We start from the raw sequence: 72,089 nt of genomic DNA on the forward strand, positions 1-72,089 counted from the left end.
GGGTCAGCTTAAGTACTAGCCGACCCTTCGGTGGTGTCCTTAGGGTACTCACTTCACTTTGTTTTAAAAAAAAGTTGTGAGTCTTGGGTGCGGTGGTGTGTATCCGCATGTCTAGGTCTGCGCAGATTTTAGGCTAGGGTTGTGTTGTCTCTTGGCCATGTTTTCTTAATAGTAACATTTGAGCCAAGATACCGGTTCGATTACCTTCCCTACCTCGTGGTATAGACTTGAGTTACAAAGTGACTATTGACCGTACTAAGAACTTATGCCTGTCTTTGATATATTGCCCTTTCTTGTATGGTGATTCTATGAATCATAGAAGGTGAGATGCAAGCCGGCTATGGTTGATAGAGTTTGGATTCCTGGATGTTATGTGATTCACATGATAGTGTAGTATGAGTCGGTCTAGTATTCACCTGCTAGGACTATGTGGCGTTATATTGTTGTTCACATGATAAGCACGATTGCCTTAGCATCTATATGCTAAGGCAGTGTGTGATTCGTATTCATATTCTTATGTTTACATGTTATATTAATTATGACATTTCGTGGCTGGGAGAACTCGGAGTTACTCCCCCATCGACCGTGGCTTTCGTATTTGTATAAAATGCGAATGACAGGTAGGTGATGCATATATGGGGTACATGGACGAGCTAGCGAGCAAAGTAACCTTGGGACCTAGACTGGTTTTATTTCATTGTGACCTTAAACCCTTTTTATGTCACATACATTTTAGGGACATATGTCTCCCTTTTCTATTTTGGGTTTGTATCTTTACTCTTTCTTATCATTAGCTATGTATGTAAAGTAGTTCATTAGCATTGCAGGTTTTGGCACCCGCTTCTGGGAATGTTGGAAATGTTGTGATTGGTTTAGAAAAGTTTTTGAAATGACGGGTTTTTGGCTAGTTGAACCAATTACAAACATATCCTACCAGTTTTTCTGTAGAATTACGTGTTTACTTTTCCGCGATAAGTGAGGGTGTCACATTGTGGGTTGGAGATAACATCTTGATCAACGGCTAGAACGAAGGTCATCTTATCCATGTAACTTTGAAAATGGACTGTCAAAGCCTGCATAACCAAATACATTGATCACAATTAACTTACGCTAATCGACGAAAAAATGCAGGAAAATAATACTGATGCTAAGTTATGAGTATACTTGTGGGTGTCCATAAACACTTGGAGTCCAAACTTAAATAAACAATATGGTGAGAATTATTTTTAAAACAACCATACATAGGGAATTAATTTATCTGATAGCATTATGTAGGGAAATTACCCAAACTTATTGGTAGTAGTTTTTAGACGAAAATTAATTTGGTAGTAGTTCTTAAAACAGTGTAATACAAAGATAGTAGTTATCAACAAACCCTTTAAATTATAAATCTTACACTTTGTATTAGAGTAAAATTAATCGCCTCTGCCTTACTTAAATATATGAACCCTTGTTTTTGCCTTTTCCATGTGTTGCACTTTCATTATGGAACATTGAATCTGTTTTGGTCTGTTGAAAGTTTAGATTCTTTTCCAATTATGTGAGAGTATAATTAATCTCCAGTTTGTTTTTATGAGCCTCGTTTTCTATGTATCTTCTATATATAAAAGTTGAGTTTTTTAAACTTTTTTGATTGACCCTTAAAATTAGGAAGTCAAAGGCCTTTTTTTAACCTCCTGCCCCACCACTAAAAAACTCCATCAATTTCTCAATTTATTTTAAAAAGTTTACAATATACAATTCCTTTTATATGACCTTCAACTTTACATTATGTATATTATATAGCTAATTTTATTTGTGAACACAAAGTATAGATTTTATATATTAGAATACGTAAATAGATTATGCCTCTCTGATTATTTTTATTTATCGTTTTATAATTAATTAAATTTAAAAAGTAAACCGTGCATTTTTTTACACGGGTATAAATATAAAAGATATGATGGTTTTGCTCCACTTTCGTTTTCGATTTTTTGTTAATACATGATACGTTTTCGCCTACGAGCATTTTGAGATGCAAAATCATTAATAATAACATCAACATTAATGTTTTCCAAAAATTCTTTCTCGATTGACAATATTGCAAGGCCATTCAATCGTTCTTCCGACATTGACGACCTTAAGTAGGATTTAATCAACTTTAACTTTGAAAAACTTCTTTCGGCTGATGCCACAATTACCGGTACTGTTAAAAAGATTCTATATGCGATTGACGCATTTGGATAACAATCTGCACATTTGACAAACTCGAGAATTTCAGTGGCGCACAATAATGTATTTGGCAAAGTAGATTGTAAAACTTTCAATTATGAGTAAAGATCATTTAAATCAACATCGGATGTATATGTAGAGTGAAAAGTTACACAACATTCTGTCAATTCATTTTCATCTAATGACTTTCACTTTTTTGAATCAAACAAAAATCCAAAAACACTTTCAAAAGCTTTAGATGCTCAAATCTACTTTTCAAAGAAGTAATCCCCCTTGCTACTAAGAGGATAAAAATTCTCAACAATTTTCCCTTCAAATGGAATCTGTCTAAATAAGGAAATAAGACTCTAATTTTATTAAATCATTATCTGTTGATTAAGATATCTATAATCATCATAATATTTTTTAACTACATAATAATCTTTTAATTTCAATAAACAGAATTTGGTATAAATCTAAATTCATATAAAAAAACTGATAAATTGATATTATTAATTTTCACATAAAAAAAACTTACGACGTACTTAATTTGTATAAAAAAATTTATGAACTGATATTAATAATTCTGTGACAAAAAAATAATTAAAATTATTTGATAAAATTTATAAATTGAAATCGTTAGTTTTGTCGTTAAAAATTTCATTACAATACACATTTTATGACATTACTCAATTCTTTTAATTACTTTTCCATTTTAATTTTTTTATCCTCACATTAAAATATGAAAAATTAATAATATGAATTTTAAATTTGTAAATAATATTCTATAAACAAAATGATCTATAAATACCACACATTTTAATAATAATAAATAATATAAAGACTTAGGCTATTTCTATTCTTCCATCTTCCCTTTGCCTTTGTCATTTTTGTCACACTTCTTGTCTCGACCTCGAGGGGGACGCTCTTGCCTTATCTCTGACCTAATCACCCGTGGTCTTTCTCGAGGCCTAGTCTTTCCGTTTCGGTCTACAATCATATCATCTTCTCAACATGAGCATTCTTTGGCTTCTTCTCGGAATCCATCTTCTTCTTCTTCTTCGGTCAAGTATTTCTTTGTTGTTGGGAACATTTCTTTATCGTAATCTTTAGTGAAGAAAGAATCTATATCCTCAAGTAGAGGGACCTCTCCTGGGTAAACCTTCAACACACCTATAGCATATGGCACTTGAATATTATCAATTAAGATTGTTTCGGTATCAGCCACCATAAAAGGCTTTAAAGTTGTCTTTTTATACTTATTCAAGGTTGTTATCACTACTACAAATCCAGGCAACCACAACGGCCCTTTAACAACGCTTATTCACGAAAATCACCATAAAACGTTGTAGAATGGATGGCGGGAATTTTACTAAACTTAATTACAACGGTTATGTGCTGTTAACCGTTGTTATTAGTTTTAACAACGGGTCAAACTTGCACAACCGTTGTTAATATAAAAACTAATAACAACAGTTTACTCTGTAATATATTATAACCGTTGTTAATAATTTGGCGCAAAATTAGTGAAAAATAATTACAACGGTTATATATAAACCCGTTGTTAATACTTTTTAACAACGGTTTTCTAAGGACCCGTTGTTAATATATTCTCTAATGACAGCGGATCTATGTGTAAAAACCGTTGTCAATACTTTCAAGCAAATACCACAATATATACCACACAAACACAGATCAGCTACAACCACAAACACAAACACAAACACAAACACAGCAAACACAAACACACAACCACACTCTTTCTCATATTCTCTTTCTCATCGTCGCTTTATCATCTCCGTCACTATTGTTGTCATCGTCTCTTTCTTTCTCTAATTATCAGGTAAATATCTATCGCTTTATGGTTTTGGGTTTTGTCATCTCCGTCATTATTTTCTTTCTCTAATTATTTTATTTGCATGTGTTTTCTCGATCATTATTGTTCTTTCTCTAAGTATTATTCGCTTAATTAGTTTTGTCACTGTTGTTTTTCTGCGTTTATTAGCTAGTAAAACAAATTAAATAAAATAAAACAAAGAAGAAGATGATGATGGAGAGGAATGCATAAATTTAATTAATTAATATATAAATACATAAAAAACTTATTACATTGCTAAAAATGCAATTCTTAGTTATGCATAGAGAGATGCATTCTCTTCTATGATATTCATCCTCTCCTCCTTTGCTATTTGGAGGTTTCGTTCCGCAGATGCTATATCGTCATATAGCTGCATTATCTGCGGCTCCAACAAGCCATTTTTTTTGGCGTCCTTGAGTACGATCCGAGCGTCCTCAAGGTAGCTCATGTACCTCCTCTCAATGTCCAGCAACCGGCGTATGAAACTCTTGTTGTACTCGGTCATAATGCATGTAATACGAATGGTATCATTCATTATTGTTGAAGGAAGTTTGGAGTTTATTATTAGGTTTTAAAGATTTAGGGTTTGGAGTTTAGGGTGGAGATAGTGATATAATCGAATGGTTATTGAGATAATGCATGAATTTATACTTAGTAATGTGTCGTTTGAGTTGTTTTTTAATTAATATATTTAGGAAGTTGTGTCAAATCTTATACCCTTCTCATTCCATATATTATTGTGTTCTTTCATATGCAGGGATTTGGCAGTAATAATGCATTATGCATCGGAATTGCAGTAATAATGCATGCATCTAGTAATATATAATTTTTTTTTTAAATCAACAACGGTTATTAAAAAAACCCGTTGTCTTTAGTTATAACAACGGTTTTTTCTATTGTAACCGTTGTTATAACTTTCCCACCAAAAATTAGTCACACTTTCCACAATGAATGTCTCGTAACGACAACGGTTTTTAACCGTTGTTAATAGTTTTCACAACGGGTTTCTTAGAAAAACCAACCGTTGTTAAAACCTTTAACAACGGACGCTTTAACAACGTCCGCTTTTTTATATAACAACGGTTTTAACCGTTGTTATAGCATGTATCTGTAGTAGTGTATATGAGTAGAATAGACTCAATTAGTAGAACGAAGAGTTTTTGGTTTTAAATTCTGAACATCAAGATTTTCATCATCATCATTACTCTTATCATAATAGCATTCATATATACCTTCTAATCTAGACTTGTATTCTACAATAGGTATAGGTTGTTTTATATTATGTTCAAAATAAACACGAAGAGTTATTCCTGTAATTAGAAAACCATCATAGGAATCAATTAATCGTTGTATTAAACTATTTACATAATTTGTTATATTGAACTTAGGAAGAACTTCACCACAATCCAGGGTTAGTGGGAAAGCTGTCTTAGAAAGAGATTTCGTTATAATTTCATCATTATATTTTTTCATAATAAAGACGATATTAGCTTTACAATAAGAATTTATGCTAGGGTAAACATACCTTACAAAGAGATCCATAACCGATAAGGTTAGTAGGTCAAACTCGTTGACAAGGATATCATCATTAAAGATTCGAGATGGGATGATTAACTTAGGATATGGGATCTCATTATTTTCTGATTCTGTTAGTGAATCCAGCGTATTTAATAATGCTGCTATCTCTTTGACTTTCTCATTATCTTTATATTTCTCATTATCTTTATATTTAAATTTATCATTTCTTCTTTTATACTGAGTATTGTAATAGTATGAAAATTCTTTCTTTCTATATCGACAGTGTCGAACCTTTGGTTCAAGTATCTTATATGATCGACGGTGTCCTCCCTTCATATTTAAATTGAATTTATTAGAAGATCGAAGGTCTTTTGCCTTCATATGATAAATATGCTTAATATGCATGTTCTTATTCTTTGGCGTTTTTTGACATGTTAAATCAGCATTTTCTTTCTAAATCTTTTTAGGATTTAGTCCGCCTAAGCTTAGCCATTTATGGTTCTATAGTTATTGACGTGAACCTGCCCTCTGACCTGGTCTTACGTCGCTATAGTAAGCGGGAAGATTTATATGTCCTAAAACGACAAAGAAAAAAACAATCAACAAAATGATGAATCCTCAGAATAATAGAGAAGAGCTCCTCAAATATATTTGCTCATGGGTATCTCACTTTAGTGGGACTGAGAGTCAAGAATACAAGAGTCAAATTGAGAGAATTGATGAGTTTTGGGTATCATATTTCACTGGGCGTTTGGTTCATCAAAGGGTAAGGGAATGAAATCAAGAACGGGAAAAAGGAGGAAAGGAATGGGATGACCCAAAATTTACATTGTTGTTTGGTTGTTTGAACAAAAGGAATAACAATAATCTATTAATCTGAATCACAACTCATTTTATATTATACCACCAACCTCCACCACCGCAAACAACAAAGATGACCTCTGCCCGTCACCCTCAACTGCCGTTTCGACGCCGGCGATACTCCAGCCACCGTCGCACTCTCCCGGACTCAACCCCCATTATACAACTATTAACACCACCCCTGGTCCCAGAAAAACCTCTGCTACCCTCCACTGAAAACGGCATATCTGGCTGCTTCCTTAACAAAATCAGTTATTGGGTTGTTTATAATGTTACCCTCAATTATGCTGCAAGTTATTGTAATTTATTCAAAAGATACCAAGTACTTGATTGATTTGCGCATATACATTTTTCATGGAATATTAAGTTTTATTTGTTCAATGGAGGTGTCAGGTGTCGTGTATGACCGGTGACGGTGGCTTGGGTCTTGCCGTCGTTGGCGGCAGTCGACGTTGGCAGTGATTGGTGACAGGTGTTGGTGGTGGTGATGGGTGTTAGGGTGGGGATGAAAAGACTGTCATGGCGTTGGTGGTGGCGGTGGCGGTGTGTGTAAGGGGTGGCGACGACCAGTTGGGTGGTGCTGGGAGGTTGACGTGGCAGCGGTAACATATCTAGTAGTGGTGACTGGTGAGTGATGGTGATGGGTTGGTAACTGGTAAGTGAGTTGAATGGGGAAAGAAATTCATTCCCTTGGGGGGTGAGGGGTAAGGAGTTAGAGGTATTTAGGAGTAAGGAAGGGGTAAAGGGAATGATTGTTTTAGTAAAACAAACATAAACAAAGGGAATCATTAACTTTGATTCCCTTACCCTTTCTTTAAAACCCCTTACCAAACAGCCCCTGAGTTGTTAGAAAAAGAAGAATTTAGAATATATAAAGAGAAAGGATCTTTAAAAAAAGAGATTGTTGATCTAGATAGTCGAACTATAAAAGTACCTAAAGCATTATATGTTAAAGAATATACAAATAGAGTATATAAAATACTTGAAGAGAATAAGGGTGAAAAGGATCCTCTTAAATTGAAAGAACTTCAAATTAAAATAGAAGATTTAACAATGACTTTTAATGAAGAAAATATGTATAAAGAATGTCCTAACATCATGTCTATGCTTACCAAAACAAATAAGCCTAACGCAAAGGAATTCCTTCATGGAAAATATAAATTGGATGATTTAGGTAGGATGCAAATCATTGATAATCATCAATCTTTATCAGAGGGAGAAAAGAAGAAGTATGAAAACATACTTGATAGTAATGACCTGGATATATTGAAAGAATTTAGTGATCACATGTTAGAGTGCCTACTCGTTCACACACTAAGCTACCTCTTTAATATAGAGAATAGTGTGAGTGTTGCAAGTTTGGTTGATCGGATAGAATCATCTGTAAGACAGCATGCTAAAATCTTGAAGTCTAAACGTCTGAATGTAACTATAAAACCCCAAAAAGATCCTTATAATAAGAAATTGAGATCATACCCATTCGGTACGGGTTTAGTTGAATTTTTACTTGATAGAAAACTCATAGTTATAACTAAACGATATATGGATGATATGATGACAATAAATAAAGAAGATTCAATACCATTAAAGTTTATTAAGCAGTCTTCTAAAAAAGGTAAAAGTTATTATAGAGAGAAGTATAATTACGCAGAATGCACCTTTAATACATCATTATTACCAATAAAGTTAAACTTACCAATGATCTATCAACCATCGGACTGGACTTTCATTCATAAGAATAATGATAAGGTTATGGACCTATCTTATATATATGGGGGATATTTAAGCAATCCTTTTGGTCAAATATTTTCAAATCATCGGGTGATAAGTACTCCAAATCATGGTAATTTCCATATATATTTTGATGGAAAAATCCTTTCTTATGATAATAATAATATTAATTTAAATTATCTCACAGATATAGAGAAGGCTCAAAACCTTTGTAGTGCCATCAATGGGTTACAGCGTCAGGCATTTAAAATTAATAGTGAGCACCTTAATAAGATTATTCAAAATAAAGATTTATTTGAACAATATGGTTTATTGATGTCAGCCTTTCTATCCGAGCTTAAGTTGAATGTAGCATGTGACATACTACTAGAAGTATATAATAGGGATGAGAATAAAGATTTGCATAAGAAATATGGTTATAGTGGGTTGGTTACTATCTTGTCGACAAATATGCAGAGATCTCAATATGAACAAACAATAATTATGTTAGCAAAGGCATACGAGGGTTATTCTATCTATTATCCAACCTTTCTAGACTTCAGAGGGCGTGTATACCGAAGTGGCATCTTTCACTTTCCACGAGCGTGATTTTGCACGAAGTCTCATTCTTATTGAAAATCCGAAAAAAGATGAAAAGATGAAAAAGAGGAATATCTTCATATGGATATACCAAATTATATGGTTTCTACAGCATTCCATTATAAGAAATTCAAAAAGAAAGAAGAAGCTCTATCTTTTATAACGAATAGGGTACTAATTTAGTAGATCAAATGTCTAAAATAAATGAAGATTTAGATCTAGAATCTAAGAAAAAAAGAAATTTATAATCTAATTCTTAGAGACTCAAGACATGCTAAACGGGTTTTCCAGTATATATCAAAATATCAAATATATATATATATATATATATATATATATATATATAGATTTGGAATCCTGTGAGAACCTCTAATATAATGAGAACTGTGAGAACCTTTTATAACCCTTAGATCTTAGAGACATGAAGGGTTGAGATTGAACTTATTTGAGCAGTGCTCCAACTTGTCTCACCGTCTAATTTTCTAAATTTTTGTTTTTACTCTCTCTCTCTCTCCACTCATTTTACTTTCTCTCTCCTTATTCATCACACTCCATATTCCTGTTCATGTTTCCTTCTTCGTTCTCTTTGATTTCGAGCGCCATTACTCTATACACCCAACTTCAATCATGCTTTATTCTTCATTCTCGCTAATTTCATCTACAATTTTTCTGATTTTCGAGCAGATTACAATTTAGGTAATTTCTCAATTTCCCCTATTTATTTCTTGTTCCTTAATTTTTAAGATTTTTATGATTAAATTAGTTGATTAAGGTTACATTCCTGATTTGTTCTTATTTCTTTTGTTCTTCTTTGCTTTCAAATGTCGTTCTATTCAAGTTACCTGCAATTTTTTGCTAGTTACCTATTAATTACTTCAAGTTATGTAGTTAGTTATTGATATATCACTATAATCTCTTGTATTCATTGTTGATTTAATTTAATTTATTTATTTAGAATTCTAACCCTATTTTTGTGTTGCATATTATGACTGAATTCTTGTTGAATAATTGGCTGTGTGGTTTACAATACCCAGTAATGCTCGGTAATTTTGTTTACATGATATCGTTTTAGGAGCTTGATCATGAACTTCACAGTGGGTCCATTTTTCTTAGTTGGGAGGTGACCATATTGACTTTGTAATCATTATCTAAATTTGAGAAAACAATTAGGTGATACTGCAAATTCGCAGTAGTTCTAGACTTGCAGACATTTGCAATAAATTTTGGTGGTAATTCTTATAAAATGCTCATCATTGAACCACTAGCCAAACAAAAATTGGAATTTAGTGTGCTTGTCTAAATTTGTCACCTAAATTTGTCACCCATAGAAGGATTTGTTGCATTTTACCAACCAAATAGTTAAAGCTAGTGATGCAACCTTCGTAAGGATGAAATGTCATGTTGTGATACACATATTATAATTGTGCATATGTGATAACCTTCATACCGATGCAGTAATTACGCATTTGTGCGTATGTGATAACCTCCCCTGTCACACGACCATGAAATTATGTTAAGCACTTAAATGAAGCTTACTTTCTTTAGGTTAGGCATTTGGATTAACATCCATTTCTATACTTGTTCATTTTTAACTTTTCTTGTATAATTCTTTTGATTAATATTATTAAAAAGTTCAAATTGGAAGGGCATGTATAATCTTAAAGTGGATCACCTTGGGAGGTAATTAAAATTATGTGTACTTTGGTGATGAAGAGGGCTTTACTTGTGTTTATGTTCTTAATAAGCTAATTTAGAGATATAGTTAGGTAGCAATGTAATATAAAGTATCAATTAGTAGCATTAGATGAAGACAATTGCTTTCGGTTATTGTAATTCTTACACTACTTGGTTTAGTTCTTCACATAATCACCATAAATGTCTAACATAAATCTAATACTTTACATTCTGAAAATTAGAATATTTCTATCTTTTCATTATGAACTTACTACTTAATCACTATCATATAACTGCCACTCTTCTGCAATGGTTGACATGTCTCACAAGTGGTTGAAATGACATTGTTGTTCTACTCTCATTAACATATTCGATTATGGTGACATAACAATAGCACTTCTTTGCTAGGAGGTTGCATGTATATTTGCTACTCTGACACATCGAAAGAGAACAGTATAATCATCTAAGTTGGCTTACTTAAGGACATTATTCCGCTTAATTTAAACTCGTTCCCATCGTATGGGAAAGGCTTTTAGGGTTGGATTAGGTGGGCCGCATAGCGGGGTTGCCTAATCGAAACTTTAACCATTTCCCGTCCTACCTAAGGACACTATTCTCCCTAATTTAAACCCGCCTCTTCAAAAGAATTCACTCTGCCTCTTTAGGTGTCGTTTTGTCTTTAGGTGCATGATAAGATGTTGTATGTGCATTAAAAAGTTCTTTAGGTACATCAGTATTTTCTAGTTTCACGTATACCCTCGAAAGGGTTAACTCTGGCTCCTTTAAGGTGTCTTTTTGTCTTTAGGTGCATAATAAGAAGTTGTATGTGCATTAAAAAGTTCTTTATGTGCATCATTTAGTTCTAGTTTCACCATCCCCTCAAAAGGGTTCACTCTAACCCCTTTAGAGTGTTTATTAATTCAGCTGTCGTTTGAATAGCTACTTTAGGATAGGCCGTCGGTTGGCTATCCTACCTTAAACCCTTTCTCGTCTTACTTAGGAAAAATACTCACCCTAATTTAAACTCGTTCCCATCATAAGGGAAAGGGTTTAGATATGGATTAGGTATGTCCGTGTAGCGGGACCGCTTAATCCAACCATTAACCCTCTCCCGTCTTATTTAAGGACATTATTCCTCCTAGTTTAAACTCATTTCCTGAAAAGGGTTCACTCTACCCTCTTTTGGGTGTCTTTTTGTCTTTAGGTGTATAATAAGAAGTTGTATGTGCATTAAAAAGTTCTTTAGGTGCACCAGTTAGTTCTAGTTTCACCAATCCCCTCGAAAGGGTTAACTCTGGTCCCTTTAAGGTGTCTTTTTGTCTTTAGGTGCATGATAATAAGTTGTATGTGCATTAAAAAGTTTTTTAGGTGCATCATTTAGTTTTAGTTTCACCCATCCGCTCGAAAGGGTTAACTCTGGTCCCTTTAAGGTGTCTTTTTGTCTTTAGTTGCATGATAAGAAGTTATAGGTGCTTTAAAAAGTTCATTAGGTGCATTAGTTAGTTCTAGTCTCACCCATCTCCTCGAAATGGATAACTCTGGCCCCTTTAAGGTGTCTTTTTGTCTTTAGGTGCATGATAAGAAGTTGTATGTGCATTAAAACGTTCTTTAGGTGCATCAGTTAGTTCTAGTTTTACTCATCCCCTTGAAAGTTAGTTTTTCTGGTTGTAATAAAATGTGCCATTATATATGAACAGATATGAAGAAACTAAATGCAAGAGGTGGGAAATATGGTGCAAGTACAAGGGAGTCAAAGAGCTCTACAACTAGGAAAGATGTTGTCATTAGAATGAGAAAAAGAGACGATGATTCCTGTTTAGACTACGCCGAAGCCTTTATATTTTAAGACAACAATGTCACCAAACTTTTGTTAACATTTATCAATTTAGAAGTAATGGTTTAACATGCTAAAACAGTGTTGGTATTTTTTTATATATAACTCAGGATGAAGAAGTGGAATGTACATTTTGTAACCCAAGGATGGTTAATTTGTGGTTATGTGTAAACATTTCTTAGCATAGTTTTTCGATAAACTACAGTTATTTCAGTTTTATGGTTATTCTACTAGGTTCATTTAAATGTGTAGTAGATTAATATTGTCTAAACTCTCGTCCAAGTGGAATATTTGGTACTAGGTACGTTTATTAAGGGACCCGAATTCATATAAATAGGCACAAATTCTCATTTGTGACGGGCAATATCCGTCATAAGCTTGTGACGGGTCAAATAATACTCACTTGGGTAGATAAAGACAAGCATTTTGAATTTTCCTAGACACTTTATTTTTGTCTTTTCTAGCCAAGTGGGTGATAATTGACCCGTCACAAGCTTGTGACAGATATATCCGTCACAAGGGAGACTTATTATAACCTATGTACGTTTCTTAAAAGACTTAAATTCATTTATATAGGGAGTAGATACATTTTGTAATACGTTTGTATGATCTTGGAATAACATCACTAATCATTATAATCTACGTATGTTTCTTTTGCATTTCGTATACGTTTGTATGATCTAAAAAGAATATCACTAGTCATTATACATCAACAACTAAACACAATTCAAGAACTAAACACAATTAGCATCAGCTACTTATGTAAATATTCTGTATTACCTAATGAATATTTGGTATTGGGTACATTTCTTACGGGACGTAGGTTCATTTACATTAGCGGTAGATGCGTTTTTTAAATATTAAATGTAAAAGATGACTAAATTGAGAAAGTTTAAATGTTAACATTACATTGTTTACTTCTCAAAATAGTTTCTAGGTAAATCTTAAAAACCAAAAATAAAATTGGCAGTGATAACCATTACAAATAAAACTAAAATGAATTCCAGCATATAGCTTAGCACATAACATAATGATTAAAAGCTCTCTCTTCCGTGCTCAAATGTTTCAAACTTCCAGCAAGAACATCACTTTATCTGAACTTTGATGACCGTAATGTCATTGAAAAAGTGCTTCGTATCACAAAGTGGTGGGAAGCTGCAAGGAATAACTAGGTTATATTAAAATTTTACTTGCCGCAGTAAGAAATAAATTAATAAACAAAGTAAAATAAGAAATCTTGTAACTCGTGTTTCATTTAAATTTAATAAGGCACATACACAATAACTGACTACTTTGGACTTCCGCTGCAGATTATGTAGTAATGCTATCTAGAGATTGCCAATGACAAGAACATTCATAAGAAAGGTTTCACAAGTTTGCTAAGTACATTTCTTTGGGAACCATCCCTTACAATAATGTTGAAGCCTTATTGTTTGGAACCAAATTCATCAATCACATGTAAACCTTGGGGTGATGCGCCTAGTGCTCAAAACCGTTGAATTAATCTTGATATACCTCAAAACTCACACAACAAAATTATTTCCAAAACATAATTGTTAGTGACATTCTAATTCATGTATTAGTTTCCTGAATTTCATATGGAACAAAAATTAAAGGTACCCCAATGCTTCTACACTTTGAAAGATTGATTGTTATATTTCATATGTATACCAATGCTAAGCAGATTGGTTGTTATACTTCATATGTATACAAAATTATTTCCGAAACATAATTGATCAGTGACTTTCTAATTCATGTAGCTTCTACCTAAAACCAACATCTAGCCAACTACAACACAAATCTGAACCCCAAAATTATTTCTCATTCGATATAATAAGACAAAGGGAAATGGAGTACTAAGTTCTCGTAATCAACACGACAAATCGATCCAAGCTGCCTAAATCATGAAATTGAGTTCCCAATTTCATGATATCAACAAATGGAGGTAATTTCTCAATTTTCCCTAACCCTAATTTACCAATTTCATGAACATAAACCCTAATTTCACAACAAAAGTCAACAATTTCTATTATGTATCTCAATTATACGTAACTCGAATCAACGATTCGTCAACCTAATTCATTGACAAATTAACAAATTAAATTCCAAGCAAAATAAAGTCGAATTTATTGTAAATAAATAGAGAATTAAACAAACCTCATTCAATTAGCATCATTGGTGAAAGATGCGTTAAATTTGGGTCTCTATTGATGAAGGAAGCAGTAAAATACTAAAGCTTGTCTTCAATTTGAGGAAGTCGTTTGGTGATTGAAAAGAGAGAAAGATATTAGATAGATAAATCAATTTGGTTAAATGACACAGGCCTTCATTTGTCTAACCAAATTTGGACAAAATTGGGGTAAGATCTCAACCCTTTATTTGTCTGACATCTAAAGGTTGTGAGAGGTTCTCACAGTTCTCATTATCTTATTGGTTCTCACCGGATCCTGACCCTATATATATATATATATATATATATATATATATATATATATATATATATATATATATATATATATATATATATATTATACTTGAATCCCATATAATGGGAAATTCAATAAAAAATACATATAAAAATTTATTGAAAGAAGTTCCTGTAACCCAGGATGCTAGCGCTATCGCTTACCAAATAATGGCTTATTTCCTACTTGATGAAACTATGGCTATAAGAACAAATCTTATCCAAAATCAGAATGAGACTATTGAAGACATCTATGATCACTTTAGAAAAGAGTGTCTAAGATACAGACATTATAAATGTGATGACAAACTCTTTTGTAAGACTCTAGATCGTCTTTTTACAAGAAATATAGTAAAGAATATATTTATGCCTATTATTTATGGTAAAACTATGAATAGCACTGGTAAGGATCTTACCATCCTTCTCGGTAAGGATCTATTGTGTCCTGAATGTCTAAAATTAGCAAAACTATGCTACACTTTTTGGCATGATACATATAGTGAAATGTATTCATTTATAGAGCTAATAGGCTTGGTAGGCAGGGTATGCGCCTCCCTAGAGCGACCTGTCTTATTTAACACTAAATTTTATGACTCTCATCAAGATTATAAAAAGGTTGAATCATGCTCAGTTAGAGTCTTCGATAAAATTAATAGGAAGAATCGTACTGTCAATCTCTCAGTTTCTTCTTATGTGAGGGATAAGAGGAAAACTCGCGCCGCCACATTCGTTAACTTTATTCATCAAAGAGATGCACAAATAGCCATGTCTGTAGCTGAAAAAGCCGGTATGCTAAAAATACCTCTGTATACAGTACACGATAACTTTATATCTAATACTATAAATTCTTCTATCTTACCTGAGATTTATTGCAACGTTTTTAAGGAAATGGAGGCCCCAATGACGATCATAAACCGCTTTATGTATATATATAAATCTAATTAAACCAACATTAGAATTATCATTAGAATTTGGTATAAAAGATCATATACGTTATATGCATAAGTATGATAAAAATAGAATTAAAAGAAACTTTCTTGAAAGAATATTGAGGGCGTATATACCTATATCTGAGATGAAGAACAAAAAGGGCTGGGAAAAGATAATTCTTAATCTCTTAAATCAATATGATGCATATTGTAAACGGGTAGGTGTATATGATTCTACTTTAGACAATCATAAGCAATCGTGGGCTTATATGAGAATGAAGATTAATGGTCAATATTCGGTTCATCATTAAATATATTAAATCTTCTTTTTTAATTTAAAATTTCTTAGATTAAATTTAATTTACTTTAATTGTAATTGAAGCACTTACTAAAGGTGACAACGAGGCCCCTAGCAATAGGGGGAAAGAAGAGTGGGTATGTGGGTGGGTTAGGATGAGCCTGATTCGGTTACGACAACAAGGGGGAGATAAAACTATCAATAGATAGAGAAAACCGCCCCGGAAGGTGTATCAAAAAGGACAACATCAGGTGAGCCTAATTTGCACTTCTTTAGTAGTGAACTTCTCTTCCGAAGCTTGAGCCGAGCCTCCACCTATTGAAGTAGAAAGAGAAATTCCCCGACTCAACAGATTATTATGCTCTTGAAGTAACTGATCTAATCAGCTGTGGTCTTTCTCGAGGCCTAGTCTTTCCGTTTCGGTCTACAATCATATCATCTTCTCAACAGGAGCATTATTTGGCTTCTTCTTCGGGCGGACGACTCGGAATCCAGCTTCTTCTTCTTCTTCGGTCAAGTATTTATGTTCTCTTTCGCCACTTCGCGGATCTTGTAGTCAATCGGCTCATGCTTTCTCAACTTCTCACGCTCTTTCAAGGTGCTAGCCTTGACCCACTGTAAATAAGAATCTAACACCCACAACGAACCAACTGGGACAGACATTAACTACATGTTCCTTTGGGTCCAGCGCAAAGCCCATTCACGACAAATTTCCGAAGTATGTGCCAAAGCAACCTACGGAATAGTATCAAGCTTAGGGATTTTCTGTCTCATGCCAACTTGCCTCATTAGCCTCTCCAGGAAAATATGGACCATGAACTCCAGGCCTGGGATGCGAACAGATCGAGAAATATCAAGAGATGATACTTCTGTCAATGCCCTGAGGTGCCACCAAGGGACAATCCATCTAATCAGCGGACCTCCTTCGTTGTTTAGTTTATTCTCGCAATAGTTGCAAACTCGAGTAAAATCAACCATGTACAGCCTTGTCCTCATCACGATCGATCGTGATCGAAATCCAGGCACGTCAACTGGGGCTCGATCAATTGTAGCCTTTCCATCAACCAAATCTGCAAAAGGAGACAGATATTAATGTCCCCGTCTCCCAACGGAAAAAAAAAACAAAAAAAAACAAAAAAAAAACAAATAAACGAAAAAGAAGACGGGAGAATTTTACCTGTAAGATTAAAGGATTTCCAAGATACGGGAGCTCGCGATTTATCTTTCGGTTATCCAATCCTAAGATAGTCTCTCCTAATACCAAGCAAGGTGGGCTCTTGCGCAGTTCCATTTGCTCGATAATACCCAAGAATCGCGGGTCACCTCTCATTTCCGCGTCAACATGGCCCTTTAAGACAAAACAATGAAGAAGGCAAAATGTGAAGGCTCTGCGCCTCGCATCATAAGAAATAGAAGGGTCCTCCCTATCTATAAAACGGTCAACAAAGTCGAAAATTCGTACACCTTTGGAAGTTACAAGACGATCTACTTCAGCTTTGGTCAATCCTAGAAGGTCCCTAAATTTATTCTTATATCCTTGGGAACTAGATGGTAACCGGAAGACTCTCTATATCCCACCCTCCAATTGCTGCAAATTCATCGGGAAAAGGACAAATTTCACCTCCTGGAAAGACGAAAACATGATAATCCGGGTTCTAATATTCAAAACAAGCATCAAGAAACGGTCTTACCACTTTCACTTGTTTAAAACTGATGATTGATCCTGTCATGCTTCTCCGCGTTCGGAAACTCATTGGTCCATTCTTTGAGTCGGGATTAAAAAGTATCCATTTTGATAACGGGTAGAGGTCGTCGTACCCAATCAAACAAATTCTCAACTAGTAAGGGTAGTCGAGGTCGAACCACAAGGAGATCAAGGATTGAGTACTAGTTTGGTCTCAAATTATAAGTTAGCTACGCGAATCAAGAAGTTGGTTGATATTAAACTAAACAACTAAATTAATAAGTAATTAAGACAACTAAAGTAAGAGAGTAAATAATAGAAATAGTAATAGTCTAAACAATAGATAAAGGCCTAGGATCCGATTTTCTCCACCAACATGTTCAATTACTATCATAAATTCGTCAATTAGTCGTCAAGGAAATGTCTTAAGGGGAAACGCCTCTAATTCGCCAGACACCTCCCTCCCGGGTTCGTGTTTGGACACTAGCAATGTAATACTCCGTATTTTATATTACTATTTAAGTCGAGTAATTGTTTAGTCGATAATTACGTTAAGTTATTTTACTTGACTCGCGTTGTATCGTAAGATCGAGTTGTTTCGTAAGTTAATTGAGACGGGTTTACATGGAATTCGAGATGTGAGCTAACCCATTTACCCTCGACCCATTGGAGTTTACCCAATAACATGTTTAACCCAACACCCAACATCATGTTTTAATCTAATTCTTAACCTAATTTTTACCCTAACACTACACAACCCTCATCTCACCCGCCTCCCTCTTTTCGACGCACACCAACACACACACACACGATCCTTTCATTTGATTGAAGATTGCTCATCGATTCCAACCTAATTCGATTCCCTGTTTGTAAGTCGATTTCATTCCATTGTTTATACTGTTTTAAAGTCGTCTTTTTCGAAAAGTTTGAAAAGAGAGTCCTGTTTATTTGATGTCTAGTTTATGCATATAAAATCTCATAGTCAAATTCTTTGTGGTTTGCCCTGGGTGATTTATTTATGAACATGTGGCTGAAAAGTCCGCGAATCTGATTTGGTTGTGGAAAATGATTTGAAACCTTAATTTTTATGTCGATTCAGTTATGAGGCTTCTTCATACATAATCTTTGTATAGTCTAGATGATAATAGGATTTGGAATTTCTGAAAAATAATGTTTTAAACTCGTTTTATGAATCAATACTTTTTATGCGACGGTTTCTGTCAGTTTTTAGAAATCAGTCTGGAAACCCTTGATAAGTATGGAATTTGGGAAAAACACGTTAGATATAATTTGTATCTAAGACTCATGGGGTTGCAATTCAATTGGCCTTGTATCAATTTGATTTTTCTGGAATTAGTTATGTATTTTATTCCGAGTCTGTCATGTGCTGGAAAATCAGGAAAAATCGTGTTTGTTCTTTAAGTTGATATTCCTATTAAGTCATGATGAGTCTAGGTTATGTGCATGATTATTTGATTGAGTAGGTGGTAATTATATATAATTATATTATGTAGGTGATGGATATGTGAAGGTTCATAATTGATTGCTTGTGTGAGCTTGGATTGCGAAAAGGTAGGGAAATACACTTGACTTATCAGCGTTGTTGTTAAGTTGTGTTGACTTGTTGTGTTTCATATGACCAAACTGTGAACGTTGACTTGTTTCGTGGTTGTTGATTTATGTTATGATTTATATCTTTGGAATGTGGTTGATCGAATCGATCGTATTGAGTATGTTATCACAACATTTTTGGTAGCCGGCATGATTTCATTCATTGATATACATATTGTGTTGCATTGATTTCTGTTGAGCATTTCATATGCATTGGAGATGGAGGATGTTGTGGTGATGTGGTGGGGTGATGATGATGTTGTGATAAGGCCCGGGCGGGTTCTCGGCAGACTTGCCCTGGTGTCCTCAGTGAAAGTGGCGGATCGGCTACGGTCGATATATAGTCTACGGGGATCGGTATGGTGGGCGTTCGGGTTATGAGATATGAGTTGAGATGGAGGTGGAGGTGACGGAGGAGCATGCATATCATATTTTGTTGTTTCATTGTATTCCCTACTCAACCTCGTGGTTGACCCCGTGTATTCGTGAACACCTGTGACGATCCAAATATTGGGGAGCAGACTTGTGGGTTTATGAGATAGGATGGGAGCTTGATGGGCGTGAGACACTGGATCAGAAGACTTAGTAGCTAGATCATCATTTAGAAGACTTTCACTTTTATTTATGTTAGTTCTTGTAATTTGATGTAAATGAGGTTTTGTAAAAAGTTAAGTTAAAGAAATTATGTAATTTGCCTTGGAGTTTAATTTGTTATTCACTACCTCGGGAAACCGAGATGGTAACAGTCCGGTTTATTAGGGAATGTCTTGCTAGAGGCTCCTTTATAAATCGGGGTGTTACAAGCAACCCCGACCTACCTTCCTCCCGGGTTCGTAAGCCGGACTCCCCTATCCTAAGTTAAGGTTAATAAGCCCACGTTATCTTCCCGGTCATCCCACTCCCTTTCTCAAGAGTCGATTTCAAACCGAAAATTAAAGGCACCCTTCTCAAGTTCTCCCTCCCAGGCTCAACTCAAGTTGACAACTAGTCTAAGTGAGGTAAGCCGACTCCCAACCTAGCCGACTCCCAACCTAGCGTACAATTACAATGAGTAAAAATAAAACGTATATTGCGTAATCAACAAAACTTTACAAATATATGCATAAATAAAATAACTTTTCAAAGTTTCATCTAAAGTTTACAAGTGTACTAATGAATTAACCTTATACAGTTCATAGACTATACATCTGAGGTAGTACCTCTTATTGTTTATTTTATGAGTTTTATTTTAAAGTTTTTGAGTTTTGCTTTAATATAAAGTTTTTGAGCACATTTACTAAAACATTACACTAAAAAAATATAATATTGCTCAAAAACTATATTTATAAATGGTAATATACTCAAAAAAAATGTGTATATACTCAAAAACTATAAGGTCTGAGGTACTACCTCAGATGCGTAATCCTTTTTCTCAACCTTATACCTTCACTCCAAAAACTATATATTTAACATCTACTTCTATTAACACTTTACATTGCCACCCGTACAATGCACGGGTTCAAAAACTAGTTCATATAATTCTGAAATTTCAGCATTAAAATATTTTTAAGTACTAATGAAACCTTCCGTGGTAGCCAAGCGAATATCTAATGTCATCGAATTAGGTTTCCATATTCAATCATGCCTTGACCTGTACGAAGATTGATTTCTTTTGTCACTTCCTTTTGTCGGGTTTTCAACGTAAAATCATTCAACTTGTTTATACAACTGTAAAAGGGATACTAAATAATCTTTAGTGGCTTACATTCTGATATAGAATGCAGGAAACTACCTTGAATTGATGGAAGAATTAGGAGTTTTGAGGTTCTATACACACTCAACAGTCATAGAAGAATTATAGAGAGAGATAGAAATAGTTGAAAAATTAAGTTTGTATTGAGTTTGTGTATAAAATGATGAATGAATCAATTACAATTGCTGAGTATTGCTTATATATCACAATTTGACAGCTAATTCCTAACTAACTGCCAGCTCACTTCCAACAACTTTCATAACAACTTTTGGCGCCAAACCCAAAGTCTGTTATTCAAGTCTGTTATTTAGTTATTCTGTATCATATCTTCCTCCTTCAGAAGAGACTTGTCCTCAAGTCTCGGCTATCTTCTGGATAAACTCAGGATACTGTTGCTCAATTACTTCAGCAAATTCCCAGATGGCATCGTGTATTGGAAACCCTTCCCAATGTACCAAGTACTGCACTGTAGCTTTGTTTTGCCTCTTTACAATCCTTCTTTCCAACACAGCTGCTGGTTGAATAGTATCATCACTAGAAAGCCCTTGCATCCAGTTTGGAATATGAGGTGCAGCAGGAAGATTTCCTCTGAATGCTTTCAACTGAGACACATGGAATACTTTATGAATTTTAGCAGTGTCAGGAAGAGTTAATTTATACGCAACCTTGCCCACAGTGTCTTCCACCTGAAAAGGTCCATAGTACTTGGGTGATATCTTCTCACTCATCCTTTGTTGGACTGACCCTTCCTTGTAGGATTGCAACTTCAGCCACACCCAATCTCCAACCTTAAACACTCTTTCTGTTCTTCCTTTATCAGCCTGAGTTTTCATTCTGTGTTGTGCTTTAGTCAATTGTTGTCTGAGCAAAGCTAACATAGCTTCTCTTCGTTGCATAGTCCTGTCCACAGACTCCACTGGAGACTCTCCTGGTAAGTAAGGAAGATGAATGGGAGGGGGTTGGTTATATACTGCCTCATAAGGGGTTAACTGAATTGCAGAATGGTAAGTGGTATTATACCACCACTCAGCCAAAGGGAGCCAAAGTACCCATTCCTTTGGTTTTTCTCCACACATACACCTCAAATATGACTCTATAAACCTGTTGACTACCTCTGTTTGACCGTCTGTTTGAGGGTGGTAAGCAGATGATAACAGCAATTCAGACCCTTGCAGCTGAAATAAAGCTTTCCAGAACTGGCTAGTAAAGATTGCATCCCTATCACTTACTATGCTTCTTGGCCAACCATGTAATCTGAACACATTGTCCAAATAAGACTGAGCCACATCCACAACTGAGAAAGGATGGGATAAAGCCATAAAGTGTGCATATTTGCTCATCCTATCAACCACAACAAAGATGACTTCCTTTCCCTGAGATTTAGGTAAGCATGTGATAAAATCCATGGAAATGTCTAACCACACTTCAGTAGGGATGGGCAATGGTTGCAATAACCCTAGATAAGCAGAATGATCATATTTATTTGTCTGGCATGTAACACAGTGCCTGACATAGTGACTTATATCTCTGGTGATCCCTTTCCAAATGAACAATGCTTTGACTCTCCTAGTGGTAGCATCCCTTCCTGAATGGCCACTTTGAGATGAACTGTGCAACCAATCTAAAATTTTAGTCCTCAAGTCAGCATCAGGTCCAACCACAATTCTTCCTTTTTTCCTTAGTAAACCATTAACCAACTTATAATTGGCAACTGTGGCAAGTTCATTTTGCAGTTGATGTATCATATTGCTCAGAAAACCATCAAGTGCATAACTGTGTTGAATCCTTTCAGATAAATCTGATTGGGCTCCTGACAAAGCTAGACAAAGCAGCTCGCTGCCTGGTAGCCTAGACAGAGCATCAGCAGCTACATTCTCTTTTCTAGATCTATAGTGTATTTCATAGTTAAATCCCATGAGTTTGGATAACCATAATTGCTGAAATGGTGTAGAAATCTTTTGTTGCAATAACCACTTTAAACTTTTTTTATCTGTCATTATGATAAACTTTTGACCCATGAGATATTGCTCCCATTTTTTAATAGCAAAAACTATGGCCAATAACTCCTTTTCGTAGACAGATAATGTTTGCCATTTAGGACTCAAGGTTTTGCTAATGAAAGCCAAAGGATGTCCCCCTTGCATCAACACAGCCCCAATACCACTGTTTGATGCATCAGTTTCCACAATGAATGGTTTATCAAAATCGAGTAATGCTAACACAAGAGCACTACTAAGGGCATCCTTAAGTTTCTGAAATGCCATGGTAGCTGCACTATTCCAAGCAAATTCCCTTTTCTTCAACAACTGAGTAAGGGGTTGGCTGATTACTGCATAATTTCTCACAAATTTGCTGTAATACCCTGCCAAACCCAAGAAGCTCCTCAACTCCTTGACATTCTTGGGTGCAGGCCAGTTTGCCACTGCCAACACCTTATTTCCATCAGTTTCCACCCCTTTTCCAGAAATGAAATGCCCAAGATATTCCACCTTATCAATAGCAAAGGAACACTTACTTCCTTTGGCAAATAAATTGTTTCCTCTCATTAGTTCAAACACAGCAGCTAGATGATGCAAGTGGTCTTGCAAGGACTTACTATACACCAGTATATCGTCAAAGAAGACAAGAACACATTTCCTCAACAAGGGTTTGAACACATTATTCATCCAATTTTGAAAAGAAGCGGGGGCATTTGTCAACCCAAAGGGCATAACCAAGAATTCATAGTGGCCAACGTGGGTTTTAAATGCAGTTTTAAACACATCACTCTCATGCACCCTTAGTTGGTGATAACCGGCTCTAAGATCTAACTTTGAAAAGACCATAGAGCCTGCCAATTCATCAATCAACTCATCCACAACTGGGATTGGGAATTTATCCTTAACAGTCCTCTTGTTTAATTTCCTGTAGTCAACACACAAGCGCCAAGACCCATCCTTCTTTCCCACCAATACTACTGGAGAAGCAAATGGACTGCAGCTGGATTGTATGATACCCTGGTCTAGCATTTCTTGCACCAATTTTTCAATGATATCCCTTTGCTTAAGGGGATACCTATATGGCCTAATATTGACTGGTTGTGCATTAGTCAATAGAGGAATTCTGTGATCATATATCCCTCTACTTGGTGGTAAGTTAGTAGGTTCTGCAAATATATCTTGATATTTTTGCAACAAATTCTTGAGTGCCACACGCTGTTCAGTCCCTGTTGTCATTTCCTGATTGCAACATAGAATCTGAGGCTCTTCTCCCCCATTGTTGCTTACTTGTAAGAAACACAAGTGAGCAGCATTATCCATCAACTTTCCAGATGGAGTGTCTGCCACTACTCTAACCTTCTGAGGAGCTAACCCTCTCAGTACATGTCTCCTTTTATTAAAGGTGAAATCCATTCTCAATTTTTTGATATTCCAGCTAACTGTGCCCAGGGTACTGAGCCATTGTACCCCTAATACCATATCACAACCACCTAATGGTATAATTAGCACATCCGTCTCAAATTGGGTATTTTGCAGTTGCCAAGAAAATTTTTTACTCATAAGTTGACATGGAAATTGGCTCCCATCAGCCACTGTCACAGACTGTGGTTCAATAGTATCCAACCTACATCCCAACTTCATTGCCATTCCTTGATCCAAGAAGTTATGTGTACTCCCTGAGTCAATTAGAATATGTATGGCTTTTTTTCCTACATAACCCGTGACCCTCATAGTCTGAAACCCAGGGCTTCCAGACAGTGCATGCATTGAAATGCAGGGATCAGATCCAACCATTTCATATCCCACATCAATCTCCTCAGATTCCTCTTCCAGTCCTACCTCTAATTGGTCGTCACAGTCCTCTCCCACAATTTCCACAGCAAACAATTGTGTTCCTTTAAATTTGTAGTTGTGGTTCCTGTCAAAAGGCTCACTACAGAAATAACATTCTCATCTCTTCTGTTTTTCCGCCCTCTCTCGCCGCACTAATAAATCGTGTGGGTCTTTGAGGCCGAGCGGGTTGTTTTTTGTGAATTATGGGTTGTTGGGGGTAGGCAGTAACCCTTTAGAAGAAGATTTGCTCGCGAAAGAGTTTTGGAAGGGTATGGACTTTGAGACAGACGTTGCAGTCTGTGAAAAAGTTTTAGGGGTAAACTTTGAAGCAGACAAGGTCTCCTCCTGCAGCCTAGCATATTCAACTACAAACGCTAAAGTTCTTGGTTTGAAGGCTCGCACAAAGGGTTTCAAAGAAGCTTCGGACCACCCACAAACTCGTCAAGAAAGTATTGTTCGGGTAACAAGGGGTTTCTCTACAACATCAAACCTTTCAAATTCTCGAATGCATCCAAATAATCATCAATGGAACCAGTTTGATGCAATTTATTAAACTCTTCAACAACATTGCCAACAATTTCTTCCTTAAATCTTGCACACAAATCCACAATAAAATCATCCCAATCCACATGAGGTCTAACAACTATATAACTGTTAAACCATGATTCAGCTCGTCCTATCATGTACATACTAGCTAAATCAACACGTTGATTCTCAGGAATTTTGCACAAATTGAAATATTTCAAACACTTTTTCATCCAAATACGAGGATTATTACCATCGAAAGAAGGAAACTCAAGTTTTGGAGTGAATTTGAGATTATTTTGATTACTGTGGTGAGAAGATTCGCCATTTTCAATTACAGCATCTCGACCACTAATCCCCTTTTCTTGCTCCTGCGCCTTTAACAACGCCATGATTTCTCCAAGAACCGAAGATTTCTTTGCTCCAATTTCGCTCTAAAGTCGAAATTCGTCCCTCCATTCTTGTTTTTAATTCTTTGCATTGTCAATCTTCTAGTTGAAAAGTGCCGGTTTAGGGTTCTAACAAATTTGGGGGAAAATCGTAATTGTAATGTGAATTGTGCGGAAGCGATTACAAAGGATCAAAAAGTTGATACCAATGATATAGAATGCAGGAAACTACCTTGAATTGATGGAAGAATTAGGAGTTTCGAGGTTCTATACACACTCAACAGTCATAGAAGAATTATAGAGAGAGATAGAAATAGTTGAAAGATTAAGTTTGTATTGAGTTTGTGTATAAAATGATGAATGAATCAATTACAATTGCTGAGTATTGCTTATATATCACAATTTGACAGCTAATTCCTAACTAACTGGCAGCTCACTTCCAACAACTTTCATAACAACTTTTGGCGCCAAACCCAAAGTCTGTTATTCAAGTCTGTTATTTAGTTATTCTATCACATTCATCCTGTTGAACTGCAAACATGAACTACGACGTTCCATTTAATATGTACGATAAATGATTTGGGACGCATCCCAATACTCTGGAAGCATTAGATCTCTATTTTAATAAAATTCAAGCATAAGAGTGTGTCTGAGCTAATAAATACCGACAATGCGTTTCGTACTATTTACACATCACCTACTGAGAATATAACACTTCCGATTGTCATCTTTCTCCATTTTCAGGCCAAGGAGGCAATTTTCTGCCATTAACATTTACATCACCCTTCGGAATCAAGCTGTTTGTAGCCTGAACATCAAAAATTGTTTCATCAAAATCAAGTTCTTCAGCATCTAGGCAAGCATCAAAAAGTTCAATGTCTAGGGCTTTAATTTCTGCAGTATTTTGCATTGCTTTAACAGCTCGCTTCTTTGATCTTCCGGTGCTTGCAATCATATCGTCATCCTCGTTGGATGTGGCATTTGATACTTTGCTAGTTTCTCTTCTTCTTTTTATTGAATCTGAACTTTCATTACTGCTGCTATTGTTCTTAGTATCGAAATTGGAGTGTTCCTTCACGACAGCTTCAATGGTTTCCAGAACACGGTCACCATACTTGTTCACTTTTGCCCTAAGTTAGGGAAAGAAACATGATAAACCATATGTATAAGTGAAACAGTTTAGTACTAAGATCTATATTTACAGTAACATCACTCCTGCCTCAAAGGCTCTTGCAAAATGATGCACTACAGGAGAGCCCGGCGGCGATACAGGCTTACTCCAATGTCGAACAAAATTGGGAGATTTTTTCCGAAGAAGCATAAAGAAAACATCTAGAATCGTATCAAATGATTACTACTACATCGTGAAAAGAGGCATATCCATATTAGTACACCCACTTAGCTTTATTCCATCATAATCCAAAATGAAAGAATAGTTCATCTGTGGCTCCATTAGAATTTAAACAACGTTTAATTATGCTAATTGAAAAATCAAATTAAAACAAAATTGAAATCTTGAACAAGCTAAAAACCTTACTTGCTAATGCCATTGATTTCAAGTAGTTCTTCTTTAGTTCGAGGCACTCTCTTGCTGATATTCTGCAAAGCCATGTTCCTGGTCCAGTCACAAACAAGTGGTAAGAATATTCAATAACCTGTTGATTTTGGTTGTATACTTGGATCATCACAAGCATAAATAAAATGTTTCACCAGAAAAGTGTCCTGCCATTAAGAAATTTTAGTTTTCTATTGTAGCATACAATTACCTCAGAAGTTCTTAGTTTTATACTACTACTGTTGTTCTATTTTCTAAGTAGCATATCTATGTTTTCACAGATATTACCATATTACGGAGTATATAATATAATAAGGAACATAAGAAACATGAAAAAACAAGAGAGTAGGAGATGATTATACTGGAACTTTCTTATATATTCAAGTCTCCACCTATATAAGCTTTGTCATATACTCGTATTTATACAATGTGAAATGGACCTATTTAATTAGAATTCCCATCCAAATAACAACCCATTAAAAACTGAAATAAGGAAATAACTATTCGATAAGTCAGTATAATCCAATATAAGACATTCCCATATGAGAATTTGCAATGGTTGTATGCATGCCGGCAATGAATATCAGTGGTAAGATTAAGGAAATAATTAGACTGATTTACCCGAATATGTGGTACGCCATGACCCTATCTCCACCTTCTTTCATAAGGGCCGTTCTCAGCACTCTCAGAGCAGAGTACAATTTGGCAGATATTTCCTGATTAACATTTTATAACATAAGTAATAGACCAAACAACTAACGCTTCTACTTCAATATTCTCAAGTGAAGAGGTCATATTTGACTCTTACCACATCAGCTTCGGGTCCAGGTTTAGCAAAAGCGTCGCATTGAAGAGGGCTTGTTTTGCTAGTAGTGAGAGAGTCCTTGGCTGGTGTTACATCAGGTTTCGTCGATTTGAGAGTTGATATTTTTGTAGGGGAAGGGAATCTGGAAGTTATTCACATGAGAAGTCAACAACAGACAACAGCAACCAAGAGCACACGCAGACACCAAGATGGTTATCAGACTTATCACTTTACTGGATAAGTTAATGTTGCCAATTTTCAAGCTGCATTACTACATAGATGTCACTAAATCAAGCGATCACATATTCACATCAATTAAATACTCCGTACAAATTATAAGCGATCAAAGCAAATCAGGATTTACGGAGAAAATGACACTAATCACAGTAAAGAGCTCAACAGGTTAAAATATCTTCCAGAGCGTACAGCACTATAGTTGATTTTCCAAAAGTTCTCATATTCTCCCTTATTACTGAATTCTATAAAATTTTCAAATTTCCCTCCACCTATTTTGAAACACGATGATGTGAAACAAGGGAGTACAACATGATAGCATTAGTCCGCCATTAAGGAGATGATGGGTAAAGAGGCTGACCTTAAAATAATTCTCTGACTTCCCGAGAAAAGCATTCTGGATTTGGATTCATTGACCTGAAATTAAGGAAAAGCATCTAAACCGTATTACATAATTAAGCAACTAGGAGAGATTACAGAAGAAAACGCTCTAATATTTTAACATGCCTTTAAAATTGATGAGACAGATCCATAAACATCACTTTTCTTGACTTCCTCAACAAGAATGTCTTCAACCACTAGGTGTCGAAGCACTCGAGAAGCTTCGCCTTTGGCCAAACTTTTACCAGTTCCATGCAAACTCAGAGTTTCATGTTTTTGTTTCTTGACCTGAACTTCCAACAGTGATTGAATTAAATACTAGTGTCATGAGATCAATGAAATCCAGATTCCAGAAAACACGAAGATGCTTCTAATTTCTCACATATTGGCTTAAAGAACCCCTGAAGACTTCCAAGATATGAGCCGATGAGAATTGCTGCCTTGTTGCCTTCACAAGCTCTACCTTTAGAGATTGAGCAATTGAGCAAATCATTACATTCATGATTCATTAGGTAAAAATGCATTTTTATGACGGAAATATATAAAAGCCAAATACAAAATGTTTCCTTACTAGTTGTTTTGCAGTGTTGGTCATATCTTTCTCAATACTACTAATGTTCTTAGAGCAGTTGTCACATGTTTTCCTACAGTTCAGAGAATTAAAATTTTCTCCGAAATGGCCAAGTTGCAAGAGACGTCGACAATCGACTTCATTTTCACTGTAACTAACCTGGTACATCCAATTTTGTTATGTCAAAATCTCACAGTAACAAAAGTAAATCAAAAGAACTGACATGAGAACTTCAAATACCATGCGTAGAAGGTTCTCCATGTTAGTTTCGATAATTCTACCAGAATTTGTTGAAGATGGACGGTTTTGTGCATACGTAAAGGGAGACTGCTCGGCAACCCCTTGGCTGAGCATGTTTTTGACACGAATCTGGGAAAGGATGAACAATGACAGATAAAATGAAACAAAGATAAATGCACATACATTCAGATGCATGCATTGGCTTCTTATACTAAAGCCAGATATTGAACACCATGTTTAAAAAGTCGACGTACAGTAATCACAATAGTAATTGGGGAACAAGGACTTACATAATCACTGTAACTATAAAACAGCACACAAGATGCACGCACGCCATCTCTACCAGCACGACCACATTCCTGTATCATTAAAAGTTCTGTAAGTCGCAATAGAACCGTAAATTCACTTATAAATTAACACTGAAATTGAAACAATTACTCCACTAGACAGATGTTCAATAGTGTTGGCGTTACATTTGGCATATAGCTGATACCATGATTACCAGATTCATATTACCCAATTTGGATTTGTGACGATACGCTCGAGTATGACAATAAACATAATGTGAATTCATAACATAAATACACTAGATTTTTTTAAACTTAAAATTAATATTAATATTACATAAAAAGTTATAAAAAAACAAACCTATATAATTAAATCTATCTTATTTACCAATTGTTTCATAACTCATCAAGGATTTCAAGGCAGAAGAACGAAAAAAAATGTATACTTTGTTTTAATAAAAAGATGTACAATGAAAATAGCAATCCCCGCCACCCTTTTCACAGGTTTCACTTTCTCCTTTCGTATATTATTAAAAGGAGTTTTTTTTCTTCATATTTCTTTTCATATGAGCCAAGAAACGCTCTTGGCAAAATTAACATTGAAGATTATACAAGGTAATTTTTTATCTAAAGGAGCATTTTGTGTATAGACTAAAGTTAATAAAAGAAAATTTCCTACCCTTTTTCTCCATCTACAAGATAAGGAGTACTTTATATAATACTAAAGCAAATAAACTAAGCCACGCCACAGTTGCTAAAATGATATTAAATAGACCACTTTTGATTCACTATTTTTGACGAATATGACACGATTCACTATTTGTTACGAATTCAATGCAATTCAACACCATTTTAGGCTAAAAATCGCCAATTTAATCTTAGTGATATTCGAATTCAACCAAATCAATTTGCGAAGTCAAGCAAACTTATTAGCTAATTCAAGTGAATAGATATGCAATTAATCGCAGTAAGAAGTAACACAATCTCTATGAAAAACAAAATGATTGAGGTGATATATATCAGTAGAAACAACATTAAGAGGCTTCTAATCTTTGTTTCAAAAATTCAAACAATTTGAAAGTTACTGAGTTGTCAAACATGCATAGTGCTATGTTACAAGCACCTGTGGAGCATCACTCATAGAAAATAACTGTAGCCTAAGTTTTTACAGTGAGACCTGATGATAGCCTTCTATAGATTTTGGAAGAGAATGGTGAATCACAAAACGAACATCTGGCTTATTGATACCTGAATATTGAAATGCCAGTGTCAGATACTAACTATTGAGATCTTTGCAATCGAAACAAAAAGCGAAAAAGTTACCCATTCCAAATGCCACAGTTGCACAGATAATGTTAATTTCATCTTTACTCCATTGCTTCTGTACTAAGGTACGGTGAGCAGGCTCCATACTGCCATGGTAGAAAGCTGTTTTGTGTCCGCACTCCTGAAGAAACAGCTAAACAACTTAGCATAACTGTAAACTGGAAGCAGTCATAAAACAAATCCTGGAAACAACGGGAATAATCAGTGTCTTAAGGAGAGTTCTGAAACAGAATGCAACAGCAATAAGTTCCTTTAGAATCAAACGCTGTTGAAGATTGCTGTTATTTATACCCTTTGCAAGCTACTTACGCTTATAATAACTGAAGCAATTTATCATTGATAAAATAGAAGTTACAGCATTTAAAAAAATGTATCCTGATTAATAAACCATCCTCAAGTAAACTATAACACATGAAAGAAAGAAAGAAATACCTGCAATTTCTCAGCAACTTTTTCACAGTCCATTCTCGAAAGACAATATATGATTCCACATTCATCATAGTGGTTTTGTCTAATAAACTTGTCTATGTCTTCCACACACTTCTTTGTCTTGGGAAGAACTGAATACCTAAATCAAAGGGGTAAAAGTATCATTACTTTAGCAAGACAAACAAAAGAATTATAATCATATAAAGCTGAGGTCCCACAAGACAAATGTTCCAAAACCACATTTTGCAGGACCTACCACAAATTTGGACGGTTGAAACTTTGACGAAAGATGATGCAATTTGCAAGACCCAGTGCCTGAACAACATCCTCCTTAACTACAGCTGTAGCCGTAGCAGTTAAAGCTAGCACTGGTGTGTTAGGAAACTTCTGCTTTAAGATACCAAGACCCTAGACATTAACCAATAGATTAAAGCTTTACTCTACCATACAAAAAGTGCAAACGGCAAAAAAAAATTCCATTCAGGACTAGAAATGATACCTGATAGTCCGGCCTAAAATCATGTCCCCATTGGCTGACACAGTGGGCTTCGTCAATTACAACTCTGGCCAGCAGCTCAAGGGAATATAACTTTTCCAAATTGCGCAAGAATACATCACTCCTGCAATTAGTCAACTTCATTGAGGCATTTGTAATGGCTATTTCAAAAGCAAAACCAAAGGGTGCAAAATATTTAATATTTTGAGATGTCTTGCAGACACCACCTAAACAGCAAACATAGGAATATGTTGTCAGACACTCAGACATTCTGATCTGATCCGCTGAGGCTCTTGACTAAGAAGAAATTTTACTGTAATAGGCTGTAACTTCTAAATGGGCATTTATCAATTTTTATGCATATGAATAGTAGTAGCAACAATAATAATAATAAAAAAATCATTTCAGAATATCCAAGCTTAAGCATGCGCCATTGACATAAGCCGTAACAAACATAGAGGATCTAATTTTGTGATTCTCATAGAATCCTGAGTTTGAAAAATAAACTTCTAACAAGGTCCATATACCAAACAAACAAACTGATAACCTTCTCTTTGTAATCTATCAAATTGAGAACAAAAGAAAGATCTTCTCGGCTCTCGCTACAGTGAGCATAAATATACAGTCTTGAACTGGAATACTCACTTAGCAACTTTCTCAGGTGTTACGTACAAGAGCTTATATCGACAATTATCTGAACAGAGTTCTCTAAGTATCTCTTGCTGTTCACTCCACTCCATGGTGGCGCTTAAGTAAGCAGCGGGTATATTTGCCTGTCAAGCAATCATGACAAGGAAGGTAACTAGTCACTTTGCCAAATGACCTAATGAAGTGTTCCAGGAACAAAACTAAAGAGAATAGCTATGAACTTATAGCTTCTATTAAATACTATATAAATAGCAGATGATAAAAGAACAACATATTATAAGTCATGTGGAAATGCTCTTGATGTTTCATTGTTAGATATGCCAATTATTTAGAATTTCAAAATCCTTATCACAGATTGTTGCTTTAAACAAACAGGAAGGTGATTAGTCACCTGCAGAAGATGCATAATTTGATCTTGGATGAGAGAAACAAGTGGTGAAATCACTAGTGTTACTCCAGGACAAACCAGAGCAGGCAACTGCAAATTGAAAACAAACACATGCGTCAAGCAGCTTAGAAGCTTACTAAATACGGAAAGATAAGCAATGCCCTCATTGAGTGAGTTTTCCATGTCCTTAGAATAACAGAAGCACCAAAACAATGAGATGAAGCTGCCAATGAGTGTATTAATTTTTTCTATACAAGTATCAATTATAAATCTCACAAGAAGATACCACAATAGCAACTCGGTTTTAAGGAGGACTTTACCTGATACGTTAGACTTTTCCCACCACCAGTTGGCATCAAAACAAAAACGTCATGACCACTCATTGTTGCATTTATTACTTCTCTTTGATTGGGTCGGAAAGAATGGTTTCCAAACACCTTTTTGTTATTTGCCTGAAAGATTTATTCAGAACAATCAAATATAACCACGAGCCAATGAAATATCTACACAAGGATGCAAGTACTCCTTACATACCTCCAATTTCTTCGTCCAAGGAAAATCTTTACTGCTCCACTTCTTGTCATTTGAGCCTTCAATGTAATTTACATCAATAAGGCGGGGCTTATATGCCCTATCTACAGGAGCTGATGAAAAGTCAAACCTCTCTGTGGAAGAGAATGGAATCGATGATAAGTTACAACTTGAGTAACCACCTGGCTCATCAAAAGCCATAAATTGGTTATCTAATCTCACTGGAACAGTTCTGCAGCCAGGTGCATGAGGAGTATCATATCCATTTATTGACCCAACTGACACTAAAGGAGTCTCAAAATGAAAATCCCTTCCATTTGCATTTGATGTAGAAAATTGTGAACTCTGCCTTTCTTTATCAACAGCTGAATTGCGAATATATGTCTCAAGCTGCTGAATCTGCTTATTTAACTGCAACCTAATCAAATAAAATTTGCAGTGTCAGACAAAATTCTCTACGATAGCATTTGACTGGTTACAGTCAGACAAATATTATATGCTGCATAAAATGGAAGAATATGAATGCATAGCCGATGGAGATAGCCAGGTCACAAGGACAGTGCTTCAGCATACCTATCTTGGCGAAGCTTCTCCATCCTTTCAGGACTCAGGTCAAAACTGTCAAGGAGCTCATTTGAAATGGAAATTAACATGTCTTTCATCTCTTGCAGATGAGTTGTAACATCAGGACACAGTCCCAGCTACAAATGGAGATAAGAAGGTATTAAAACTGAGGAAAAACTTGTTTCAAAAATTCATTATTATGCATTAATCGGATCCAATTATCATCATTTTTTTATGTTAACAATACTGATAAACTGAAAACCGGAAAAGACTTACCTTAAGTCCATGGATGCATGGCGAAGACAACTCTGGAGGCAAGCAATTAACATCATCTCTCACCGCATCATGTCTATCTGGCATGGGAGTACTTGGTGGACGCATGGAATTAGGCTGAGGGGTGCAGCTTGATTGGTAGTGCTCCATCACTATTTGATCGACATCAATGTTCTGAATTCCAAGCGTGAGTTAAATGTATAATACAGACTTCTAATTTTCAAAGTTTTAAGATGGTGACCATGAAGTATTCTGTAATAGCAAAGTTTAAACTCCATTGTAGTCACCAAATAGTCTAAATATTCATAATTGATTTTCACATTCAGGAGTTGATTTGCCACCAAAGTATATACGGAGAATGTTTTAACAAGTGTAGCTAACTCATAATTGGACATTTGGGGTTATTCAGTAGTTTAAATTATTTACCATGAAATGCAACTAAATTTTTTTGGGACTAGTCTTACTGCGAGCCCCAATAGAAGACCTCATTACACAAAACAGACAATTAAATGATAAATGAGCCTGAAGCACCAAACAGCGAATGTGTAATACTGAAACTGGAAAGCTGATTACCCCAAAAATATCATCATCGTTCACAACATCAGTCATTGCTTCATCTGGCACTGTTGACTTGACATTATGATCCCGTGAACCTTCTGGGATTTGTGGACAAGAGTTATGTGGCACAAATGCTTCGTTCGTGTTCTGGCCCTGAAAAGAACATCTAACTTCAGCAACCGGGTAGGTTGGAATCGAGGAAGCGTGATATCCAGCAGCATTGGTACGTTTAGCCTTGCTTTCATCAGCTTTCTGTTGCCATTGTCGATTTTCAACATACTTTCTTCTATCATCATTATTTGAAGTATTCAACGCATTGTCACCCTTCAGCGCTGGTACAGTTTTCCCAGGTCTGGTATAGCTTCGGTGGCAGAGCTGAAGATTTGAGAGAGCTTTCCAGGCCTGACAAAGGTTGACACAAAGGTTTGGATAGTCATCAAAATCTTCCTAAAAATTGTAGTACTTGAATTGAGATTCATATGCAGATGAGACAGTCCATTAAATACTTAATTGTGCATGACTCTGGTTGTTTCATTTGAAGCACAGTTTAAAGTTTTCAAAACAAAATCTAGGCCAGTAAAGAGTAGAAGGAAGAGACAATCTGAAAACGGTGAAATGGAAGAGAATACAAATATGAATACATGTTTAAACACTCAGATAACCAGGTAGACATTAAAAAATATAAATGAGAAATATAAAATTTAGACTTCTTAATAACCAAATCATTATGAAAACCGGCATGTCCTATGTTGCTCGGACTCTTCAATATGACATCGCGTACCCGTGTCGGACACTGGACACTCGGACATGGGTAGGACACTCGGACACTTCATTTTAGACCAAAAACATGAATTTTTTCATAAAAATAGACGAATCCGACACTTGGACACGTACCCGTGTCGGATACTTCTCACCGAGTCCGAGCAACATAGGGCATGTCTGCCCCAGTAGTAGTACACCTACAGTACGAATATGACTGAACAAAAGGCGTACTTTTTTACCTGATCCACCTGTGCCATCCCAATACTCTGGACTTGAAAGCTCATCAGCCTAATATGAAAATGAAATTTGTGAGTAATAAGCAGTAAGCAAGTACAGCATCAAACCGGCAACTATTTGAACTTGTGCTCGTTATTTTTCTCATTACGATTACACAACAGTTAGTCTAATCTTTAGAACTACACTGATCAGTAATCACTGAATCCAAATATCATAACATACCACTATACCAGACCATAATGAAAAGCAAAAGCGGGGAATGTTAAGACAATTACAATGACGTACCTGTCTTGAAAAGGCGGCTTTTGCGTAGGCAGAGAAAACAAGAAATTTGAGGACAAGAACTTATCTTGAGTCGAAAAATTATTAAGAGCTCGAACATGCTCATTCAAATTAACTTTAGGCTGTTTCTTATCTAATTTTGTCCCAGACATCAAAATCAAGCCACTGTTCGACATAAACTCAATCAATTAATCAACATGTTACGCTTATCACCCGAAAATCGACTCGCTAAAATCAAATACTACAGCACTAAACAAACATTTTCTTTACCTCATAATTTGAATGCTCACTTTTACCACAAATTAATCATCAAACCTGCCAAAATGTAAGCAGAAAAACGCATCAAAACCCTAAATTCGTAATCCAATCGATGAACTAATCAAATTAGAAAAAACAAACACTTACAAGTTAAGTGAAGCGTGAACTAGTTCGGAGCAAGCAGCAAAAATGTTAGGTTAACCCTAGAAATCTGTCAAGGAACTAAATTGAATTGAATTAGATTAATTTTTTGAAGAAAGTGTTGGGAATGTGAGTGATTGAATTGGAAACCCTAGAAATTAAGGGGAATTTTGGTAGCGGAAATGAAATGAGAGGGAGGGAAAGGACGAATTACTGAGAGAGATAGGCGGGAGTTTGCAAAGGCTTTTAGAACGTTGGAAATTGAATTTTCTATATGTTCAAGTGTTATCATATAAACTGAGTTATTTTTTTTAGAACTTCTATGTAAACCGAGTTCGTCTATCTTTAGGCGGGTTATTTTTGTACGAAACAGTAAGACGGGATTTTGGGACTATTTTACGGTTAAATGTGACCATTTTTTAAAAACAAGTCATCATAAGCTTTAAGTCTTTAACACTAACTAGACCACTATGGTTACATTTGACCATAAAAGGGTCACAAAATCTCATCTTATTTATTTTAGACGAAGAAAGAAGAATTTGCGGTTATTGTAATACCCGTCCTTTTAGGGACCCGTTGACCGACGTTGACCGACCTTAGTGACATGCCTTGACCTTTGGAAACCTTACGAGCTAGGACTTGTTACGTGGTAAGCTTTGGGTGTGGGGTACTCGATCTAGTCGAGGCTACTCGATCGAGTAGTTTGGAAGCTCGATCGAGTAGGGGTCACTCGATCGAGTAAGTTAGTTACTCGATCGAGTAGCGTGTTTGCAGTGAGGATTTATAAGTCGTGTTTTGGGAAACCGCAAATCATTTCCGCCTCTCTTCCCTAAACCTAAATGTCGTCTCTTCTCCTTCCCTTCACCATAGTTCCTCCCTTTGGAGTCCTTGAGGATGCTTGTGCCATGGGGATGGGTTGTTTGAGTCGGGTAGCGGTCTTGACGCCGGTTTGCTATGCCTAGGTATGTCACCGTCATCATCATTGTTGTTTGTTGTTTCAGTTAGGGTTGTGGTAATAGTGATAGGTGATTGTATTGTTTGTATAGGTGTATTGCCTGGTTGATTGTTATCGTGTGGTCGGACGCGGAATCGCTGCGGTGCGCTAAACGTAGGTTCGCCTACTCAGTACTGTTGGTTTTCTAGAGTGTCCGTGATGTGGTTTGATTGATGTAGTGTCGGTATGGTTGACTGGTTGTGGTAATTGTTTAGTGTTGTGTTGTTTTTATTGTCATTGTTGTGATACAGCTGGTTGTGGTTGTTGTCTTTGGTTCTCGAGGTGCGTCCTCGGCTGAGTGGAGTCACTTGCGGGAGTGGCTCCATGCCCTAGTTTCGCCCTCCGTGGAACCCGCAACGGGAGGTGATATGCACATTAATGGGACAGGGTTATCACTCGGTATGATGAGCGGGGATTTGGTGGGTACGGCTGCGGTCCCCCACTGGGAGGGTTGGTCCAGTGAACAGTTGGTGACGGTGATTGATTGGAGGAGATGTGGTTTATGTGTGTCTTGTCGTATTTATATTGTGTTGGTAGTGAATGATCTGTTTCTTCAGTTACTGACCATGCGTGGTTTTGCCTTCTTGTTTACTTATGTTGTGTCTGTCGTGATCCCTTATGGTGAGCAGTCAGTCTTAGCAGGTGATGTCTTGGATGAAAGCTGAATGCTTAGCGGGATGAGTCTTCACGAGTCATGACAGAAGTGTAGTTCTCTTAGCTAATAGTAGTCCGAGTTGTACCTTTTGTATATCTTAGTTTGTTAATCACTGTAATGTAACTTAATTGTTCTTTTATCGACATTTGATTATTGTTGTCCTCGGGCAACCGAGATGGTGATGCCCTTTTATGCTAGAGAAGGTCTTGTTAAGGCTCCTTGGTATATGGGTGTAACACCCCCGCACACCAGGATGCCTTACCAAGGACCATCCCCGTGTATGAAGGTGTTACCATCTCGGTCGCCCGAGGTAGTAGATCAAATAGACAATAAAAGAACATTTATAATTAATAACTTTAACACCTTACAACCACGGTACAAAAACTGAATACAAGAGATAACTATGACTGCTAAAGAACTCATGCGTCTGACACCTATGCCGGTAGCGTGGTGACTCGATTCCCTCCATGCCCAACAAAGAACAATCAATCGTACTGCTAAGCCCAACTGCTCACCATCCCCGAATGGATCACCACAGTTTTGAAAACATAACACGGGGTCAGTTACTGAGCAATTAAGGTAAGACAAGTACGATAAATAACCAGCTGATCATCCACCAACCCCGGTCTCCCGATCTCACACAGTAACCGACTACACACCAAGGTGTGTAGCCCTGCCAGATTACCCATCGCAACAGGTAATCCTCGCCGCCAGTGGGTGACCGCAGCTCATCCCCACTGAGTCCAGCTCCTCAATGAGCGACTAACAATCCATGTCCCTTAATGTGCACATCCCCTCCCGTGACGGGTTCCACGGAGGGCGAACTAAGGTGTGAAGCCACTCCCGCAAGTGACTCCACCACAAACACACACACCACAACAACACAGCTGTCACAACACCACAACCGTCACAACACAACCACATCACCACCGTCGCCACAACACTCATACTCCGATGATCAGCAGATAACAATAATTACAAACAAACACAATCCTAAATCAATTGACAATAACCGAGTAGGGAAACCCTACCTCGTCGCAAGCCATGAAAAGCATCCATACACAGCCAGACCAGACTCCTCTATGCATCCTACAATGATAGCCATCCCCTATTATACAACTATCCTCAATAACCTACTAGAAGACACAAGGCAAAGACTTACCTAATTATGTGAATCGATGATGACACGGATGACGACCACGCACGCAACCTTCCTAAGCGAATCCCGTATTTCCCATGGTGGAGGTGTAGGTTATGTATATGAGAGTGTATGGAGGTAGGGGTGATAGGAGAGAGTGGCAGGCTAGGGTTAGAGAAAAAGGAATTGTCGAGAAAATGAGAAAATGAAATGAATCTCGCGAACTTGCGTTTTATAATAACACGTCAACAACAGCCATACTCGGTCGAGTACTGGAGTACTCAGCCGAGTAGGCTCTACTCGGTCGAGTATAGGCGATACTCGGCCGAGTAGCCCCTGCTAGGTCGAGTAATCAAATCCTATAAGGTTCATGTTCCAAACTTAGTCCCTCACCCATTCCTCCCTAAGGTCTTCCTTGGTCAACATGGTCAGTCAAAAAAGTCCTAAAATATCCTGAGTATTACAGTCTTCCTCCTTTAAAAAGAACTTCGTCCCCGAAGTTCAGTCCCCACGACACCAACAACAAGGTTACGCATTATGAACACAATCCACATACATAAAGACATACGAACTCTGGCCGACCTTGATACCACCACTCCACCACATTATTCAAACAAACAAGCATACCACCATAACTACTCTCCCATGTGTTACCGGCCAACAACTATCACACACAAAATATACAGGGAAATAATCCTACCACAGATTCACAGCAAAATATGTTCCCATCCCATACTATTTTTTTTTTTAATACCCCATCTTGTTAAAAGTAACACAACAACCAGCAAAGATACACATCCGCGAAACTTCCATGCAACTTCAAGGAATCATACATGCAACTTCAATGCAACTTCAATACATGTAATATAAATGTAATTTCAAATACTATAGACATAAGTTTCATCATTTGTTTTTGCGACATTACTCTTCCCCTCTTAAAGGAACTTCGTCCCCGAAATTCACTACTAACAACTTCCCCGTTCCCAAAATAGACACTTATATCGTAATAGTGACATTACTCACAAACTGCGGCTAACCTTGATTCATGCCACGAAACTCAATTTATGGCATAACACAATTACGACCCATAAACAATATAATGTGACGAAAATTAAGTAATCTATATATATATAGACATATTGTCACCGAATAATAATAACGCTACCAATTAACCGTTATCTAGTGACGTAACGACCATTAAGTTTCACTCATCCAGTTATCAATTACTGACACCACGGAAGATTGCATTAAATAACCAAGCATATATACGTACATGACTTATGACAGCTATGGCACTTCTTGTCATTACGTCATCATTCACACATTATGTATACAGATATGCTTGTATATCGAATTATAGCACCTTGAACAAGATAAGAGCCTTCATGTTGACCATAGCAATGTGAAGAAACTTTCATATTTTGACATATTATCCAAGCACATGCATACATGTAACATGATCGTAGTCCATTATTGGACAATTGGTTACGCTAACCGATACTATGAGACACCCACACACTTGACACACCAATATTCAGATAGATTTGATGGTTCGAAAAATATCAAACACAAAAGGTTCCTGTAACAGTCACATTCGGCCGAGTATGAGTGGCTACTCGGTCGAGTATACTCTACTCGGTCGAGTATAATAGTATACTCGGCCGAGTAAGCTTTACTCGGTCGAGTAGTGCCGTTACTCGGTCGAGTTTAAACAGGCAGAGAGCTTTTTAAGGCACTGCAACACAATGCATCCTCGAATTCACCTGCAACCAAACTTACTACCACCATACTAAACATAACCAACTCAAAGAGTCACTTCACAATAAGCTAAATAAGTAACGGCCTTATGGCCGAGTACAGTCATCCAACAGTAAGAAATAAATTCGGAAAGTAAACATCCAACACAAGAGAAACAAATCCAAGAAATACAACAAAAGGATCAATAGCTAGGACCCTCCTCCATGTTCTGTTCTGATCACCACCTCCACCAGAAGTACCTGCACCCGAGCTACCTGCTCCCGGAAAACCTGCTGCTGCTGAGTAGTCTCCTCCTAGCTGGCTGCCGTAGTTGGCTCCCCACGGTCCTGCGAGGCAGCCAAACTCGGTCTCCTCAGGTGGCCTCCAAAAACCGGGATCAACTCCGTAGCTATGGAAGACTCCTGTGTCCACTCCAGGTCCTCTCCACCAAACAGGCTGCGCTAGCTATGCCCCTATGCCCTGATTAAGGGCCATCTCGTGCATGTTGCGGAGAACCAAAGTAGTAGAGATCCGCTCAGACAAGTCACTCGGCTGCATCTTAGGATCATGCACCGTAGGGTAGGGCGAGTACTGGTGAGGGTAGAAGCCAGGGGCAGAGTAAGAGGGCTCAGGTTCGACCGGATCTGTCCTAGACTGCCTAACCCTACGGCGCTCACGAGGTGGGGGAGGTACCTGCTGTTCCTCAGGTACCAGGACAGGCTCAGGTAGATCCAAGAGAATGGTAGGATCAATCAGATAGGTCTGGGGCTCAGGCCTAGGTATAACACAGGGTTCCCACTCGGCCAAGTGGTCGACAACAGGGAGATGGGCAGGGTCAGGAAGTACCATCCACATAGATCCCCTCACCCTCCAGGCATAAGACCCGTCATCCAACTTCCTCAACCATCTGTTCTGACGCCAATACTGGGCGTCCATGGTAGGAACGGTCTCCACATACTCATCCCCCTCTGGAGGTGGGGCCTCAAAATCAGCCAGACGCTGAGCTAGGCGGGTCACTATGGCCCCGCAAGCAATGTGTCGGGTCTGAGACTGTGCCATGCGCTCCAGACTAGAGCACACTATCCCTGGAGCACTATAATAGAACGGCTTCCTACGGTGCAGGTTAAGGTAAGACATAAGCAATATGACCTCATGAGAATTAAGCTTGCTCACATCATCTCTCGCATACAACAAACAAGTCATCATCCTCAGGAACATACGAAGGGAAACATGCTGCACATCATTGATCAGCATAACACTGGCACTAGGGGCAGGTCGGCCAGTCAAGAAAGGAAGGTAGAGAGGGGCACCACTATTCTTAGCCACGTCACTCAGGTATCCCGTCCCCTCCTCCTCCAAACTGTAGATACCCGTATCCGTCGATATTGGAATTTATAGAGAACCCGACAAACACCCGATGATGATAGGACACATGTGTTCTTTAGTTGTCATTGTCATTATTTGGAGCTCGTTTTACGATGTAGAATGGGCGTCGTCGATGAAGTATTTTATTAATTTAAATGATATTTAAATTAATGTTTTTTTTAGTGAGTTCATTTTATTAATTTAAATGATATTTAAATTAAAGCTTTTTTAAAGTGATTTCAATTTAATTTATTTTATTTTGAATTTTATTTTCCCAAGTTTATTTTATTGAAAATAAAATAAATATTTGATTTGAAAAATCATTTTATGAGTCATTTATTTTAATGGGTTAATTGATTTGAAAAATCGATTTTAAAAGCGAAGAAAACTCGTTTTTAAACATGTTTTTTTTGAGCTCGTTTTTAGCTCGGTTTTTGAGCCCGTTTCCTTTACGAATTGGCATGAATCTCGAGTACACTAACCAACCTAAGCCTCTACCCATCCACCCTTGTTCGAACCCCCTATCCACGGCCCAAATTCCATCCCCAAACACCCCCCAATCAGCCCGCATTAAACCGAGCAGCCCCCTGTTTTGGCAGCTCAATCCCGAGCCCAAAACCCGCTCCAAACACTACCAAGACCCGTACCCATTAACCCTAACCCATACCCTAGTATCCTACCCATATTATCCTAGCTTAATCACCAAGAAAACCCCCCTCAAACCCTCACAAAAGCTGCTGGACAGCAGCCATACGTGATGAAGCCCGATTGCCTCTCCCTCTCTTTTAACCTACTTTAACTCCTTATAAATACCACCCCTTCACCATACATTCATTCCTCTAAGTTCTACATACATCATACCATCACTCACAAGCTTTAAACCTCAGAAACAAACCCTAATTGCCTCCCGAAAACCCTCCACAAAACCGACATACAAACTGAAACTGTTTGTGTGTCCTCCTCGAAAAACAATTCGTTCCTCCCTCAAACCTCCATCAAAACTCGATTTTCTTGTTCCTAATTAACCATATAACATCCATCTACACATTAGACAAAGATTTACGAGCCAAATTGCCCTTGAGAGTACACGAAATCCCTCGAAAAACAGAGTGTTATACACTCTGTTTTCGCGGTTTATTCTTGTCTGTCCAGTTCTGTTTGTGCTCGTTTTTCGTGCCCAATAACCCAAAACTAGCAGGGGTTGCTTTAAGATCTCTATTCTCCTCTCTTTCTAGTTTTCAAAACATCTTTTAAATCGAATTTTCATCGTGAAACGAGGGAGAAATCGCTGTTTGAAAGTTGCTGTCCAGATTCGATAAAAACGCGTGTTTGCTTTGTTTCTTCGTCGACGACGGCCTCTCGAGATAAAATCTACCATCGATTACGACCCAAGACGGTGTCAACGATACATTTAGGTTGAGGGTGCATCAAATCCTCCTCTTTCTCCCTTTTATTTCGTTTTTTTATGTTTGTTTTTTATAGTTTGTTTTTATTCGTTTATCGTTTTTGTTTATCGATTGTTTAATTAACTATGAAACTAGTTTAGTCCGAGTATGAGTTAAAGTACCACCATGAACACCGCGTTGACTTGAGATGGGAAAGAAACCGCTACATCAGTCGGTCGTACACCCCCGTCTCATTTACATATCCTCGTGTTCAAGGTAGGGCATAAATAAAACGAATTTCTAACTTCGCTCCTCGTTTTTGACCCTTTGTTTGTCTCGGCCAATTCGACCCACCTTAGGACCCGTTGCATGTTAGTATGACCTCTGATTGTTAACATATGACTTATTTAGATGACATTAGATCAATTTAATAACCTAATTAGACACATTAGGGTACATCGACATAGCTTTAAAAACCGATTAACAATTCTGTAACTTAATTGAATTCATCTTCCCTTTCACTAATTTTCTCGCTAGCATGGAAGTGCGTGCTTAACACCTTTCCATTTGCACTCGTTGACGATTTAGAATTGTACCTAACCTAGTTCGTATTTATTTAATTCAATTTGTAATTAATTAACCTTTAATTTGTTTTATTTATTTCTAATTTTTTAAAAGTCGTTTTAATTATCTTTTATGGTTCAAAATCTGTAAATTTAATTTAATGAATTTTTTCGTAATTTATTTTACTGATTTCGTAATTAAAACATAATTAACTTTGCTTTTCTACAAAAACCGTGCCTTGCACGGGTCTGTCTGACTTCTGATCCGTGCATTGCACGGGTCTGCCAGTTTTAGTTTCTTTTCTTCTTTTGTTTCTTTAATTGTTTACTAATCCTATTTTAATAAATATGGATTGGTGAATAATTTTAATAAGTTGGGTTCAATTTAATTAATAAGTTATACCTAATTTATTTCAAGCCTTTGTACTTATTTATTTTAATTTAATTAGTTTAATTCTAATCTAATTTGTTTATTAACTAATAATTCGGCTAACATCTTTAATTAGTCTAACTTAGCTTTAGCTTTTTTGTTTACATTTGTTTCGTTTATTAAGACTTAATAGTTTAAGTTGTATTTTGTTAGTTTGTATTGTAATCTGAGTCAAAGTAATTACGATAGTTGTTGTAATTAGATTGAGTTGTAATTTATTTCTCGTTGTGTCGGCATGAAATGCCTGGGTTGTAATAGGATAGATCCCAATGGCTCCCCCATTCCTCCTAAGCCGTGTTTGCGCATCTTTTATTTCAAATCAACCAACATGCTAAAACAACTTTGACAAAGTTAGTATTCATGCATTAAACGACATAGAAATTGTTGTCACATGTTAGGGTTTTAAAACGATGTTTGCATATCATATATCGTAGTAGCTATGACCTTGTTTGAAATCCGACACTTGACTTAGTAGAGGCCGTTATCGACGGGCGGGGTTAGGTGTCCTTATGGGCTTCCTAACACGTACCCTCACCCCTTACTCAAGATCTATGGTTTGTGGATCCGTCTAAATACCATTGGATTACGAGAGTCATTCAAATCGAGTGATATAGGGTACAAGTCTTTATCTTTAATCACTCGTAGTCGATTGGCTTTATGCTTTTCGATGAAAGGTGTAAAGTTGACTTGAACGGTTCCAAGTTCCCAAAAAAACTTGGTGGCGACTCTAATTTGTCTTAATTCGATTCAAAAGAACCTCGAGTCGATTATGCCTAGTGTGGATCCCGCGGACGCAGTTCCCGAGGGCCTTGTCCACACAAACCCAGATGGCCCGCAAACTCATCCAAAGTCAGCTCGTGATCCTCATTCATGAGGCGAAAGGAGACAGTCTTCCCCTTCTCATCATACTCGTACAAACTCAAGAATTCTAAGGTCAGGTGGGGGTAGGACTTCTTCCTTAAATGGTATAACCCCTCCATTCCCAAAATCTCAAATATATGAATTATGTCTCCCTTAATCCCCAAGGTCTCTAAAATCTCGGGGTTCACACACCGAGTAGGTCGGAAAGGACGTCTCATCAAGGCTACAAAGGCCTTGCGCTGCTTGAAATCAGAGAAAACTACCGATGGATATGCCTCCACCGGTGGAACCACGGGCTCATGGCTAGTCTGACCCGTTTCAAGTTGAACATTATGACGGGTCCTCTTATTGGTTAGTCCCCTGGTTTTCACCATGTTGCAAAAGACAAGTCTTTAACAAGGGTACTAGGCACACCAAAACTTTACAAAAGATGAACTGTTTTTTACTTGTATAAAAAATTTGAGACGAACTGTTAAGGCAAATTTTCTCAGCAATTCACCAAGTATTTTACTCAAAACACCAATACTTTACTCAAAACGTCTTTACCAACATCAAGAAGCTTAAAACAATATGATAATCAAACAAATTTCGATTTTAACAAACCCTAAAACTCAAAAATCCAAGTTAAACCAAGAAATTGCTCAGGTAACGGTATAGTCGAAGTTTATATACAATTATATCCAAGGAATAACAGGAAAAAGACTTAATTTTAGTTACTCATAATGGAATTTCGAGAAATTGATAAAATCATACCATAACTTTGAAAACAAGGGAAGAAATTGAGTTAAAACCTTACCTTGAATTGATTTGTGGCAAGAAAGAACAAGTTGACCACCAAGAATTCACCCAAAAGCTTGAGAAAGGAGGAATATAGAGTTTTAGAGGGAAGAAGATGAAGAGATGTGAGGCGGAAATAAGAAAGAATGGGACAAAAATAGGGTTTTTGTATAACCCCGTTAAGTCCCGATAAAGCAGTACTCGGTCGAGTACTTGGTATACTCGACCGAGTGTCGACTACTCGATCGAGTATTCTACTTACTCGGTCGAGTTTTCAAAGACAGTAGCGATTTTAATTTCCACAAAATGGGCACTCGGTCGAGCACCCTCATACTCGGCCGAGTCTGGTCTACTCGGTCGAGTACGAATTTCTACTCGGTCGAGTTTCCAAGAGTTGAGATGGAATCTGAATTTTAATGTTTCTGCAAAGCAAATAGCATAGTTCGGAGTTCCGTGCAAACGGCTCGTCACGGTTAGAGCTTACTTCTATCACATAAACACGCATCAACACGAATTTTTGCACATTCCTTACCAATTCGATCGTCATTTCTATTTACATTCCCTACTTTGCTATAATAACAATTCACATGTCACCCTTAAGCACATGTAACAATCAACTACTGCATAAGCAAAGTTTAACTCATTTATCACATTATTACACATTCCACCGATCACATTGTACTCACCTTAAACTAAACGTTTACAAGACAACAATCATCACATAACGCAACCATTGACAACCAATTATTTGACTTACCCCTTGTTACACATTTCAGCAAACCCTTTAACCGATTCCAGGCTTTTTCACGCACACTGATACACATTATTCTAACCACAGATGCACACGACAACCATCACAGAGTAACGACTCTTACTAGCTACTCCTCCTTCCCGTGTCTGGCTTAAGCTCGATGGGGCCATGATTTTGAAATAAGGGCGCCTACTCACCCAAAATCTAGCATCGGCTGGGGCTCCCAACGCACATACACCAGGTTCATTTTAGTTGACACCCTACATTCATTAGATTTATTGGTTCAGGTTCCAAAATCGTCGGCTTTGATACCACTTTGTAACACCCCCGCACACCAGGATGCCTTACCAAGGACCATCCCCGTGTATGAAGGTGTTACCATCTCGGTCGCCCGAGGTAGTAGATCAAATAGACAATAAAAGAACATTTATAATTAATAACTTTAATACCTTACAACAACGGTACAAAAACTGAATACAAGAGATAACTATGACTGCTAAAGAACTCATGCGTCTGACACCTATGCCGGTAGCGTGGTGACTCGATTCCCTTCATGCCCAACAACAACAACAATCAACTATACCTGCTAAGCCCAACTGCTCACCATCCCCTAATGGATCACCACAGTTTTGAAAACATAACACGGGGTTAATTACTGAGCAATTAAGGTAAGACAAGTACGATAAATAACCAGCTGATCATCCACCAACCCCAGTCTCCCGATCTCACACAGTAACCGACTACACACCAAGGTGTGTAGCCCTGCCAGATTACCCATCGCAATAGGTAATCCTCGCCGCCAGTGGGTGACCGCAGCCCATCCCTACCAAGTCCAGCTCCTCAATGAGCGACTAACAATCCATGTCCCTTAATGTGCGCATCCCCTCCCGTGACGGGTTCCACGGAGGGCGAACTAGGGTGTGAAGCCACTCCCGCAAGTGACTCCACCACAAACACACACACCACAGCAACACAGCTGTCACAACACCACAATCTTCACAACACAACCACATCACCACCGTCGCCACAACACTTATACTCCGATGATCAGCAGATAACAATAATTACAAACAAACACAATCTTAAATCAATTGACAGTAACCGAGTAGGGAAACCCTACCTCATCTCAAGCCATGAAAAGCATCCATACACAGCCAGACCAGACTCCGCTATGCATCCTACAACGATAGCCATCCCCTATTATACAACTATCCTCAATAACCTACTAGAAGACACAAGGCATAGACTTACCTAATGATGTGAATCGATGATGACACGGATGACGACCACGCACGCAACCTTCCTAAGCGAATCCCGTCTTTACCATGGTGGAGGTGTAGGTTATGTATATGAGAGTGTATGGAGGTAGGGGTGATAGGAGAGAGTGGCAGGCTAGGGTTAGAGAAAAAGGAATTGTCGAGAAAATGAGAAAATGAAATGAATCTCGCGAACTTGCGTTTTATAATAACACGTCAACAACAGCCATACTCGGTCGAGTACTGGAGTACTCGGCCGAGTAGGCTCTACTCGGTCGAGTATAGGCGATACTCAGCCGAGTAGCCCCTGCTAGGTCGAGTAATCAAATCCTATAAGGTTCATGTTCCAAACTTAGTCCCTCACCCATTCCTCCCTAAGGTCTTCCTTGGTCAACAGGGTCAGTCAACAAAGTCCTAAAATACCCTGAGTATTACAATGGGGGTGTCACAAAGTGGTATCAGAGCGACGATTTTGGAACCTGTAACAAATGAGCCTAATGAACGTAGTGAGTCTAATAAAATGAACCTAGTGTATGTGTATTGGGAGCCCCAACGGATGCTAGATTTTGGGTGAGTAGGCGCCCTCATTTTAAAATCACGGCCCCATTATGCTTAAGCCAGTCACCGGTTATAGGGATATCGAGTCGGGAATTATGTGCCTAGTGTGTAAAATGGTTATGTTAGAGATGTTTGCGATGGAGTCTTTTTGGATGCTAGTATGTGTAAATGTGATGAGGAACTGTGATGCGTGTCATTTATATGATGTTTTACACCCTATTTTACACGCATTTCAGAGTTCATTTGTGTAGTTTCTGCTACTATTTCCCCCATTTCCGTCTACTTTGATGTTTTTGTACATTATTGCAGAAATGTGAAGAATCCAGCGGAAATTGAGCTAAATCCGTCCCCGAGTATCCTGCATTGCATTTAACGTGAAGAGATTATTCAAGGAACGAGCTTGGTGCGCATTTCGAGGCCCAAAAGACAAATCCACGAGAAGTTAAAAGCGGATTACCAACTAAACCAGTCGATCGACAGGCCACCTTAGTCGATCGACCAACCCACGACATCCAGAGGCTACTGTACACTGCATCTCAGTCGATCGACCGCCATGCTCAGTCGATCGACCAAGCCGCTACTTCAGACGTGAATAAGAAGATCGAGGAAAATCAAGCCCATTGTGTTTTGGTTTTGATAATAAGTGTTACGTATATTCCTATAGTTACATTAAGTTTTACATACAGTTCTTTATAAAAATTAGGGTTCGAAGATTACTTTCGGTATTGAATACAATTCGCTTTGTCATTCGGCTTTGTTCTTTTCCTTCGCAATTCACACGGTATTCTACTGTTCTTATTCAGTTATTTTGCGCTTCTTTCATAGTTATAGAATTGCTAGATCAGTTTCCCAAGCCGAATTGCCATCTTATGTTAATTGCTTATCTTACCGTATCAATCATGAATTCCGTAGTTTATTTATCAAATCTTATTGTTGTTATCATTCCTAGTATGAGTAGCTAATTTGCTTGTGCTAGGATGTAGGGGAATTATAGTGTAGGCGGCGTAGAATAAACACGGCCTGAAATCGCGTGTCAGTCGATCGACTGACATACTTGGTCGATCGACTGACCTCGTGAGGTATTACCTTCGTTTTAATCGATTTAAATGTTATATTTGACGAATCGAATGCATGCGACTAGTTGAATGCTTAATATATGACTGACCCATTAGATCGAGAGATAGGGACAGTTGTTAGATCATCAATTAAAATGACTAAACTATGCTGAGATCGAAAGATAGGTAAAGTTTAGATTATTAGTCACTTCTCAGGACGAGAGTCAGTATTAGTGATATTAGGGACTTATAACGAGATCGAAAGATGCTATCTGTTAAGAGTGGACCGAGAGGACCTCTTGTTTTCCCGCCTCATGTGTTTGATTTAGACCGACTTAGTTTGTTGCCGCCGAAACTATAGTGAACCGACCATCCTAGTACCCTTCTTTATTTTTGATTTAATATATTTCTTTAGTTTTATTTTCATTGCTATTAGCTTTAGACCAAATCAAATCAACCCCCACATTTGTTACCTTAGACTAAATTTAGACAATTATTAATTACATTCGCCTCCTTGTGGTTCGACCCTGTTACCACTAGCCTAGGTTAGTTTTAATAGGAATTATTTATTTATTTTTGGTACTCACAACGACGGGTATCAAATTTTGGCGCCGTTGCCGGGGAGGCAATTGTTCTAATTTTTAGTTGTTTTTATTTAGTCTTTCTTAGTTTAAGGGACATCCGTTCCTTAAACTTTTCTTATATTCTTTTTGTAGTTTCTTCTTATGCGCAGGTCACAGGGTGGTGAACTAGTACCATTCAATCCTGAGATTGAGAAATCCTTGCGTGAGTTGAGACGATCATCTAGGATATTGCCGACAGAGGAAGAGTTGAGTACTCTGTCTAGTTACTACGAGAACGAGCTGTTCGAAGAAGATCCACCTACATCTCCTGCTTCTACTTCTTGGTGAGACAGTCACTTCTCCGAAATTCCAGTCATGGTGAAGAAGCAACTATAGCAAGTCATTCGAGCCGACAATTTTGCAAATCTATACAAGGGGTTCGAATTACGGAGCGATAGGAAATTCGAACCGAAGCCTTCCTATATCAACTTGGTTGAGAGAAACCGATTCGGGGAAGTCTTTGCAAATGAAGATTCAGCCAAGCATATGGAGATATTTATTGATTATTGCTGCTATATACCCCCGCCGACCGGTGTAACCCAGGACCAGATAAAGGAGACTATGTTTATATTCTCACTCCGCGATGCTGCAAGGGAGTGGTACAGAGATCTGGATCGAGCCGCTCATGGGATCACCGACTGGAATTCTTTGGCCCTGGCATTCTACAAGAAATACTTCTCTGCCTCGAAGACAAATTCCATTAGAGCTCAGATCACGAGCTTTAAACAGGGTCCTGACGAGAACTTTCATGAAGCATGGGTCCGTTTCAAGAAGCTGGTGCGAACCATACCGCACCATGGGTTCGAAAAATGGAGTCTTTGCAATCAGTTCTATAACGGGCTGTATGACGATCAGAGGGCTATTTTGGATGCCGCAGCCAATGGCCGATTTGCTGAGAATATGGGAGAGACTAAGGGGTGGAAGATCATTGATGATTTAGCCACCCATAAAGCTGAATATGGGAATTCGAGAGGCAATCAGAGGAGGAGTGCTGAATCGCCTTCTGTAGCTGCATTAGAGGCTCCCACGGCGAGGTTTGACAAATACGAGTTGGGAGGAGCTTCAAAAAGAGGGATGTATCATGTGAATGTTGTTTCAGACGGTCCTTTCGTCTGTAGAAGATATGGAGCTGAGGGACATGTTTCAGAAAATTGTCCTAGTCCCTTCGAGTCTTGTGCTGCCTTTCAACATTATAGGCAGACAAACACGTACTATGAGCCGAATGTCCACCCAAACTTGGGGTGGAGTAGCCAGAATGTCTTGAATTCGACTCAACCTCCACAACAGCAGCAGCAGCAGACTTATGTGCCCCCTCACAAGCAACAACAATATCAAAAACCTCCCTATGTGCCGCAGCAGCAACAATCTCAAAATTCCGAGTTTGCTGAGTTGAAGAATATGCTGCAAAAAGAGTCCCAAGCTAGAGAGGCCGGGATGAAACTGCTAGAGAGCCAAATTGCTCAATTGGCTAGCAAGAATACCACTCGAGCTCCGGGACACTTACCGACTCAAACTGACCAAAAAGAGACCCTTAATGCCATCACTTTGAGGAGCGGGTCTACCCTGGAGGGGCCTGCTATGATTGAGGATGCCCCTGAAAAAGATAAGCCGGAACCGAGTCAAAACAAAGCTGGAACGAACAAAGGGAAGAAAAAGGCGTCTACAGGTATATCGATCGATCGATCGACATACCCGTCGATCGATCGAAGTGCGACAACCGAAGCTCTCGTTGTTCTGTACAAGTCGATCGATCGACCGACCTCACCGGTCGATCGACCGAGATCGCTGCTGATAGTGAGCCTTTTCGTCCCCCGATGCCCGATAACTTGAGGGATCACTTGTTTCGGGGTACGACTGCCCCGAAAATATTGAGGTCAGACCCGACTGCTGATGGGTCAGTCCCAGCTCCGAAGTACGACCCAATGTCGATCAATGGTTCACATTTGAGACGGTCTGAAGAGGGGTCAAGCTTCAGTAAGGAAAAGGTGGTGGACTTTCAGCCTAAGTCCACGGATGCCGGCAGGAGAGATTTAGAGGAGAGGGCTAAGCTACTTCTTACAGCCCCATATCCGGAGAGACTAGTGCCGACGAAGGAACATGTATCTTTCAATAAATTTGAAAAAGTTATTCGTAGCTTGAATGTACAAGTTCCTTTTCTCGAGTTAGTAAACCAAGTGCCCGCTTATACTAAATTCATGAAACAACTCTTGTCTAAAAAGCGGTCACTTGAAACTGTGCATACTGTCGCACTTACTAAAGAGTCGTGTTCTTATCTGACCCACATTGTACCTCACAAACTAGAAGACCCAGGTAGCTTCTCCGTTCCATGTAGCATTGGTACCTTTTCTATTGAGAAGGCATTATGTGACTTAGGAGCTAGTATAAGTGTAATGCCCTTGAGTCTTGCTAGGAAGCTAAAATTGACTAGGTTTGCAGTGACCGACATGACAAAGTCTGAGATGGTCGACCGTCTGCGGTCCAGCCAATAGGAGTCTTAGAGGACATCCCCGTGCAAATAGGGAAGTTCTTCTTCCCTGTTGACTTCGTGGTACTTGATATGCCTGAGAATGCCCATATTCCTATCATATTGGGTAGACCATTTCTGCACACTGCTGGTGCAGTCATAGATGTTGGTTCGGGTACTTTGACCTTTAAAGTAGGGAAGCATTCCATTGTTTTTGCCCAACCTGCTAAGAAGAAAGACCCCATGTGGCCTGTAACTTGTAATACGGTTTCTGAAAAGAAATCTTATTTTATACTTCCTGATATGCCTGTCTCTATTTCTACTCCTGTTGTGACACCTCCGCTCCAGACTGGGAGCAAATTGGAGGAAGATTCGCCTATTTTACATATTGCAGGAGCTGGTTTGGGGAAGGAAGAGCCGCAAGTTACTCCAGCTGTGAAGAAGCCAATCATTTCACGAGGCGGTCTTGGTTGCCTTAGCTATGGCACTGATGAGAAAGTTGATGACGAGCCGGTCAAAGTGCGAGAGTCCGATTTGGATTCTGACGAGTCCGAAGAGATCATCGACTGGGGAGATATTGAAGCTGTTGATCCATTGAGTTCTGCAGATGCTGAGGTCAAGAAGAGTGCAGCTGAGAAGATGAGCACCGTTGAGGCTACCTCTTGTAGCCAGAAGCCGACCAAGTGGGCCATACCGTGGCCGTTCTTGATCAACTATTAGTTGATCAAATGCTTTACCAAAAAACTTTCTTTTTTTTTGCTTTTGTTAGACTCTCTTTTTATTGCTTTTTTGTGCGCGAGACTTCGCATTTATTTTTATTGCCTAGGATTTTTAAGCACTTTAGACTTTACTTTGGGTTTTGCGCAATTTTGGGCGCGTATTATTGTGCACTTGCAGGTTTTTAGACCTCATTAGCTCAAGTAATTGAGCAAATACGAAGAAATCTGAAGTTACAGCAGTATTTCCAGTCGATCGACTGGTCTGTATGGTCGATCGACTGGTCCGCGGTTCCCAGGAGCTACTGTTCCTTTCACCCGGGTCGATCGACTGGGTGAAGTGGTCGATCGACCGCCCTGCACTGCTGTACTTGTTCACGACCTCTCCCCTGCTGTGTTTGGTCGATTTGCGGAATTGAGGGAGTTTTCTACTCCACTTTATCTTCCGTCATACTATTTATTTCTTCTATTTTTCTCAATTATGCACATGATATCGATTCATTATTGCTTTCTCGATTTTATGCGTGGTACTTTGTTTGTCTTTTCAGGTACTTATTAGTAGCACTTTGCTTTGCTCTTGAAACCTCCTAGCTATTTGGTTTGGGGAGGTTTCCTTTGCTGCGCTTAAAGTCTTGTGAGTTCCCGATTTCCACTTCATGTCGTATTTGTTTATTTTCTCGCAAATTCCTGTTTCTCTTTTCTTTCATTACATGATTTTGCACAATGGGGACATTGTGCGATTTGGTTTGGGGAAGGGTTTTGCGTCGCATTTGCATAAGTTTTATTGCATTTCTGTTTCACGTTTAATTTTGTCTTGCATTGTTTATTTTATTTCTTATATATACATAAAAATCCAAAAAAAAATTGAAAAAATTTCAAAAATTTCAATGATGACATTGCATTTGCATTTGCATCTGTTTTTGCCTAAGCCTTGCTAATTGACATGTTATTGGTAGAATCGTATATGCATATCTACGAGTTTTCGTTAATTATTTGCTGAGCTTGAGACCTGACTTAGATTTTTGGCAAACTACATCATATTTCTAAGGTTTAGAGCCTATAACTGGTGACATTCATGACCGGTTTATCTAGGATGTGAGTAGTTACTCCTTATGAGATATGTTACATAAATGTGCATAAATATGAACTTAATCTGCTTAATACCTGTATGCATTCGGTTTGTGGTTTGTTGACACATGGTGGTAGAGGTTTCCCTTTTATTCGTTTTGCCCATAAGCTCCACACTACCAAAAACAGCCTTTTTGTCCCGTTAACTACATCTTACATTTAGCCTGCCCTTGTCAAGCTAGTAGTTTAGTTGTTGGGCTTGTCACTTTGTTTTTGGTAGCCTTTTGCTCGATTGAGATGTTGTTGGGAGAATGAAAAGAAAGAAAAAGAAATGAAAAAGTTGGAAAAAAATAAGAAAAAAAAATGATTCGAAAAAGAAAAAGAGTTCTGTACTGTTCATTACGGTCGATCGACTGGCATCATTGGTCGATCGACTGGAGTCCGAAAGAAAAAGAAAAGAAAATCAATTCGCATAATTCAAGCCTTTATCTTATGGCGATTTTTGCTCCCATGTTGCAATTATATCTTATGGGGAGTTGGTTGATTACTATTATTTTGGAGATTGTGAGTTTTGTGCTTGCTTTAGCACCGTTTCGATTGATTTTGAGCAAGAAGTGGATGTTGTCACATGGTTCCGTTTTGGTACTAGCTTGATCACCTGTACCTCCACTTTTCCATAAATGTTTTGCCTCTTCTTACCCATACCTCACATTTCCATATATATATACATCGGCATGTGTCATGTTAATTTGTTGGTTGGAATGCATATGTACGGTTATAGAGATTACTTTCATATTATATTGCAGGCATGTTCTCATAGGTCGTAGTTAGGTGAGAGTCATTACAATATGAATTCTTTCTATCCTCTTATATATTCACCTGTGCTTATGTGTGATATGAGCGACCCGTGAGAGTCCAATTTGATAAGTCTCTATGGTTGATGGTTCAGCAGTTTTTTTTAACGACTACATAACTCGTTTGCATGATTCATACGCTAATTGATTGTTAGTTATTGCATTAAAATGGTTTAGGCTTTACAGTTTGCGATTCGCTCTGAGATTGAACTCGTTCCATTAGGTCATTATATCGAGTCTAGTTCTTGCTTGGGGACAAGTAAGGGTTTGGTTTGGGGAATTTTGATGCGTGTCATTTATATGATGTTTTACACCCTATTTTACACGCATTTCAGAGCTCATTTGTGTAGTTTATGCTACTATTTCCCTCATTTCCGTCTACTTTCGTGTTTTTGTACATTATTGCAGAAATGTGAAGAATCCAGCGGAAATTGAGCTAAATCCGTCCCCGAGTATCCTGCATTGCATTTAACGTGAAGAGATTATTCAAGGAACGAGCTTGGTGCGCATTTCGAGGCCCAAAAGATAAATCCACGAGAAGTTAAAAGCGGATTACCAACTAAACCAGTCGATCGACAGGCCACCTTAGTCGATCGACCAACCCACGACATCCAGAGGCTACTGTACACTGCATCTCAGTCGATCGACCGCCATGCTCAGTCGATCGACCAAGCCGCTACTTCAGACGTGAATAAGAAGATCGAGGAAAAGCAAGCCCATTGTGTTTTAGGTTTTGATAATAAGTGTTACGTATATTCCTATCGTTACATTAAGTTTTACATACAGTTCTTTATAAAAATTAGGGTTCGAAGATTACTTTCGGTATTGAATACAATTCGCTTTGTCATTCGGCTTTGTTCTTTTCCTTCGCAATTCACACGGTATTCTACTGTTCTTATTCAGTTATTTTGCGCTTCTTTCATAGTTATAGAATTGCTAGATCAGTTTCCCAAGCCGAATTGCCATCTTATGTTAATTGCTTATCTTACCGTATCAATCATGAATTCCGTAGTTTATTTATCAAATCTTATTGTTGTTATCATTCCTAGTATGAGTAGCTAATTTGCTTGTGCTAGGATGTAGGGGAATTATAGTGTAGGCGGCGTAGAATAAACACGGCCTGAAATCGCGTGTCAGTCGATCGACTGACATACTTGGTCGATCGACTGACCTCGTGAGGTATTACCTTCGTTTTAATCGATTTAAATGTTATATTTGACTAATCGAATGCATGCGACTAGTTGAATGCTTAATATATGACTGACCCATTAGACCGAGAGATAGGGACAGTTGTTAGATCATCAATTAAAATGACTAAACTATGCTGAGATCGAAAGATAGGTAAAGTTTAGATTATTAGTCACTTCTCAGGACGAGAGTCAGTATTAGTGATATTAGGGACTTATAGCGAGATCGAAAGATGCTATCTGTTAAGAGTGGACCGAGAGGACCTCTTGTTTTCCCGCCTCATGTGTTTGATTTAGACCGACTTAGTTTGCTGCCGCCGAAACTATAGTGAACCGACCATCCTAGTACCCTTCTTTATTTTTGATTTAATATATTTCTTTAGTTTTATTTTCATTGCTATTAGCTTTAGACCAAATCAAATCAACCCCCACATTTGTTACCTTAGACTAAATTTAAACAATTATTAATTACATTCGCCTCCTTGTGGTTCGACCCTGTTACCACTAGCCTAGGTTAGTTTTAATAGGAATTATAAATTTATTTTTGGTAATCACAACGACGGGTATCAAACTGTGTGCGTGTTTGGTTGAGTGGAAATGTGCATGAAAATGGCGAAAGTGGTGGAATGGCAATAGTACGTGACAATGTGGTGTAATATGGTGATGGTAATGCTTTCTTAATTATTCTATGCGCTTTAGTATAAAGAAGGTGTGAGTCTTGAATGTGGTAATAATGGTAATTAATAAGTTGTGAATTCGATGTAGTGGTCATCAAAATAGTTTTGGTAAAGGTGATAGATGAATGGTTGAATGCTTCCGCAATGTGGCGTAATTAAGTTGGGTAAGCTACATGTTAATTGATGTGACATGGTTAAACTATTAGTAAGCTTGGATGATAAAGAATGGTTAAATGTTAGATGTATGTTTAGAGTGATATGGTTAGAAGTTATTTTGTTGTAAGTCACAATTGTATAATCATAAGTAAAAGAAACGTATTGAAAGTATGCATGAGAAAGCTAAAAATTTAGTCGTTTGGTTGAGTAATGATTGTTATAGAATGAGATGAAAGAGTTGAATGAATCTATATGTTTGTTAGAATTGATACGTTGTATTAGTGTAGTAGTAATACATTGTGAATAGGTATAATAATCTCTGACGATTTCCGAATTTATTTTCGAATCGACACGCGTTGCTGTTTTGCAGAAATCTTTAGTTAAGCTTATAATTTATGATCGTGTACCTAGCCTTACTTGGCCGAGTATGAGTGCCTACTAGACCGAGTAGACCTCATTAGATCTAGTTAGGAAGTTATAACGTCGAGAAAGTTGGATCTGCCAGCGGAAACTCGACCAAGTAGCTTCAACTCGATCGAGTAGAGACCACTCCATCGAGTAACCTACTTACTCGATCGAGTAAGCTGCTACAGTACCGCTGAAACACGGGATCTTATATCCCTTTTTCCCCTAATTCTTTCCCTTATTTCTTCCATTCCACAAAACCCTAATTCCTAAAACTCTCTCAAGTTGTCCTTGTTCTTGTGATTTTGGTGCTTGAACCTTGTACTTTTCTTTGATAAATCCGTCCTTTTACTTGCTAATTCATCAAGGTAATAGTATTCATTCTCTTTTTATGTTTTAATTGATTAAAATCATGTATAAGAGTTGAAGTTTGTTGAGAGATCCGGTTAATATGCATAAAATCTTGCTTACAATTGTTGTAATATGATCTAATTGTTTCAATTTGTTGATTATTGTTGTTAGTTATGCAAAAATCGAATCAAATTGGGGGTTTGTGTGATTCGAAATTTCTAGGGTTTGGGATCTTAAATTGAATTTTGGTTGTCTTTTGTATGTAAAAGAGGGAAAATTGGATAATATATGTTATGTATATCATGTTTAGAGTTGAATTTGATGATTTTCATTCAAAATTTTGTCTTAAAACTCCGTCTCAAAAGTGCCCCAAACTGAAATTCGTTTTATATTAGTGTGAAATTTGTTTATTTATGGAGTTATTTTGAAGGTATAGTTTTTAGAAGTGCTAGTAATGATGTTAATTGGTGCCATACATATCAAAATTATTGCAGCTGTGAGACCGTCTGATAATAAATTTGAGAGTCTATGCCTATAATTTCTGGAATGTTGGTGAAAGTGTGTACTTAGTAGCTCCTTTCCATGATCATACATGATTATTTTGCATGTTTTCATATATATATGGTTTGTATATTTAAGTCATATGTTGAAACAGATGCCGAGACCAACCGTGGGAACCCGTCAGAGCAAGAGAGGGGGGGGGGGGGGAGGGCTTCTGAGCCCGAGGTAGGAGAAGGGAGTGGACCTACGGTCCCAGCAGTACCCGAGTACCCGTCTGTCGTCTTTGTGGACTTTACACAAAGGGATAATTTTGTTGCCTTGCAAAAACGCAAGATGAAACCCACCCGTTGTATAGACACAACTCTCTTGACTGACTTGGGGATTGAGACGGATGTTAGGCATATCTTCGAGACTTTGGGGATGACTGGGTTGTATCGTCTCCGGAAACATTCTTATGCTTTCTTGACTCTTGAGTGTATGAGCTCCTTTAAGTACGATGCGGTGGAACAAACTGTTGCGTTCCGCCTTATGAACACAAGTTCTCTTCTTACCATGGATATGTTTGCTACTCACCTTGGCCTTGCTAAACCCGCCAAGGGAGCTCTCAGGGATATATCGTCTGAGTGTGGGGTTAGTAGCCTCATGCCTTGTCTTACTGGCAAACCCGCTCCTACTTCAAGTAACATGTTGATAAACTATGTCCAACATGTCACTTTGAAGATTTTCCTCCGTGCCATGACTTGTCTGCTTTATGAGAAGAGGGATGTGAGTAAGTTAAACTCACACGAGTTGATGTTGCTGATGGCGTACCTTAACCCCACCCGGTCTCAGAGAGTGACCTTTAGTGCCCCTGCTATAGTGTGTGCCAGTTTAGCCCTGATGGCTTCTTCCGACACCCGATTTATGAGTTGTGGTGTCATTGTCACTCGGCTGGCAGAGAGGCTGACTTCCTTTGAGGCCTCCTCGGCCTATACCCCTTTGACCATCACGGTGCCTACCTTGGACCGGGACTACTTCCTCGACCAGAAATGGTTGAGAATCTTGGGGGATGGCGGTTTGGCATGGAGAGTGTGGGGTATGAGTTTGATGCATATACGAGCTCGTGAGCACCTACCTGCGACTGAGCCCTTACCGACGGCGGTGATAGCTGCCGATTCTGATGAGGAGGAGGAGGAGGAGGAGGCTCCCCAAAGGCAGCTCTACCTCATTGACCCAGATATCTTGCAGGTGATGCCTGAGCCGAGGAAAGGGGAGAATGTGGGGGTTGAGGAAGCCCAGCCTAGGATGGGGAGGGGACCACGGCGAGTGAGGGAGAGGGTGGCTGAGACCCAGCCGGAGCAGCCAGTACCTCCACAGTACCAGTACCCCGATTATCCTCCTTTCTATAGCCTTGAGATGAGAGTGAGCGAGCTCACGGAGAGAGTGTCACCGAGCTTGACACTCTGGAACCTCCATGAGATGGCATATGTGCAGGGCATTAGGACTGAGACCGCGCAGCCTGTGTGGTGGAGGGATGTTGGGGACGACAGTGGAGTCTTCCACTCTTTCGGCGTGGAGAGGTCTACTTGGGGAGAGCCCCAGTCATATCCCTACGGTTGCTTGGCCCCTTAGCATATGGGTGCAGATGCTGGTGCTGGTGGTGTGGCGGGTCATGATGCAGCAGGAGCGGGCACATCTGGTGGTGGTGGCGGAGATGAGGTCATGGACGAGCAGGATGTGGAGTGATATACTCCTTTTTCTTCTTCTTTTATTTCGTGGTTTGTAGTGGATAATATTTGTTTTCGGTTGGTACCTTTTTGGATCTTTGGTTTGTATGTTGGCCATAAGGCCGTATTTTGAGTATCTTTAGACTTGTTATGCAGAATTTTAGGGTCGGGAGAGCATCCCGACTCGTATTTATATGATTGTTTGGCCTATGATTGACTTCTAGGGGATTTTCGACCTGTGATAACTCGACCGAGTGCCCCTCACTCGATCGAGTAGCTGCAGGTGTTAATTTGGATGGAGTATTCTAATCTCGGCTTACTCGATCGAGTAGCTGACGAGCTCGATCGAGTAAGGCCAGCTCGATCGAGTGCCTGACCAACTCGATCTAGTGTCACTGTTACAGGAACTTTTCGGATTGAGACTTGGTTGAATCATCATATCTTTGTATGCTAGTATACTAATCATCATTGTGGGCGTTTAGTATCACCGTTTAGCTTCACCGAAGGTTATATCATTGCGTATGGTCGTGCTATATATATAATTGTTATGTTATGTATATTAGCCGGAACGATAAATCAATTTGATGTAGGTAATATAATGTGCGGCGGTGTTATTCAAAATTGATAATGATTGTGTGTGTGTATATATATATACATATATATATATATATATATATATATATATATATATATATATATATATATATCGGTGGGTCATGTTTACGTAATGTCAACAAAGTGCCGTTGCTGTCATGAGTCGTATATGCATAGTGGTCATCTTGCACAATTCTCGGTGGTATTTGCATAACTTTGTAGTCTACATCAAGCCGAATTGGGTAAGTAGGATACAATGTTCATAATGTTATTGCATGTTCGGTATGATCGTCTAACAAATAGTTGATGACCTTGCTGTAAGTTGGTAATAATATATCTTGCGGTGTGTTACATACTTTCAGTGGTTTTAAGTTTAAACGAGTTACATAGTGTAATGTCAAAGAGTAAGTTATGTCAATGTGAATCAAGGTTGTTTTGGTTTATGAGTAATGTCAAGATGGTATAATAAGTATCGGTTTGACAGACGGGGGAGTTGTTTGATGGTGAATTTCGGGGACGAAGTTCCTTTTTAAGAGGGGAAGAGTAATGTCGCAAAGGAAAAAGGAAAAATGATCTAATTATAACAACTTTACAGTATTTATGTGGTGATTTAAAGTATGTGAATGATTGTTTGAATAGCTTTATGTGATTGTTTGAATAGTTTCATAGTGGTTATGGTGCAATTGAGTAAGAATTTATAATTGTTGAATAAAATAACATATTGTATACTTTATTTTCAATAATTAGTAGTTATGTTGTCATGGGAATGACATGTTATTAGCAATAGTAGGTTGTCTTTGGCAGAATTGCGTTGTGTGGTTAAGGTACTAAAGTGGAATGATATATGTGTTGTATGAATCAGTAACATGTGTTGTGGTAAATCGATGGTAGGATCGTTGTTTTGTATGTTTCGTAATCGGTAGTTGTTGACAAGTAATGAATAGAAGTATAGTCTAATAGTTGTGTTGATGTACGTTTAAATGGTAGCATGTGGAGGGTACAGGTGATGGATGAGTTAGTTGTTGTGATTGGTAGGCGTTATAGTGATTCAAAATAAAATTTGTGATTAGCTGGGAGTCGTGTTGTGTATTATGTGCTAAGGCGGATGATGGTGATGTTTGACGGACATACGTAGTGGGATGGTATTTCTAAACAGTTATGTTGACCTGTGTCGGGTAAACGGGGGTGTTGACCTTGGTTTCCTTGTCGTGTGGTTCGGGGGAGGATGAGTCGAACTTTGGGGACGAAGTTCTTTTTAAGGAGGGAAGACTGTAATACCCGTCCTTTTAGGGACCCGTTGACCGACGTTGACCGACCTTAGTGACATGCCTTGACCTTTGGAAACCTTACGAGCTATAACTTGTGACGTGGTAAGCTTTGGGTGTGGGGTATTCGATCTAGTCGAGGCTACTCGATCGAGTAGCTTGGAATCTCGATCGAGTAGGAGACACTCGATCGAGTAAGTTAGTTACTCGATCGAGTAGCGTGTTTGCAGCGAGGATTTATAAGTCGTGTTTTGGGAAACCGCAAATCATTTTCGCCTCTCTTCCCTAAACCTAAATGTTGTCTCTTCTCCTTCCATTCACCATAGTTCCTCCCTTTGGAGTCCTTGAGGATGCTTGTGCCATGGGGATGGGTTGTTTGAGTCGGGTAGAGGTCTTGACGTCGGTTTGCTATGCGTAGGTATGTCACCGTCATCATCATTGTTGTTTGTTGTTTCAGTTAGGGTTGTGGTAATAGTGATAGGTGATTGTATTGTTTGTATAGGTGTATTGCCTGGTTGATTGGTATCGTATGGTCGGACGCGGAATCGCTGCGGTGCGCTAAAGGTAGGTTCGCCTACTCAGTACTGTTGGTTGTCTAGAGTGTCCTTGATGTGGTTTGATTGATGTAGTGTCGATATGGTTGACTGGTTGTGGTAATTGTTTAGTGTTGTGTTGTTTTGATTGTCATTGTTGTGATACAGTTGGTTGTGGTTGTTGTCTTTGGTTCTCGAGGTGCGTCCTCGGCTGAGTGGAGTCACTTGCGGGAGTGGCTTCACGCCCTAGTTTCGCCCTCCGTGGAACCCGCAATGGGAGGGGATGTGCACATTAATGGGACAGGGTTATCGCTCGGTATGATGAGTGGGGATTTGGTGGGTACGGCTGCGGTCCCCCACTGGCAGGGCTTGTCCAGTGGACAGTCAGTGACGGTGATTGATTGGAGGAGATGTGGCTTATGTGTATCTTGTCGTATTTATATTGTGTTGGCAGTGAATGATCTGTTTCTTCAGTTACCGACCTTGCGTGTTTTTGCCTTCTTGTTTACTTCTGTTGTGTCTGCCGTGATCCCTTATGGTGAGCAGTCAGTCTTAGCATGTGATGTCTTGCATGATTGTTGGATGCTTAACGGGATGAGTCTTCACGTGTAATTCTCTTAGCTAATAGTAGTCCGAGTTGTACCTTTTGTATATCTTAGTTTGTTAATCACTGTAATGTAACTTAATTGTTCTTTTATCGACATTTGATTATTGCTGTCCTCGGGCAACCGAGATGGTGATGCCCTTTTATGCTAGGGAAGGTCTTGTTAAGGCTCCTTGGTATATGGGGGTGTCACAGTTATAACCAATTCTTTTGACTTAATCTCAGTTTTTTAAAATTTAGTTTAGCTTCATAAGTTCAATTCAGTTCAAGTCCATTACTTTCAGTTTAGTTCGGCTCCACTAAGTTCACTTTGGATATATTCAGTTCGATTTAGAAGATTTCAGTCCAAAAAAACAGAACCTGTAATTTTTACATTTATATAAATAAAAAGAGCAGAAAAATAATATAACTACATTTTCTAAGTAGTGCAACCAGTCAAAAAAAAAAAAACATCCCACGAGTAGTTGTAAGGTACAATCTGCATTGAAACTAAAAGCTTAAAGATTTGTGAAGTTAATTGGAGAAATAACAAACAACCAAGTTCCTCAAATGTGGCTATAAAATGAGCAAATGAACCAACAAGATAGAACTCAATCAAGAACTTGAAATAAACTTGTTTTTTTGTTACAATTTTCTAATTTAATAAGAAGCGAAAAGAACAAGGATATAACTTAATCAAAGCACGCGACCAATGATTAAGATTGGGGTGATCTTGTCAAAGCACTAAGCCAATGAACAAGACCGGCCTTGTGAGCTATCCCAACACAACTTCCAGCACTAAGCGAAGAAGATTTACTCAAGTACAAAGCCAAGAGTTTGTTTAGAAGAAACTGGGTTTCACTCTTTATATTGAACTCAATCTGATTTATGACATTACATAGCAAGACTTATATAAGCCAACGGTTAAACAACATTAGGATGTACAAATACTCACCTAATGGTCTAAAATGCATCACCCAGAGGATAAAAAAACCGTGACCTTGCCCCTTACACAAAACAAAAAGCTGACTAGAAAATTGATGGTTATCAAATAGTACCTCGCAAGTGCACGATTTATCGTTGTGCAAAATAGAGGGTCGATCCCACAAGGAGTTAAGAAGATTACTAATTGTTCTAATCCTATCGTTTAGCTAAGTCGGCAATAAAGGATGAATTTGTTATACTAAGACTACCTAAGACAAAATGAAATTCAAACTAAACAAGAAATAGATAAATTAATGTCCGAGAGGAAATGATAAGTTGTAAATCAAATAATTTAAAGGCCTAAGACTCGGTTCTCCCCTAAACATTTCATAACTTCACACCATTAAATCTCTAGGCTAATCATAAGGGTAACAAGGTGAGGAGGAGATGGCCCTAATTCGCTTAAGACCCCCCTCTCGGGTTCGAAATAGGACACTAGCACTACCCACCAACCCCCCTCTTGGGTTCGAAGGTCGGAATCCCTAACTCAACGCTCAACAACCCCAAAAACGTGCACTTTTCCAAGGAGGTCAAGAAATTGGTCAAGGTCATTAAGTACTCATCGTAATCCGGGTCATCCCACTCCTCCTCTCGGAGGTCGATTTCAGAGGTGCCCTCCCATGGTTCTCCCTTTCGGTCTCAACCTAGGTTAGCAATAGGGTCAAATTCCGGATATCCAAATCACAACCTAACCAACTCTCGTTGGTGGACAAGGGTCACAAATCGACACTACCCAAAATCAATCCATAAACAAAATCATTCCTCTAAACTACCCTCACCAATTTCCCTAAATAATTAGCCTTTATGAGATTCAATTAGTGAAATTACTCATGTTGGGTCAAACCGAGTCCTAGCGGAGGACTACTCACTAATCATGTTTCTAAAAGCAAAAGAGACAACAAAGATGGAATCTTTAAGCATAAACATGGTGGAAGAACAAATTCTACTACTAATCATGCAATAATCCAACACAAAGTATGAGGAAAGACAATTTAATCTAATAATGATGAGGATTAACTAAAAGACACAACCTTTAACACAAATAACTCAAGGATTCAATCTTCAACTTAAGGAAATCAAAGACTCAATCTTTGGGTGTAAATAACAACGGTGAACAAAGAAAAGAGGAACAAGAGAGAGAATAACAACAATCAAACAACTAGATTGGATTCCTAACATAAACAATCAAACAAAACTTGAAAGAAAAGCAAATGTAAACAAATGAAATTAGGAAGAGAAATTATACCAACTTAATAGCAAAGAAAAGAACTTGGATTGAAAATAAGAAAGGAGATGCCTTCAATCTTCTTACGACCCAATTTCTACACTAATTAAGGTATAATTATTGAATAGCTTGTTCTAATTAGGGAGAGATTAGCAAAGTAATTAACAAGATTCAAACTTGGAAAGGGAAATAGAATTAGATCTAGGGTTATGTGTCTGAACACGATTTTGAGGGAGTATTTATAGTATCCTCCTACTTAGGTTACAAAAAAGGGAATTAAGACAAAACACGGGTAGCAGCGACCGCTAGCCGATCGACCGGCGGTCGGCTGCCCCTACGGCGCCGAGACATATCAAATTTGAAGCTTTAAATTGGCTAAGGAGACGCTCCGCCGGTTGGCCGGCTGCCGGTTGGCCAGCTGCCGGCTGGTCGGCCCAGGGGAATCTTCTGCTTTTTCTTCCTCTTTCTTCCTTGCTAACTTCCTCGTGTGCCTTGTTTCTTGCCAAATTTCCTTTAGCTAGCTCAATTACCTACAATCGAATACCGGAATTGGTAATAGCGGGAATAAAAGGCAAAATGCAAGAAAAAGGCCTAAGATTGTTCCTAAGTAGTCCAAATGATTAGCAAAAAGAAGGGTAAAAAAGGGCCGAATGTTCAATCATCAAATCTCCCCACACTTAGTCTTTACTCGTCCCCGAGTAAGTCCAAAGCCAATGCACAAGAGACTACTATAGTAACCACCAAGAGTGTGTGCACGATATAAGCATCATTCAATTATTCTAAATTAAAAGTATTAGCCGATCGAGTATTAGCGCACTCAACGCCTCTTCAACTCACAATTTGACACTCATGAGGAGAAAGTTCCCTATTGCAAGGCAAGTTGGGTCTTGCTACAAAATGGCGATGCATCTATCATGAAAGCACGAAACAAACAAAGGATGCATCTACAAAAAGTCAAACCGCTTTCCTCATCTAAGCGGCCGTTTTGCTTTGAACAATTAAAGGTTTTGGTCGGGAGATACCGTCTCAAAGTCTCGGCGGGGTGTCAATGCCCTAGTGGTGGCTCAAGCAACCCAAAATGACAACCAACTGCCTAGGAAACGAATTCAAAGGCGGGAAAGGGGGAAGCAAAGCCTAACCTTCGAGATTTACATGACACACTCAAGATTCAACCATATCGACCCATGACTAAGGGGACCTAGACTAGCGACTTCCTCACGATTTTCACTAATCTCTCATTTTGTTTTTAGAACGGGTGATTTTTATGCCAAAAAGTAACCAAAATCACTCAACTACTCGACCAGCGAAAACGTGCCCGCAATCTAATGTGTAAGGCATTCCTTTGTCCGATGAAATGCAAACAATGGAACAATGCACACGGTATGAAACAAGGGTTATAACGGGGCTAGAGAGTAGGACAAAACGGGATTGGTGCAAGCACCGTTTAGATATGTGGAGTTCAAATCAAGAATTGCCGACACATCATAACCCATTTCTTATTGCAACACATGAGACACGTCTATGCTCTAACATAGTATGGATGACCAAAACTATGCAAAAATTGCATAAACCCAACTCAAATTGGGAAAACTTGAAAATACTCCTCTTATTTCAACAAATGATAACGTCTACACCCTAACAAAAACTCGGTTTCCCAAGCCATGCAAAAATTGTGTAAACCCGACTCATTTTGGAAAAACATCAAATTGCCCTTTTGTTTAGCAACGGCTTTTTCTACCCCCTTAAATGATGAGTAGGGGTGTTGCTTGCCTTTTTCTGTTTTTTTTTTCTTTTTTCTTTTTTTTTTGACAACAAACAAATATATACAACACAAGTGACTCATTTTTTTTGGATTTTTCATGACTTTTTCACTTTTCTATTTTGTTTTTCATTTCTTGTTTTTTTCAAAACCTCTTATTTATATACAATGCCAAAAACACCAAACTTTTGACCCGAGTGGACATGTACACTATCCACCATCATGACCCAAATCACCTCCTACAACACAACTACAAAACCGACCAATTCTTGATTAAGGAAGGGTGGTTATGGAATGTAGCTATTTTGGTGGGTTTGCCAAATGAAAGGCTAAGGCTCAAAGGGGTGAATAAAAAAGGAGATAATGGAAGAGACAAAACAAGGCTATTTGGCTTTGTGAGGTTCATACAAACTGATTTTGCTTCATATCATGTGCACAAAAAATGAGATGCAATCCATGGTCTAAGGACGAAATGACACACTTATGCGTTTTGATGTGACACGCCTCGCGAGGATACCTACTCTCAATACCTAAGGGAGACCGGGTATGGATGTACCGGTCCCAAGGAGGCTCTAAATCTCACATGTAAGTAGCTATGTCGAAATCTAGGCCTAGTCTACGGTCTATGGTCTCACAAGGTGGTCAATACTCTCCGGTCTAGCCTCATTTCCAGGGTATTTGCAAGCAAATACCCTAACAAGGAGGTCTCCTAAGAGGGGAAAGACACGACATAGACAATATCATCATAGAGGGTATCATATTCCCTTCCTAGACCAAATTTTGTTCAAAAATTTATATACAAACTCAATGCAACGAAAAGGAAACACAACACATATATACATGTGACAAAATGCAAACGGGAATCAAAAGAACATGAAGATAAACATGCAACAAATCATCTAATCCTAACATCACGCATCAACACCAAAAAATCCACATGGTCTCCCAAGGAGACACCCAAGGCAATAAAATTCCCATTCTCCTTCGAAATATCCAAAATACCTAAAAGAAAGAATAGTAAAAAGGAGTAAGAGATAGGAAGGATTATACCAAGCGGTCTTCTAGCTCCTTTTTGCCTCGAATGTTCAATGCGCTATGCCAAAGGTTAGATAAGACATATATATACAATGCAAATGCTTTTGTAAATTTTTGAAAATTTTTCAATTTTTATGGATTTTTTGAAATTTATCAAATTTAAAAGTATTTACAAATATAGACAAATATTCACAAGAGTGGATATTTCCCTCCCCACACTTGAGATGTACATTGTCCTCAATGGACAAAAGCATAGGGAGTGAATAAGAAAAAGAAAGGAACATATTTTTGGTATTTTTGATGTTTGGAAATAAAAAGGACATATTTTTGGGTTTTTTTTTTTTGGTGTTCGAATTTCCTCCCCACACTTATTTATTTACATTACTTCCAAATGAAAATAAATGTGTGGAGGAAAATAAAAATTAAAAGGCATGTTTTTTAGGTTTTTTTAGGCCCTTCCCACACTTATTTATTTACATGGGAGGGCATGTTAGGGAAATAAAAGAACTTGCTTTTGTTGGTTTTTGTTATTTTTCAATTTTTTTTGTTGTGATTTTAAAATAAGAATGCAATGCATGCTCTATACTATATGCAATAATTAAATTACAATGCAAAGTATACTATGTGAATGCAATGGCTAAATGTGACATTATATTAAAAATTTGAAAACTAATGCAATCCTAGATGAATGCAACTATGTGAATTTCTAAGCTAAATGCATGCGAAAAATTAAACATGAATGAGAGAATTTGGATTAAGGGAGAGACCATACTTGTCATTTTGGATTTTCAAACGGGAGCATTAGCCTCATGGTGGTGCAAGGCTATGAATCACCAAGAGTCACTCGACTCTTCCAACCAACAAGAAATTTTTTTGTCAAGAGATCTTCAAGAAATGGAGAGATGAAATACTAACAAAGGGTCATGGAACGAGATGCATAGGAAGCCACCATTGCCAAGAGCTCACATTTGAAAGTACCCTCTCCACTTCACCAACTCAATTATCAAAATCTATATCATCTTTCACATTAAAAACTGCATTTCCTTCATCACGGATAACATCATCACCGGTACTCATATTCTACCCTCCTCCGGACCCTGACGCCCCCGCATCAGCATGGAATGTAGGAGCCACTCCACTATACCACGCACCACTCTCTTGATGAACCACGGGAGTAGGAGAAGTCGGGTTACTAAAGTAATCCGATTGCATATGGAAGCCTCCACGAACAGTTAGCGCGGTGTACCCTTGGGTAGGCCAAGTAAAGAAATCCGGGTGCGGCCCATCTCTAGTGACAAACCCGCGGCGGGCATAGTCATCATAAATCGGGAAGTTCCCTACTCCTTGGTTATAGTAGATATGATCTAGCCTTTCGTTCACCAAGTCAAACCGAGTATTCATTTCACTCTTCAATTCACCCAATCCCAAGTTCAAGTTGTCAAAATACCCTACTAAAGTCGGGTCTAGGGGAGGGTATTGGTAGTTCGGTTGTTGAGAAGTGGAAGGCATAGAATGAGTGTCAAATTGTTGCGGTAATGAGGTAAAAGTGGATGGGTGGGATTACGAGGTCGGGCCGTGGCGCTCTCGCCGAGAAAGTGTTTGCCGGGCACCCTCGGTGTGGTCACGCTCATGTACCGAGAGGAGGTAACTAGATTGCTCTTGCTTGATTGTTGTTGCTTTAATATTTGGTAGGACAATTGAATCCTTGTCATCGATTTGCCAATACTCACGATTATCGGCCGGGTCAACCCTAAACCATTCCAAGGAGTGGGTCAAGTAGAACTTTGATAAGACATTGGGCTCTTGAACCGGGTTGTACAAAGACTCATCAAACCCGCCTATATCCTTGGCCAATTACGTGATCATCCCGCCCACAAATATTCCCACACTTTGATCCGGGAAATTCGCCAATTTCCTAAGGTGAAGCACAAAGTGGTGGGCTATGTTCATTTGAAACGGCTTGGGCTTTTGGAAAAGGTAAGAGCCAAGGATGTTTAGTTCATCGGTTCTAACGGTCCACGGTTCACTCCTAGCAAAAATGGTCCACCCCATGAATCGATGCCAAACCCTAATAGCCGGAAAATGAATAGAGTTGGCATTCATTTTCCCTTGTGTGGGTTCGGGCTTACCCGATATAGCTTCCCAAACCCGAGAATGATGGAAATCAGCTGGTGCCCTATAGGAGTCCATGTAATTCAAACCGAAAGCTTTTCCAAACCTCTTCAAGGTCATAGTATGGTTGTGGTTCATAAGGCGGAACCTAATTTCAACAATTTCACCGGTACTTCTTCTTTTATCCACTTGGAGTGAGCTCAAGAATTTCCAAGTAAGGCAAGGGTAAGTCAATCATTTACAGGTGTACAAGAATCCCATTCCAACCTCCCTAAATAATTTCTTGGCATCGGTATTGATCCCTAAATCCTTCATGGTTTGGCTACAAATGAATTTAGTAGCATGAATAGGACGATTTTTGAACAAAAGAAACTTACATTATTGAGCCCCGGATGCGAAGACAAGATTAGGGAAGTCGGGATCCGGCGAGGAATCCGTCATTTGAGCCACTCCAAATTGAACCGAGTCCATAGCAGCCCTAGCCGTGTCCGCTCTTGTTCTCTTGGATGCCATCTTCAAGTTAGTTGGAAAGGTTGAGTGTTGGTGGGTGGGTTTGTTGGGGAATTAGAGAGGATTTTAGGTTGAGGGATTGCAGAGAGAGAGAGAGTGATTTTTAGAGAGTGGTGCGAAATTGGGACGATGAGTGAATATAAAGGCACGCGACAAATGACGCTGAGCCGGTTGGGTACCGGCCGCCGGTCACCCGGCTCATGGTCACCCAGCACAAATTCAAAAATTCGATTTTTTTGAGTCAAAATTGAGATGCCTCGGCGCCGGTATGCCAACCGACCGCCGGTCACCCGGTGCTCAGCCTTCCCCACCTTAATTTCGAAATTCCTTATCTCCCAAATTTCAGATGCCTCGGCGCCGGTATGCCAACCGGCTGCCGGTCACCCTTCTCCCCGCCAATCCTTCCTAAAAAATCAATGTTATACCACCACATAACATCCTCTTTTCAAAAATCGAAAGTCAAGCTTAGTTTCTAACCAAAACATTTCAATTCCCCATCGGTTAAGCTAATAAATAATTACACTAAAGTGTGACCCATGTGTTGCCTCCCATGAAGCGCCTTTATTTAACGTCGTAGGCTCGACTAAGTCAAAAATTACCT

The 72,089-nt window shown here is 38.3% G+C and overlaps 1 protein-coding gene, 2 long non-coding RNA genes and 1 pseudogene across 4 annotated transcripts in view; 2 read left to right on the forward strand and 2 right to left on the reverse strand.

The window, feature by feature from the left end:
* The window catches only part of LOC141602655 (uncharacterized), a 7,257-nt gene extending 6,367 nt beyond the window's left edge, over positions 1–890 (forward strand). Inside the window, exon 3 of the long non-coding RNA XR_012524583.1 lies at positions 621–890. This is a non-coding gene — a long non-coding RNA (uncharacterized LOC141602655). The remainder of the gene's footprint in view (positions 1–620) is intronic.
* Positions 891–6,946: 6,056 nt separating this feature from the next.
* Positions 6,947–15,949, forward strand: LOC141600995 (putative DNA-directed RNA polymerase; annotated as a pseudogene).
* On the reverse strand, positions 13,136–14,522 carry LOC141602656 (uncharacterized). The gene is made up of 2 exons (XR_012524584.1): positions 14,403–14,522; positions 13,136–13,400 (listed from the first exon to the last, which is right to left on the reverse strand). It is a non-coding gene; the product is annotated as an uncharacterized LOC141602656 (long non-coding RNA).
* A 10,318-nt stretch (positions 15,950–26,267) lies between the features above and the next one.
* Positions 26,268–36,954, reverse strand: LOC141599707 (ATP-dependent DNA helicase Q-like 4A). Of its 2 annotated transcripts, XM_074419809.1 has the most exons (26): positions 36,662–36,954; positions 36,527–36,571; positions 36,260–36,421; positions 35,977–36,025; positions 34,991–35,377; positions 34,421–34,591; positions 34,154–34,281; positions 33,584–33,998; positions 33,370–33,501; positions 33,053–33,139; positions 32,659–32,786; positions 32,017–32,137; positions 31,774–31,925; positions 31,521–31,656; positions 31,086–31,209; positions 30,940–31,010; positions 29,766–29,834; positions 29,476–29,604; positions 29,236–29,394; positions 29,047–29,127; positions 28,791–28,952; positions 28,645–28,700; positions 28,053–28,191; positions 27,866–27,960; positions 27,227–27,304; positions 26,268–26,819 (listed from the first exon to the last, which is right to left on the reverse strand). In XM_074419809.1, exons 2-26 carry the CDS (start codon positions 36,529–36,531, stop codon positions 26,414–26,416), a joined length of 3,642 nt encoding a protein of 1,213 aa, XP_074275910.1. In that variant the 5' UTR covers positions 36,532–36,571; positions 36,662–36,954; the 3' UTR covers positions 26,268–26,413. The 2 variants fall into 2 exon arrangements, with proteins under 2 accessions (XP_074275910.1, XP_074275909.1); XM_074419808.1 differs by lacking the exons at positions 36,527–36,571; positions 36,662–36,954 and having other exon boundaries at positions 36,260–36,432.
* Between the last annotated feature and the right edge of the window lie 35,135 nt (positions 36,955–72,089).

This window comes from Silene latifolia, chromosome 9, assembly GCF_048544455.1.
Source record: "Silene latifolia isolate original U9 population chromosome 9, ASM4854445v1, whole genome shotgun sequence".
In the NCBI taxonomy this organism is placed as follows: Eukaryota; Viridiplantae; Streptophyta; class Magnoliopsida; order Caryophyllales; family Caryophyllaceae; genus Silene; species Silene latifolia.

Bases quoted from the DNA above. Each gene is read 5' to 3' on its own strand.
- LOC141599707 (XM_074419808.1), bottom strand. From the start codon at position 36,432: ATGTCGAACAGTGGCTTGATTTTGATGTCTGGGACAAAATTAGATAAG. The intron at 34,282-34,420 runs GTAAGTCTTTTC...CTCCATTTGTAG, and splicing joins CATGCATCCATGGACTTAAG to CTGGGACTGTGTCCTGATGT. The intron at 32,787-33,052 runs GTGACTAATCAC...ATTGCTTGACAG, and splicing joins AAATTATGCATCTTCTGCAG to GCAAATATACCCGCTGCTTA.